We start from the raw sequence: 72,089 nt of genomic DNA, 5'->3' as shown, positions 1-72,089 counted from the left end.
ACATCAAACATTTTGGAGAGCATGTGGTTATTGTTCATTATATAGTTTACAATAAACTTAGTGAACCATAAGGATAGGGACACAAAGGTGAAGTCCTTGCCTAGTTTCCGTCTCATTAAGTGGTTTATCACTTCAACACTTAATGATTCAAAATCATTATAAGTCCATGTTAATGGACTATTTTTGTCAACCAACCATTATGTTCTAAACATAATCACAAACCTTCAAGAGTTGTACAAGGCAACTCTCATTTCTTCATACAACAATTTGTAAGTGAAGAATCATGGCACATAAAGTGTCCATGCCTTTGTGCTTTCTTCTCAAGTTCTTTGTTCATTTAACAAAGAAACAAGCACTAAGTGTTTGCATTGACTAAGGGTTGTTCAAAACAACTCATTATTTCTTCATACAACGATTTGTAAGTGAAGAACTAATAACACTAAAAGTGTCCTTTTCTTTATGCTAATCTTCGTAAGTTCCTTTGTTCATATAACGAAGGAATAAGCATTGGTTGTTTGTGTTGTTCTCTTCATGATAGACTTTTCTAACATGTTCTTCCAATGATACATTATCATTAGGAAGATTGTGAGGATGAGACTACTTAGGTACATATGCAATCCTTTTTAAGACATTCTTTGGGATTGTGGTACCAAGTCCGGAAACTAAAACATTCGGTTTTTATTTGTCAAGTGTTGGATAGCGTTTGCAAATATATTGGTAAACAAATACATAACGAATATAAATTGATTGATTTTAAGCCATTTGATTCAGGTCTTTAAATCAAATAGCACCACCCACTATTTTTGGCAAATTCCATATCCCTCATTGGAATTCGAGAGTTTTGGATGAAACTCTTAGTAGGTTATGGGAGACTCACTATTACCAAGCCCACCTCACAATGATATGATGTTGGCTAGCATTAATAATAATGAGAGAGTACACTTACTCATTTGCAACTAATGCAAGTACCCATCTTATTTGGCCTCTAGAGAATGTCACCTCACAATGATATGATGTTGGCTCCATTGCACTTAGTTAAGTCATTCCCACCATGCTTAGTTCGTGAAGGGGTTCAAGAATGGCCTCACGATGATACGATGTCGGCCATCCTCGTTGCCTACACTAACCTCATCATATGTTTATGGATTCCTCCTGAGTATAAGCATGCACTTTGTACTCCCCCATGATAGGGTGAAGCCGGTGTACAAGTCATAAACAATTGGATCCACCACGGTGGAAGGCCTACGAAAGAGTGTTCCAAGCACTCTCACGCTTATCAACTTAATAATCGTTTGGTTGAGGGTTTTAGGTCTCATCACATATAAACATACATTTTAATCTCTATGAAAACTATTTTGGTCCTATTACAACTATTGGTCCATATGATTGTTATTAGTTGTATATAATACTCCCACTATGCTTATAAAACGGTTTTTAAAGCAAGAGTATATGATACTACTAACATAACCTTTGCATTCATTTGATGGACTATATAGTTGCCTTAGGGCCTTAGGATGACTATGAACCTTTGTTTAGATTCAACACGAGCCTTGTGTTGAATCTCGGTCTAGGAATGGTGATTGATTTTAGTTACGCGTTTAATCACATTAAGGCGTGTTGTCTTAGGGGCGTTGGACCCAACTACTTCATTTTCATGCATATCAAATAAAGCAAGAAAGAAGTACTTCAAAGTAAAGGTGAGCTTATGCTCATTACAACATTTGCATAAAACAAATTACTTTAAAGTAAAGAAGAGCTTATGCCCTTTTACAACATTTGATCAAATCAAATTACAACCAAAATCTAATCTACACATTCCCATGGTTCAAACAAATTTGAAACGGCCTATCACATAGCTCAATTATATTAGGCTTAGGTTCATAATCACCCTTTAATTAATTAACACTTTAACTAATTAAATTGAATGCAACATTTTCATTTGGTTTTTGTATCCATAAAATTGATTTAAGTGGAGCTAAACAAAATGAAAATCCAATTCTCATTTAAAGAGACAAAACAATTTTGTTCTCTACTTAATTTGGGCCAATATGCAATAACCACAACTTTTGGGCCATAAAGCAATTAACCTCAACTTTTGGGCTATATTGCAAAACTTTTGGGGTCACTTTGTAAAGACACAAAAGTCCACTACTTCATGTAATTACACTAGAACCCAAAATTTAATCAATGCAAAAACTTCATTAAAGGAGCAAAACAATTTGTCCTTTAGCGTTTTTGGACCTAAACGTAAAAATGCAAACTTTTGGGCCAAAGTGCAAATACACAAAAGTATCAAAACTTTATGTAATTGCATAAAAGGCCCCAAAAGTACCCCCACTAGGGGGTGGCCGGTTTTGGAAGAGGATAGAGTGATGTGTGTGTTGATTTGTGAGTTTTAGACATAAAGCAACAAGTGGTGCAAGTGGTGTGTGTGAAAGGAAATTAATCCTTACACACCCATCACCATTTCCATCACCATTTCCATCACCATTCAAATAAATATCTAATGCAATAAATCATTTGAAAAACATAAAACATAAACTTTATGAAATAAATCAAAACTTTGAATCAAAACACAAACCTTTTTGTTCTTGGCAAAAATGTCAAGAACAATGAAGAACATTCATGAAAAACCCAAAATTTTTCCATGAACTTTTTCCACCCAAAAACATTCCAAAACCATTCAAACTTTAGGGAAATAACATCTAACCAAACTAGGGTACATAAGGGTTACAAAAGTCACTTGAAAACACTTTTAACAAGTCAAACAAGAACCCAAAAATCCACCCTTTGTATTTGGCCGAAAATTCCCAAAGTCATGGCACCAAATTTTAGCTCCAATATTCATGCTCATATGAACTACATCTACAACATTTGAGATGGCAAATTTTCTAGCAAAATTTACTTTCAAAAAAACAAGAATAAAGCTTGTAACATATTACAACTTTTAAATCACAAACTATGAACTACAAAACCCAAAAGGATTCACCAACTACTAGACCTAGGCTCTGATACCACTTGAAGGAAAATTTTGTGAAAACATGTTCATTTAAGCAACATCTATAAGCATGCAATTAACAATTAAAGGCGGAATCATGCTAGCATGCACTTAAAAACAAAACAATAACCAAGAAATTCAAAGCCTAGTAGATTGGTGAACCAATAAACAACTCAAAACAAAGTGAGTTGAAATATATACCTTTGTAGATTCCTCTTTGTATTTAAACAAAGGCTAATCACCCAAGAGATAGGGCCTTCATTCCTTGCATCTTAGATCCATGGATTTGGATGGATCTACACCAAGGAGAGCATGGATGATAAATGAGTGACCATGGAAGAATAGATGGCTAGCTACAACTTCCATGGTGGCCGGGCCTTTCTAGAGAGAAATGGAGAGACAATTCTCACCAATTTTCCCCAAAACAAACCCTTAATGAATAAAAGGCTATAAAGTCATATTTATACCTTTATTCATTTGAGTGGCAAACTTGTAATTAAAGCAAGTTCACTACCCTTTCTCTATATGGCCGGCCATGGGGGGTTGTTTGGGCTTTTGGGTCTTAGTGAATCATTATTCATTAAGTTGTCATACAACTTAAGCCAATGGGCTTGACGTTCGAAGCCCATTGGGCCTTAAGGTCCAAAACCTATCCCGAGGTCTTTAACGAACTTATTCGTTTGACTAATTAACATATTAATTAATCCTTGCCATAAATAATTAAACTATTCAATTATTCTTACTCATTTAGTTTGTTTCATCCATCTCCACCTTATACGGTGTACGATCCATTAGGTTCCTTTTAGCGAGGCAGTGGGCGATCAAAACTCTTTCAAATCGATTATGAATTGAAACTTACTTTCAATTCTCCCTTTAGTGATAATACACTTTTAGGGCTTCCACAAACCATGAGTGACACCTAGCCGTATGTCATGGTTACCCAAGCTAATCAGAAGAGGTTAAGAACCTATTCAGTTTAGGATTACAAATGCAATACGGTCCTTCTCTAATACAATACTCTTGACCACATTGTTTGGTTTGATAGTTTATTCATGTCTACTATCCAATGTGAATCTTGTGCATATATGATTACTTTGAATGTGATTTGGAACGCATTCCTAAATCTCATTCATACTCTGGCTAGAGATTCTAAATCATATCATAGAGTATTCTCCCTCAAACGGTTTGAAGGTTAGAGATCCCTTGTTGCGCATTCACTTGCCTCCATGACTAAGTGGCTTAACCCCAACGATGCCGTGGACACCCCGATGGGGTGACTTTGACATAATCAAAGATCAAGGACTTAACCATAAGACAAATGTGATGCCTCAGGTCAAAGGACTAATTTGCATTATCCCAAACATGAGTTCTCATGTGACATGAGTATGAGAACTCTTCGTTGATCGCGTTCAGTGAACTCATTCTCTACTGAGCACCTACGTACTTGTCTTGATGTCACACACACCAATGACTCGAGACTAGTCACTCTCCCTGAGAGAAGACATAGCACGTACCGATCTTGACGGACTGTCAATGCCCAATTGGCAATCCTATGATCAGGAACATTTAGGATGTGTCTACGAAAGAATGGTCTCATGAATCTAACTTCATTAGATTGCATTCTCCCAATCACATATTCCTTGGACTTTATCCTTTAAGCATATAACATTTATATGAGACGGCTCAAACAATAATCTTTGCCCTTTATATTAAACCAGATTAGTTTAACATGTGAAATGTCCGTAAAGTATCATCACATGATTGGTTTTAGGGCACATTTCGAACAGCAAGTTGTCAAATGATATTAGAGTACGGGTTGTACATTTCATCACCTGGTTGGTGGCACGAAAATGAGTTCCTTTTTCACCTGGGTGGTGGCATGAGTGGCAAGTTGCCAAATGATATTAGAGTACGGGTTGTACATTTCATCACCTAGTTGGTGGCATGAAGAAGAGTACGGGTTGTACATTTCATCACCTGGTTAGTAGCATAAAGATGAGTTCTTTCTTCACCTAGTTTGTGGCATGAGTGACAAGTTACCAAATGATATTAGAGTACGGGTTGTACATTTCATCACCTGGTTGGTGGCATGAATATGAGTTCCTTCTTCACATTTCATCACCTAGTTGGTGAGAATAAGGGCAAGGTGTCGAGGCACATTGTAGCAAGTGTCAAAGACACAAATTATGTTGAACCTTTTCGAAGCATAGTTGGCTTATGTATGGATGTGTTGGAATGTATGATGTTTATGTATGAATGTGTTGGAATGTATAATGTTTATGTATGAATGTGTTGGAATGTATGATGTTTATGTTGATTGATATAAATGATGTTTATGAATGTTTTGCTATGCATGAAGGTATCCATGCTTTTGATATGTGAACCATGTTGGTTGTAACACTTAGTATCACATACTTTGTGTCAAAGTATGCATGTTGAAGCTTTGAGTTGGGGTATAAGGGTAGGTCAGCGTAGATCAAGTGTTCCAGTGCTAGGAACGTAAAAGACTCAGAAGAAGTTGTCTGAATTCCTTCTTCTTTAAATATTTGCCGAATGGCTTGTGTGACAAAAGATCTTAAGCGGTTGAGAGTCAAAACATTTGTGATGTGTATGCCTTCTTATAATAGTATTTCCTTCAGTACCTAGTCCTCCACTTTGAAAGGGTGAGGCTTGGCCTCATAGTCATAATAGTCGACGGTACGTTCACCCCTAGTTATCTTAATACGAACTTTTATCCCTCTTGTTGTAATAGGCTTGCTGAGAGTAAAAATCCTTCCTCTTACCAAGAGACAGATACGTTTGGTGGCTTAGCGAGTTGCTAAATGAGGTAGGAGATGATGCAATGGGTGTCTGAATAGCCAAGATCTCCTAACTTGGTAAAACTTGACTTCCACTTCCCACTTGTTGATAGGGGTTAACCATATGGGGGTTCCCTTGGTATGTCCTTGCTTCGGCGGGGGTGTGGTTGTAAGTCTGTGCCATCACTTCAGAGTAAGTCTTCCAAGTGTTAGCATTAATCATGTACTTGAAGAAACAATCATGTGGGCCTGTCGTGAAGGCCTTGAGGGTGATCTTGTCATCTACCTCAGCACAGCGAGAATACTTATGGCTGAAGCGACCAGCATACTCTCGTAGTGACTCGTCCTGCTTCTGGCGAATAGTGTACAAGTCATCTATAAAATGCAAGCGATTGGTCTGAAAGATGTGTTGAGAAACAAACAGTTTCCTCAGTTCCCCAAATGAGTCTACTGTCTCAAGTGGAAGACGGTAATATCAGTTTAGAGCTCCGCCAGAGAGGGTGGAGGGGAAGAGAAGACATCGTTCTTCGTCGGTGTGCATCCGATATGCCATGGTGGACTAAAAGAGGTTAAGGTGTTCAATTGGGTCCTCCCTTCCAGTATATAGTTGTAAACCAAGGTTTTGTTTTGTCTTCGCTTGAAGGGGGTGTCGAGGATCCTCCTTGTGAGAAGGCCAGGCCTGGGTTGGTTCCAGTCAGGTATCTCGACCTGACGTTCGGCCTTTAACTTGTTTACTTCTTCAAGGAGCTGTAGGACAAGGGGGTCCTGAGTGGAGCCATGCACCATTGGAATTTTCTTTCGTAAGTCTCCATCGCCTCTTGGAAGTAAGAAAGTTTGAGCAAGAGCGTGTGGCTTTTTTTTGGACTCGCCGTACTGACTTCTAGGGTGAGTCTATCGGAATACCTCAGAGTCTCCTACACCTTCATGTTCCTCTGGGACCGGTTGTTCCTTCCCTAGATTAGCAGCAGGCCTGGGTCGTGGGAGGGGACCGAGTCTTTTAGAAGCCCTTGGGTTATTAATCTTTGAGCATATGTGTAGGGGATTCTCTCGACGTTGCTTTAGAAAGTCTCGGTAGTCACGATAAACGGCTTTCGATCCTTCCAACCCTTCTGCAAGAAGATGTCTTCTTCCATTTCTCCTGCTTCGGGTCAAAGCATCTGGGTTAAGAGAAGCCTCATGTTGATCAATGTTTTGATGATTAGCTCGCTCCTCATCAGGGATACCCATGTCAAATGGAGGTGACCCTCCGTGTTAGGGGGTACCCAGATGATGGTTGATGTCCATAGGGGCAACGAGCTCGTGTGTTTAAGTACGCCTAGTTTCATGGAACGTCTCAAAGAGATTTTCATACTGCTCCTGGAGAACCTCATTCTTTATTGCTATCTTGTTGTTCTGAGCTTCTAGCTCATCGACTTTAGCTTGAAGAGCAACCCTTTTTCCTTGATTCTTTCGTTGCTTCGCACTAGGTGTAAGAGGGGTGTCATTCTATGTGTTGTGGCTTCCTTCTCTCCCCATGTTGGAGAGGGATGCCTGGTCAAAAGAAAGAGTACGAATGGTGGAAACCAGCTTGGCAAAGCTGAAGAGAGTGGGAATAAGTGTCGTTCCCATAGACGGCGCCAAATGTTGATGCACAAAATCAGTGAGGACTTTAGTACAACAGAAAATGTTAAGTTTATGACCCTTGCTAAATTGCTCCGATCACTAGCGTGGATAAGTATATAAATGGATAGAGATAGGGAAGCAAACACAAGATGTACATGATTCACCCAGATTGGCTACGTCCACGAAGTAAAGAAGTTCTCATTAATTGTGAAGGGTTTACACAAGTACATAGGTTCAAGCTCTCCTTTTATGAGTACTAGTGAATGATTTAGTACAAATGATATTAGGAAATATTGTGAGAGAATGATCTCTATTTATAGAAGAGAGTTTCTAGTTTCATTCTGACATTGACACGTGTCGTGTTGTGATTGGCTTCTGATGTTGACATGTGTCGTGCTATGATTGGCTTCTGATGTCAACACGTGTCATGCTATGATTGGCCTCCTAATTGGAGGGAAACTCTTCTGGGTCCTTGACGGTATAACGTTGACCGGTGCTCAGTAGTTTCGGGATTGGTCAAGTATGGTATAAACACTTTTTATGATTAGTTCTTATTTTATTGAATTGATGTACGTGCTATTAATTCAATTTAATTTTTTCTCATTGGAGATGCAATTCCGGCTTTATGAGAAGGATCTTCTACAAGTTCAAAGGCTTTTATTGTTTTCTGCCAATCAGGTACGCTTAAAATAAAGTAAGATATTTGACACGACCTTGAAGCATGAAAACATTCTCCATGATGCATGAACCCCCCTATGTTTATATTTTCCTTCCGATATATATTGTATATGTTCATACATTTGTCAATATATATATTTGTTTCTTGCATCGCACAATTAAATTGTTATGTGGAATATGTGAGTCAAAGTATCAAATTAAATTAGAAGCAAATATGGGTTTCCTAAACCCTAAGGGATTTTCAAAAAAAAGGGAATTGGGCATGTTGCGGCATACCCACCGCACCATCACTGTGCAAACAGAAACCAGGCTTCGACCTAGGGTCAATTTGATGGGCATGAAGCCCTCAACCTATTTGTACCTTGACCTATGGCCTGCTGCTTTTTCTAGAACCAAGCCAGCCCATGCGGCTGGGATTAGCTCCTGTGCGCCTAGAACCCACGACCAGCTTACACTGGACCTCACCCGTGCCCCCCCCTTCGACTTAGATTTGAAACCCAGCTACGGCTGGGATTTCACCACACCCTCGTGACCTGAAGTTCACACCCGAGGCCCTTTTTGGGGCCCTACCTTTTCTATTTAAGGCACTCAACATGTGCCCCTTACCCACGGCACCTAGCCCAAATTATTTTAGGGCTATACTTTCGATCCAATAATATTATTTTAATATTATTTTGCTTCTACAATCAACCCTATATGGCCCGATTTATTTAATTAATTAAAAGTGACCTGCAGTCCATTAATCTGATAATGAATCCAAAATTATTGACCTGAATATCACTTTTGGACATTAACGATTTAATAATTTATTTTTATACTTTGAACCATTGACATACTTTCGTAGTCCCGAAGCACTCACACTTAAGTTCCTGAAGCAACCCAAATCCACTACACTTAAGTTCCCGAGGACAAGGCTGCTAACTTAGCAAGTTCAATATCAAATTCGGCTTCTAATGTGCCGAATGTAGTAACTCGTAACACCTCACTTCATCGAGAAGGCTGATGAGATGACCTCGACCAACAAGGATTTGGAAATCCTTCTCGATCGAGACTTGGGTAGGTAACTAGTCGGCCTCGATGCAGTGTTGTTTATGCCAACTAAAGATGCTGCGATATCGACTAATTCTACGGCGACAGTGCTGTTTATGCCAACTGAAGATGTCACCGGTTACCTCCACAGTGCTGTTTATGCCAACTGAAGATATGTCGGCGAAAAAGAAAATAAAAAAAATCTCAAAGTTGTTAAGAGAGTTTGCATAGGGTAGTTTTGTGTGTTGAATTGGAGGTCCCCAAATAGTTGCACGGTGTCTCGTATTTATAGGAGAAAATGTTATGCGGCGCTACTTCACGCTAGTAATTGATTTCAACTCAAACTCACTAGCTAGAACTTTAGTCAACAACTTCTCTCAAAGTAAATGAAAGCCTATCCTTCAGATACCATCATCCTCTGACTCTGCTTCAGAGACTCCTAGTCCAACAAGAACTCAATTTCCATCACATTGATCCATGTGTAGCCATGCATGGATAACAATAATCCCAAAAAGCACACCACGTGACCAAAACCACAACATCAAAAAGGCATATCCCATCTGCATCCATATTTATCCGCTCCATTCACCATGACTTTTCAAACCTCATTTAAACCACCACCTCAGGATGCTAATTCCTAGCACCTACACCAAAATGTTTATCCATATTTAAATATATAATAATCAATTTACAGCATACTAATCATCCACACTGATCCCATCCACATATTCATACGCCAAACATCCAGATCGACTTGAATTATGCCACCATATTCCCAGCTTTGAGGTCTCTCATAATACATTATTATTAAAAGATTATGATAAAAATCATAACATTATCTTTTAATAATAACAAAACTATTTTTATCTTTCTATCTGACGGTTGGGAGCCATGCTCACTCAATGACCATGATAGCACGGGCTGATGGTGTAAAATCGGGTCCAAACAGTGTTCTTGTACGAACCTCTCTTTTATGAACTAAACGTTCATAAATTAAATTGAACCTGTAGTTTCAAATTTAGTGCCTTTGAAACCTGAAGTTTTCATAAAACATTACACCCATGAAAACCTGACGTTTTTTCAAGAAAACCATGTCTCAGAACACGAATGTTCTAACTTTGATGCTTATGGTTGATTCATTCCCATAACAACAATCATAATCTTCTTCCCTCCAATTCAGTGGATTGTCGAATCGTCACAAGTTCAATTTTCCTGATTTGGACGTTTCTAATAGAAACCACTTTATGTGGGGTACAAGACGTGAATCTCTTTTTGACTATCAAAAAGTTGAGAAACCATTTAAGCCAACAATGGCATGGAAAAGCTAAATAAGCCTCCGCCATGATCTTCATTCGAAGACTTATGTTCAAAGCATTACAAATGGAAATACCTCCGGATCGAGGATTCCATAGCTCTTTGGCTCACTCCTACGGATTGTCTAATCATGAAAGACATTTCCTGAAGCACACCATGATTACGTCTATGAATAAGTACAATTCTGAAGTTTATTAATCTGATCAAATTTTAACTGGAGAATATTTTTCTCGTCCTTCCTTGTTTCTAACTCGCCCGTGAAACAGTAGTGTAGAAAGCGGAAGTTTACCAAATTCTCGGATCTGATTACTACCATAAATATGAGAGAAAGGTATGGACCTGGCTAGAGTCTACCGAATCGCTCGACCCAGTTCGGTAAAGGCCTACAGAATGGTGATGCACTGCTTCAGCAGGAATACACCGAATGGCATATTCTCTCACAATCCAATTTTGAGTTTGTTTTTACAACATATGGTAGAATCAAGGCCTACCAAGGTGTGGCATCATGCCCGAAGCGTGATCCTTGGTACCTAAGACCTAAAACTTCAAGAATAAAGGAAAATATTCCTAAACCTTAACCCTGCAAAATCTACTTCTGTCTTGATGGAATAGATCATTGGTTATGCACATGTTTGTCCCCCTACCAATGTTGTTAAGGAATACCATTCTAGTAGTCAATATGTGAGACTAATTTTGCTCCACCAAACACCGTTAGAAGAGCAGAATTTTGACATGGAAGGCCTTGTTGGCCGAATCCCCTGAGTAAACCATTTACTTTGTGAACTTTTTTCCATGTTCTTAGATTCCTGTTTGGTGTATGTTTTACTTATGGATAATCTTATTGATATTGTCCTCGAATATAAGTTAATTGAATCATGTTTCTTAATACATGTGACCGATTTAATTAAATATGTGATTTGGTAGGAATGTGGAAAAGTTAGTTGTCTGGATGAATGCGTACTACGCACACTAACTTTACACCTAGATGCCATCTCTAACAACGACTTCAGGTCTATCCAACCTGATTAAGAGCATTGGCACGCTCCTCATTGTATGAATGGTACTGCATCACCATTTAAGGGACCTTAAATTTTCCCTAACGTTGAGTTTTTAAAGATATTCGAGATGACAATGATCATAAATGAAACCACTGAAGAAAATAAAGTGAAATATCTTTGCACCACCTCTAAAAATGAGCCCGAAGCTTTGATTTGGGGCCAATGGGTTGTCTCCCAACTGGGAACACACCACATGTGGCCAACCTGGAGCTGGGTGATTGAGCAGTTTACTTGTTTTGGTATAACTATTTGGGACACTTAGGTCGAACAATGATGCTACGACGCATCCCCTTACCCGAAGTAAGGATCTTGTGCCTACAAGCACACTTTGCCAAGCCTGCTCATTAGGGAAATCGATTTTCTATATCATCCCTTGCAAAGATACGAAATCACCACTTTTTCACAATGGATTCAAGGGAATATATGTGGACTAATCCAACCAAAATGCGGACCATATAAATACTTATGGTTTTGGTTGATGAATCAACAAACTGGTTATATGTTTGTCCACACACATTACTGCTAAACCTCTTGGCCGATTAAGGGTTCACCACCCTACTTATCCTTTAAAGTCCGGGAGACTGGATAATGCAGAGAGTTTGCATCGACAATTTTCAATAAAGTATTGCATGTATTTTGGGTTTATAATTGAACATCGAATTCCCATGTTCACCCCTAATAGCCTCGCCTAATGATCATAAAGCGCAATTTAAATGATCGCCCGAATTTTGGTAAACGTACCAAGTTTTCAGTTTCTGCCTAGGGCTATGCAATCTTGTACGCAGCTATGTTGGTCTGCATTGAGGCCCATTACCACCCAACCTATATGACGTTACAGTTGGTTACTGGGTACGAACCTGACGATTTTCATATTTACGCATTTGGGTGTGCATTCCATGTGCCAAGTTACGCCACCGCAACGTACCACCATGGGTCCTCAAAGAAGGATGTGTATCTTTTGTCGATCATGATTCTTCTTCACACTAGCTCTCTTTGAGCCCTTCCATGCGATCTCTTTATCGCTCATTTGCGGGTTGTCACTTTAATGAGACAGTGTTCCCGCCATTAGGGGGAGATAAGAACGTCAACGTTCCTGAAGAATGACGCGAATTTGCATGGACATTGCCCACTATGTCTCATCTCGATCCCCATACCGCACAAGTGTGATAAGCAAGTACGATGAATTCTAGTTTTCAGAATGTTGCTCCAGACGCATTCCTCTGATCTAGCTAAAGTGACGAGATCATATACCAGCTGCAAACATGCCTGCAAAGATAGACGTACTTAACGGACATCGAGTCAACATCCCTAGAAGGTGTGCCGCCCCTGTTGGACGGTTTAGACACCCTTGTTGGATGGTCCGGTACACTGACGGATAGCCAATCAATCTGTCTTGGCCTGAAGCACGACAGATCATTTGGTTCGTATGATTCACTTCTCTAGAAGAGGAAGATACAGCACAACAATGAATCTAAACTTGATTGTTGTCTCAAATCATTTCCATCTCATGAGATTAATCCAAATTTCTCCAGAGACTTAAAAGTTCTTGGTCCAGTATACTAGTTTGGATGAGAAAATGGAATTGAAATGAGATTATCATCGATTATGTTTTCACTTATATGGTAGCTACCGACATAAATGAAAAGCGGCGATATCGAACCATGTTTTGTTGATTAAGTGACAACGTAGAACTAATTGGACAACTAAAGTTACAATCCAGGTCAAATTCCTTACCAAAGTGTGTATTGGACCTGTTGTCCCTACACTGCCCAAGATAAACTTGTTGTGTTACAAGTGGGAAAAGAAGCGTATTGAGATGAATGAAATAGTGTGATATGATGCACGTCTTACGGCGCAAGGTTTCTCTCAAAACATCTTGTGATTGATAGCAACATTATAAAATGTGGTTAGTGTTTCTCCATGGGGATATAGATACAGAGATTTACATGTAAGTTCCCAAAGAATTACATGGAGAATTACATTTTACATTTTATTTTTTACAATAAATTATTAGGGACTTGTTGTATACTTAAATGAACACACATTATATGTTTGTTCTCCATGTTTTCATTATGTTCTAATACTTCATATTATATATCATTCTACTTTGTAGATGATGATGAAATTATATATATTTTAAGTATAAACAGACACTTATATACATGAAATATAATAGATTTAGTTAAATCCGTCTAGTTCACCTAGGCGCCTGCCTTGCCGCATGGGCGCTAGGGCCCAACATGCCGCCCGACTAGCGCCTAGCATCTTTTAGAACCTTGCTAATGATAGATCTAACAAATGGGTAGTACTTTTCTATACAACATATTATACTAAGGGATAGACCATATTACACAAATGGGTAGTAGTTCCATTGTGCAAAAAGGTATTTAAACTTTTTTAATTAATTATTAAACTCACATCAGCACATCACAAATGTTTTTACAGGAATTGTGGCAAAATGATCATATTGATTGATTTTCAATTTTAGGGACCATATTGATGGTGAAGGTCAATTCTAGGGATCATCTTGATCGTGGGGGTCAATTTCATGGACCATTTGTGATAAAAATCCGTAAATATTGTAGGGCCCATTTATGTGCCACATCAACACTTAACGAAATTTTTAACAAAATTGTAATAGAATGACCACATTGATTTAAGACATCTATTTTCAGGAAAACATTTTTTTATTTTTTTTATTTTTGTAGACTTATATATTGTTTATGTTGATTAATGGGCAGAGGCAGAGGTAGAGTATGGCTAAGGTGTGGCCTTAAAGTTTGGAATTTTAAAAAATAGCAAGTAGTTTATAAGTCAAAGTTGTCTAATTTGAAGCTACCAGCCACTTAGTACTACGGTTTAGTAGGTATTACTCTCCACATGTAAATGAGAGGTCTTAGGTTTAATTCTCGTTAAAGACGAATTTGAAGCACATTATTACTAATTCATTGTGAGGTTTAGCCCACTTTCTCACCTTGATATAGATAATATCGTTTGTTTACAAATAAAAAAAATTTGAAACTAGCCCACCCCTATAAACATTTCTAGCTCCGCCAATGTTTTCTTATTAGTTATTCAATTTGAAAACCAACATACACTAGAGGAGATAAAAGCAAATTTACATTTAAGTTTTAAGTTCAAGTGCAAGTCCTAATGTGCCCTTATTCGATGCAGTACTTATCCTCTACCCATCTTATCAACGTCGCATGATCGCAATCCATACTACAAATACCTTTTGTAATAATTTGATGGGTGAAGTGCTGATTTAGTCTCTGAACTATCACTTCAGGGAAAATTAGGTTCCTGAATTATTTTTTAGTAAAATAAGTCCTTAAATTCATTAAAAATTGCTAATTTCATCCATACCATTATATTCAAAACTATTTTATCCAATTTTTCGTCAACTCAAGTCACTTGACCTACTTTAGAGTGTAATACCCTTTTTTCTCACCCAAAGTCCTTATTATTTCATATAGGTTGCGAATCTAACATCTAATTTACAATCCAAAGTTAACTCCATACACTATTTCTTTATTTGTAAAATTACCAATTTACCCTCAATGTGTATCACATGCAAGTGACGTGACTTAAATTGACGGAAAATTGAATATAGTAGCTTCAAACATAATATTAGGTATGTAATTGGCATATTTTTATAATTCAATGACTGATTTTTCTCATTTTTCTAAAAATTACCGCCTAGCGCCTAGTCACCACCCCGATTAATGCCTAGGCGTTTAAAATTTGAGAAATGGCACCTAAACCTGTTGAGGCGCTCGCCTGGACCGCCTAGGCCGCCTAAGCACCCACCTAGCCTGTCTAGACCTGCCTAGGTCGCAACACACTTAGACATAAAATAGATAACTTTCATTTTGCATTTTATTTTTTGCAATAAATTGTAAGAGACTTGTTGAATGCTTAAATGAATACACATTATATGCTTGTTCCCCATGTTGTCATTATGTTTAAATACTTCCTAATATAGATGTCATTCTTTTTTGGTAGTTTAGGAAGTATTTAAACATAATGACAACATGGGGAACAAGCATATACACTAAGTATAAGTAGTGACACACCCCGATCGAGTTCAAGGCATGCTGGCCATCACGTGAGAGTGACGTAGCCATGTGCACAGTGCGGAAGCAATAATGATAAGAAATATATGAATAATTAAAAACCGAACTACTAGAGTACACTACTAAACAGGAAGTGTTAGGAGTAATATACAGAAGTAAACACTCCTAATCAGAGTATAGAAAGTCTAAGTGCAGTCTGATAGGACAAGTACTAGTTATACAGTACCATAAGATGTCCTACAATTATTTAGATGTGTCTGAACCGCCGAAGTCCTCGCACTCAGCAACTGCAAACTTACCTAAAACCTGGAGGGGCGCAAAATAGAAAACGTGAGTGGGCAAAAACAAATGTTTTACAAAACCATTTCATTTATCAACATATCTAACCCCTCGCTGTAAAACATGTAATTTTTCCCAAAATCAAGATATAAGCATATACATAATCAGATATGAAATATATCAACTCAATTCATACTTCACATAATCATATTCATATGTATGCCATGCCAAGATATAATAGAGAAAGCAATTCGGGTAAGAATAATTTCATAGAAATATAACATGTTAGCCGGAACCCCTGTGGTAGTCTGTACGGCTGAATTCATAACTCAAAAGTCACTCTAGCAGGAGTCATTACAATGACCTATACGGCAACATACTGCATAACAGTCGGAACCAAATGAAAAGGTCTATACGACAATAATGGGTGTAATATAATCATGCTCAATACTACCCTCACATAATAGCTGGGCGATAATTCGCTAGTCACCTACGAGTCGGAACCATAAATAAGGTATGTACAACAAGACTGTGCACCTAAATTGGATCCAATATGAGCATATGGTGTGGGAGGTGACATAATAAACAGGCCTATGCCATAACTCTGGCTAAATCACAATCACCCTAAGTGCAGTCTTATGAGCTCAACATTATTCAATCATATATCACATCATCGATGATTCACATAACAAAACATAACTTACCTTAGCTTACCTGAGCGTCCATAGCACCACAATTATATATAAAGCATCACATACCAATTCATATATGAATTATAAACTTATATGCATGGCATTTATGGCATACTATCATTTAAACACATATTTCTGGGAAAATATCAAGTATATTAATATATACTGAAAACCAAAAGCCCACTCACTGGTATGTCGAAGGGTCGTAGCCCCCGAGTCGCCCTTGGATGCGCTCGTCCTCAGGATAAGTCTCACCTATATGCGAATTAACTATAAAAACGTTATTTTAGAGCATATAGACAAAACTAGCTAATAACTTCTCATACATAGCTCAAATTGGGTATATGAATATACCACAGTGACCTACACAACCTCAGGATTATCCCCAAATTTTTAGAATAATTTTTGGACCCCTCACGCGCCGCCACATGCCAGCAAGGGCACGACCCTACGCGCCCCCACACGCGGCCACGTGACATGCATACTGATGGGGTCAATCAACGTCGTCAGGTATATATCGAGAATATTCCATTAAGTCCTAACGGAATCCATCCAAACTAACTGACGGCATTGGAATATTCTGTCAGACTTGACGGAATATTCTGTCGTCTCCTACCTCAGAACTCCGGCGACCATCGCCGGCGCCAGAAAACTGGGAAAATTTGAAACCTTGATATCTCGGCCATTTTTAACCTAAAATGCATGAAATTTGAACCAAATGAAAACTCTCGATGAGTAGAACAACGTTATACCTAAGTTGAGTCCTAAAACCCACGAGATCTCATCGGAGAAAGCTCGAATTTCTAACCACCTCTACAACTCTTTGAATTACGGCTTTCTGACATCCAAATTCATCCAACGAACCATTCTGAGCCTCCTTAGGACTTCCTAAAGCTCTCTATGAGCTTAAAAACTCCTATAAATCACGCATCAATTAGTGCATGAACAGTACTTAAGATCGGGGTTATGGTTTCTCGGGTTCTCTACGTCTAAATCACCTCAAAACTTCTCAAAAACTTAAATAAAGTTGTTCAGAACTTTTCTTAAGCATTAAAACACGTTAAAACAACCACAATCAAAATCAAGGTATTGTACCTCACACCGAAGCTTCTGGTTCCTCGAGTTTCTGTGAACTTCTCCTCGAACTACAGGTACCACTCGACTCGTGGAGTCACTAAGAAGACGATAGTGGCCTTAAATCTCTCGATCTATGAATGGTAGATGGTGTTTGAGAGTTATCCGTACGGTTGTACGGACAATGGCAGAAAATCCGAGAGGGAACAGAGAGAGAAAAGGTACACAGGTGATGTGGGGGTGTGTGTGTGTGACCCAAACTTGTCCAACCAACCAAAACAAAAGAAACACTTAGTTCTAATTGGGTCCAATAATAGGGGAATAATGCAAGTTTGAACCCCCTCAACATGTATAACACACACCACAATACTCACGTCCAAGGGTTCACATCGTCGAAAATTAAATATTCGGGACGGGTTGTGACAAGTAGACACTTCGTTACATGAAATATAATAAATTTACTTAAATCCTCCAAGTCCACCGCCCGACTAGCGCCTAGCGTCTTTTAGAACCTTGATTTTTTTTTAAAAACTGTTTAGGGACCTAATTTTCACTCAGGTGATAAATCAGGGACTAAATTCGATGTTCACCCTAATTCTACTGTTCAGAGAGAGAGAGAGAGAGAGAGAGAGAGAGAGAGAAAGAGAGCATTGTCTGTCTTGTTGTTTTGTTCTATTGGTATTTTTATTGCGTTCTTGAAATGAATGAGAGTTGTTGATTGTTTCAAACAATGGTGGACCTAGGAAATTTTTTCTTGGGTGGATTAGCTGAAATTAGTACCGCAAAATTATATGTTCATTTTTTTTTTTTGCCTATATAAAATTAAGGAACTGGTATTATCACTCTAAAAATCTCATTATGCACTCCTCATAAGTGTAATTTTCTTACTAATTATAGAAATTTAGAGTGCAAAATGAGATTTTTGGAGTGTCAATAACAATTTCCTAAAATTGTCACAACCTATCCCGAAACATTTCCTCGATAATGTGAAATGTCTATAGTACCCTTGAACGTTTGTGGTGTTGTGTGGTTTAAGTTGTGGTTGTGGACCAATTATTTTATTTCCTGAGTACTTGGACCCAATTAGAACTTAAGGTTTTATTTGTTTTTGGTTTGGTTGGCCAAACCTGGACCACACAAACACACATTCACTATCACCCTCCCGTTGACTCTCTCTCTCTCTTTCTTCCCTCTCGGATTTCATCTATTTTCTGTACAACGTACGGACAACTTCCAAACCAACACTTCTAGTCGCAGATCGAGGTTGTAGTTGGCATCTTTGAACTCTTAGTAAGCTCAGGAGTTGTTCTATACCTTTGGTTGGACGTGAAACCTTCGAAAACCCGAGAACCAAAACCCGAGTTAATGTACTGTTCATACAAACGTAATCGTGAAGTTTTCAAGGAATTTTAAGGTTATAGGGAGCCTTAAAACACCTTCACGAAGCTCGGGGAGTAACCTTGGAGTGATTTGGACGTCGGGAGGCTTGGGTTCGACGAGTTACAGAGGTGGCTGGATTATCGCGCCTTTTTCCAACAAGATCCCGTGGATTTTAGGGCTTAAAATTGGTAAGGTTTTGTTCTTCTCGTTGTAAGCTTCGTTTTGGTGCAAATTCATGACTTTTGGTTGAGAAATGAAGAAGATATGAAGTTTTAAAATTTTTCCAGTTTCCGGCGATCACAGTGGTGACCGGCGTCGGACTCCGGCGAACCAAGGAAATAGGAGGAGAATATTCCGTCAACGTTAACAGAATATTCTAACACTGTCAGGTAACTTTAACGGCATATACTTATATTTAATGGAATATTCCCTAATGATAGGAGCATATTTATGCGACTTAGTTCGCTTGTTCTTGTGCATTTATGTCGTGTTTCCTTAGTTATTTTAATGTTTAAAGTCATTTTCGTGTGTTTTCAGATTTTATGGACAAAGTAGGCAAGAAGATGCATTTTGGAGCATTTTGGAGCAAAATGGAGCTTGGAATGCATGTCACATATTTGGGCCAAAGTGGATGGACGAATTTGAGAACTAAAGAGGCCAAGAATGTGAAGAAATATGGTCCAAAAGATGAAGAACTCAGCCCAAAAATTTGTCACCCCAACTTGCCTTCATTGCCATGCAAAACAACATAGAATTCCCTTTGGATTCCTATGCCATGCTTGATCACTCTTGTCCCCTACATAATTTCTGATTTCATGCTTCAATTCATTTAATTATTACACTTAATTGCTTGATACCTCTTGTTCCCTTCACCCACAAAATTTTATACAACTTTCACAACCATAACATGCACCAATTGATGCTCCATCATTCACATTTGGAATCCCATGCCTTGTGTACCACATGTTGCTGCACCTTTGACCCATTTATTGACACATTTTCACCTCCCTTTCCATCTCTATGCAATGTACACAATCATTCATGCCCCCTAGCTACAAGACCACTCCATTTTACCCTTCACACTTTGCATCATCACTTCATTTTCACCCTTGGACCATTGCACACCACATACACTCTTTGCCGTGCATTCTCCCTAGCCTAACCTGATTCTCTAAGGTTTTTGGGGCCTATATATACATGTTTACACCCTTTGGCAAAGGGTTCACACTCTCATATTCATCATTCATCACAGAAAATTCGTCCATACAACCTCTAGGTAGCAAAACACCCCAAAAACACCATTCTAGTGCCTAGAAAACATAACAGCCACTCCACCTTCTTCCACCCTCTTTGCCTAGTTCTCCACCACCCTCCAACCCTCAAACACTCCTCCACACTTACCCTAAACCTTTCCATACCATTCCCCATCTATTCTACATCATAAAACTACCCAAAGATCCGTCCACAAAGCAATCTGCCGCAAGCAAGCAAAGGAGAATTCTTGGATGCACTTGCTACCCAAGTTAGAGCATTTTAGGTGTTTTCTTTCCTTTGATTTTAATGTCTAATTTTATGTATCTTTGCTTTGTGAGTATGAGGAACTAAACCCCTCTTAGTTAGGGGGTGATTCGAAACCATGTTCATACTTGCAATATGATTTGATTACATCCAGTTGTGATTCATAAGTTGTGAATTCAATTTACTTATCCGATCGTATAAAAAATGATTTGTGTATGTTGGTTGAGAGTGCACGCTTAATTTTCATGCATGAATTTAACGCTAGAATATAAGGGAGTTTCACCTAATCGTTATGAACTTATATTCACAAGTAGTGAAGGTTGCTAGTCACAATCACGTTAAGTAAATTCTTGGCATAAGTTTCATGCAAATCATAGTAACGAGTGCCTCGTCAATGCTTATGTTTTTCATAGAACTTAATGATTCTTGCTTGTATTTCTATTATGCAATTCATGTAGGGAACTTGTAGGGAATGTTTTGGGTTGTCGTATGCAATCATCCAATCCAATAACTTGTGGAAAAACTGAGGGTTAATTAGTGCAATTCACGGTTAATTTGGGGCGTTGAGTATTCATAGCTTATCGAAAACAACTGGAAATCGTTTTGTATGCAAGTGTGACATGTGTGGAGAAGAACCTCCTAGCTAGCCTTCCATCCATAAGTTTCATTCAAATTCATTTTACAATCTGTTTTGATTCACTTAAATTTGTCTAAGAATTTGTTTACTTTGTTCTTGTCTTAATTTAATTATTTTCGTCCAAAATCAACCCCATCTTATTTCTTTGAGTCATATTAATTAGAACTTGTCTTAGATTATGTTTTTAAGTGTTTTAGTTCATTAGAAAACCAAAATTCGTCCAAGTTTGTGTTAGAGTCCCAAAACTGCCCAGATTGTGTGTTTAAGGTAGTTTTGAGTGTTTAGGGGCTGTTTTGAGTCTCTTGGTTTGTTTTAGTGTTTTAAAGTATAGTTTTGCATTCTTTGAGTCTAGTTAGTGTTTTAAACTTTGTTTTTACGTTTTCAAGTCAGTTTCCAAGTGATTTAGCAATCCCTCCTAATCCCCGGCCTAGAACGATCCCTATTTACATACTTTACTACAATTGATAAAAAGAGGGTTTAATTTGTGTGCTCATATATTTCGCATCAAATTTTTGGCGCCGTTGCCGGGGATTAGCAACTTTGCTAATCTCTTGGATTGTTTTCTTTCGAATTATTGTATTTTGTTTAAGTTTCTGTTTAAGTTGCTGATTTGTTTTGTTTTCTTTGTTTTTAGGTACTAGTTTATGACCCGTAGCTCACAACCTGTTCGTGAGCATATCTCCGACTTTGACGGTGATTTTGAGAGGACTTTGAGAAGGAAAAAGAAATTGCAAGAGTCTAATCCTCCTAGTCCCGAGCCTGAATTAGAAGAGCAAGAAGTTGAGGTTGAAGAGAAGGCCACGGCACAAGTAGGTGGAGAAGAGCAAGGTATAGCCATGGACAACCGTACGCTCAAGGAGCTTACCGCCTCGGGTTTGGATAATGCCGCACCATTGTGTATCCAATATCCCATGGCTGCTCAAGGTAAAACCGAAGAGTTCGAGTTAAAGTCAAGTTTGCTCCACCACATTCCAAAGTTCCATGGGTTATCCATGGAGGATCCGAACAAACATTTGAAAGAATTTGAAGTGGTGTGCTCAAGTATGACTCCGGTTACCGTTGACGGAAGTATTTTAAAGATGAAGGCTTTTCCATTCTCTTTAATGGACAAAGCCAAGGATTGGTTATACGAGTTGGCTCCCGGTACAGTTACATCTTGGGAGAGTATGAAGAGGGCGTTTCTGGAGAAGTTTTTCCCAACTTCTCGCATCATTCTTCTTCGTAAAAAAATAAGTGGAATTCAACAAGATGAAGGTGAGTCTTTTCCTACATATTATGAACGATTTAAATCACTTGTTGCTTCTTGTCCACAGCATCAGATGAAGGAGGAATTGCTTTTGCAATACTTCTACGAAGGGCTCCTACCACTAGAACGTCAAATGCTCGATGCCTCGGCGGGTGGAGCATTGGTAGACAAAACGCCCATGGCTGCAAAAATCTTGATTGCTAATCGAGCATTGAACGCTCAACAATACAAGGGTGTAGGCCAAAGAGGACCCCCACGGCAACAAGTGCATGAGGTAAGTTCCACTTCCAATATTCAATCTCAGTTAGCTAATCTTACTTCTCTTGTTTCACAGATGGCCGAGAGAATGAAGATTCAAGGACCCATGGTGTGTGGCGTATGTTCTATCCAAGGACATGCATCCGAAAAGTGTCCTCAACTCATTTAGAATGGTGGATGGGAGAGCGCTAATGCCATTGGGTTTCAAAGCCAAAATCAGCCAAGACATGATCCATATTCCAACACGTATAATCCGGGGTGGAGAGACCATCCAAACTTCAAATAGAGAGAGCCACAACAAGCCCAACCACAAGGAGGCTTTAGGCAACAACCCCCGGGCTTCTACAACAAACCATACGCACCCCCTCAAGTCCAACCACAATCTGCCCCAAATAATTTAGGTAATGCTTTGGATAATGATACACTTGTTAAGTTACTAACCACTTTGACTAATGGGCAGGAAAATCAAAACAAGAGAGTGGACTAACTAGAGAAACAAATGGGGCAGATTGCCGACATTGTTGGGCAGATTAGAGACCAAGGAAGGCTTCCTAGTTCTACCATTCCAAATCCGAAGGGAGGCTTTGAAAGTGCAAAGGCCATACTCTTGAGAAGTGGAAAAGAGATTGGGGCAGGTTCTTCATCAAAAACAGGTCACAAAGAGGATGAAAAACTTCAATTTGAGGAGGAGGAAGCATGCCCACCCACGGCAAAGGTGGACACACCTATGCCGCAAGCCCCCATGGCTCCAAATCTGTCCAATTCATCCAATAAGGGTAAGAATGTGTTAAATTCAATTCCGACTAATGTTTTTCCTTTGAATGTCCTCTTTCCTAGCAGATTTTTGCAATCAAAGAACGAAGAGGAGGAAAAAGATGTTCTAGAGACATTTAGAAAGGTGCATGTCAACATTCCCCTCCTTGATGCCATAAAGCAAATCCCGAAGTATGCCAAGTGTTTAAAGAAGCTTTGTACAACAAAGAAACGTGTCCGGGAGAAAGAGGTGGTACATGTAAGTGAGAATGTCTCCGCCATCTTGCAACATAAACTACCCCCCAAATGCAAAGATCCGGGGAGTTTTACAATTCTGTGTGTCATTGGTAATACCCGTTTCAAATCTGCCATGCTTGATTTAGGTGCTTCTATAAATGTTATGCCATATTCCATTTATGCATCTATGAACTTAGGAGCATTGAAAAATGATGGTGTAATCATACAATTGGCCGATAGATCTAACGCTTATCCAAAGGGAGTTTTGGAAGACGTTTTAGTGCAGGTTGATCATTTAATCTTCCCGGCAGATTTCTATGTCCTCGAAATGGATGAATCGGACCATGCCCCTTCATTGCTCATCCTCCTTGGAAGGCCATTCATGAAAACGGCTCAAACGAAGATTGATGTGGCCAAAGGATTAGTCACTATGGCATTTGATGGTGACATGATTAGTTTTAAAATTTCTGAATCCATTGAGACTCCTAATGTTGTTCATTCTTGTTGTGCCATTGATAAAATTGAAAAGATAGGACTGGACCGTTCAGCACCAAGCACAAAGGATGCATCAACATCCATGCAAGACGAGGGAATTGGAGTGGAGTACAAGGACCATACGGCCACTGCCCTCACAATGCTCAATTTGGCCGAAAGCACCATGGGGAAAAATGTTCACATTGCTGCCACTTCATCACATCACATAGGTAAGCCACCTAATCCAAATCCAATTCCCATTAAAGTTGATAGGTGGTTCCCTTCTTTGGTGCAGATACCCAAGCAGATCCCCGACGGTGGGCACAGGAACGTGAACCTTAGGCAACACAACGCACCCATCAACAAACATCACTATCCATTTTCGTTCAAGGATGCAATGTACGAGAGCTTTGTAGAACAAGATGTGGAGGAGACAACCCACTATGCCGTGGGTTCCCATGAAGGTTGATCAAGGTGTTCATCGTCCGGCTGGAAGACGTTAAAGCAAGCGCTTTAAGGGAGGCAACCCATTTACTCTGCTTGATTGTCAATTTTATTACTTGTTTAATTATTTTTGGTTATGACTTTCTATTTTGAAACATTAACAAATATGCAAAGGATTTTAACATTAAACTTCATGGAAATGAACATGAAACTGGGAAATAAAGAAACATAGCATAATACAAGAGGGAGCCTTCACAAAGGCTACTTGGGAGAGGTCGCAGTAGTCGGCGGAGTTGCAGTAGTCGGCGGAGTCTCAGCAGTCGGTGGGGCCACGGAATGAGGAGGTATCGGAGGTTGCTCAGTTGGAGCTTCACTACGCGGTGCCGCCCCAGAAGACGAAGGCAGATGCTATTGGAACAAACCCACAAACCTCCGGTGATCAAGTAAAATCTGACCATCAGTTTCCTGCAGCTGGTCAATTTTCCTCTTCATGTTTGTGGCATAATTGTGTGCAAGCTTGTGCAATTGTTTATTTTCATGCTTGAGTCCTCTAATCTCCTATTTGAGACTCTATATTTCAGCCGCCAACGATTCAACGTGATGGGTTCGAGCAAATAGGCGTTGGGCCATGTTGGACACAGAACCCGCACACTGCACGCTAAGAGCCAGAGACTCCTTAACCGCCAATTCATCAGACCGTCTAGCGAGCAGTCTGTTATCTCTGGGGTGACAAGGTTCCGGGCCACCACCGCAGCGGTCATGTCATTTTTCATCACCGAATCCCCAACGGTAAGAGGACCAGTAGGGGATATGAGGGATGGGCGCCATATGTTGTCTGGAGAAGGAGGGGATGCTCCTTCACCAAGGTTCAAATCAAAACGACGGTCGGAAGGGCCAGACATTTTTCAGATGTGTTAAAGAAAGAGGAGATCGGACAAGTCAAGATCGTAGAACTGCAAAACGGGAGTTTTTACAGGCAGAAATTCAAGAGTGCTTTGAACGTCCTGCATACCTCTATAAAAATCAGCACGCGATGGGATTTCAGAGATCGAAGAGGTGAGCTCAGAAATCGAAGAAGCCATTCGGAGATCGAAGAGGCGCCAGCTTTCTCAAAAGTTGGGCTTGCTCACAAACCACCAATTCCAGATACCGAAGAGTGTCAACTGTCTCAGCCTCGTCAGCACCCATCACACGCAACTCAGCTTTGCGAAAATTACGGGCAGTCTGTCGAAGCACCGATTCCAACCATCTGTCTCTCTCAGCCTCGTCAGCACTTGTCACATGCAATCTCTGCCCTCAACGAAGCTCAGAACTCGAAGCGTAAATTCCGGATATTAAAGAGGCCTCTGCTTTATCGAGACGTGTCAGCATCTGTCAATTTGCACATCTGCGTTGCGTAAATCACGCGCAATCTGTCGAAAATTTTTGGAGAAGCGGAATGCACGTGAAAACTACTGTTAAATTATCCCAGGCTTGCCGACACGAGTAATGGAACAATGCCTTCCCAGCCATTAAGAAAATTCTATAAATGTTGAACTTCAAAGTGAAGCAGTCTCACCCAACTTTCAGCCTCACTTAACCCTTCATCCTCTCTGAAATGGCTTTCCAACAAACCCTCTCAAGTCACTCTGTATTTTTCATCCCCTGAATACCCCTGCAAACAACCCATCCAGAGCACAAGTATTTCATATCATAAGGGTTGAGAGCAAGAGTATCTCATATCATGCTTTCTCCCTGTCCTTTCTCCAGCCAGCTCTTGCTCTCGAGTACTCATCATCTTATGCTTTCGCTTTGTCTCTCACTTATAAGGGAAGTGAAGATGATACCTCGAAGCATGTGGAGACAATGTGCTGATTCATCCTCAACTAAGGACAAGGAGAAAGAGAGCAAGAGGTGGGCACTTGGAAAGATTGAAGAAAGAAACAGACCAACACCTTTACCTCGTGCCTGCCCGCCGTGCAGAAGAAACAAGCAGAGAAGAATGCAGACTGCACTCTGATATTCCCCGCTCAGAATTCCAAACCAGTTCAAGATCAAAGCTGTGGAAAGTCAACAAGATCAACTATCTCCAAAACCAGATTTGCGTTCTTAAACTCTACTCTGTCTGGTTTTTACTTTGCCATATTTGTCATGTTTATTTGTCGTTTGTTATTTGCTTGTTTTTGGTGTGAGTATATGCTCGAAACATTGAGGACAATGTTTGATTTAAGTGTGGGGGGGTAACCATTGTTTTGCATAAAATTCGTAGAAAATTATCACCCATTACTTCTAGTGTTGTTCCTTGTTGTTTTAAGTATTTTTAAGCTGTTTTGGAGTGTTTCAGTGTGTTTTGACATAAAAATCCGAAAATTCATAAAAATTTGAAAAATTGTTTTTGAAAATCCAAAAAAGAGTTGTTTTTGTGCGCTTATTTGTGTCTTAGGGTACCTTCCAACACAATGATGAGGATTCGGTTTGTAATTGCATGACTGTTAAAGAGAGTTATAAATATGGATGAAAGTTTGATTTACTCTTTATTTATGCGTGGTTGTGGTTATAACTTATGAAATCACATGTAATCATAAAAGAAAAAATTAGTTTTTGTAACATGCTTGAAGGAAAGAACTCAAACTAACGCTACAACCTTGTGAGACTTGAGCTTAAACGTTTATTTGGAGAGTTAAAATCTGTGCATTCTTGTTTTCTAAAGTCGTTGCATGATCTCATTATTCTTTGCTTGGTTATTACTTAGAAGGCGTTTCATCATTTAGTTCCAAATGCTAGAACTCATGCCTATTTCATTCAAAGCATGCTATTGATTTGCATAAAACATATTCAAGATGAAGTTGTGTAGTTACCACCACCAAAGCCAAACTGCCATGTATCCCATATCGTTATATGTTTAAGTTAACCCCATTGAGCCTTGATGCCTACATTCTTTGTTAAACCACATTATCCTTACCTAGCCTAGTTTAGGACCATCCATACCCTTATTCTTGAAGCATAGTAAAGCATGATTCAAATTGAATTTCTTTTGATTAATGTATGGCAGAAAACAAGTGTGGGGGAAGTGTGAGTTATTATGCTTGTTGAAAAGAAAAGAAGAGTTGAAAAAAAAAAAAAGAGTTGAAAAATATGCGAAAAAGAGTTTTAAAGTGCTGCTTGTTGAAGAAAGGGTCCAAAACATAGAATTCGGCCCTAAATATTGCTTGAATTTTCCCTTCGTGTCTAAAAGCTAATTTCTGCAATCTAAGTGAATTCTAAGTTTCAATTTCATTACTTTACTTGCTATTGCTTTAAGAACGATTGTTATCCTTATCCTTCATTTGTTAGCCATCACCCCAAGCCCCGTTACAACCCTTAACTTCATCTTGAGTGTCATGCGTTTCAATATGTGGAGTTTGAAATTGATATGAGCATATGGTGTCACTGGTTCTCGCATCTAAGTAGTAGCATTCCATTCATGAGATCATATCTAAACATGCTTATTAACTCCAGAAATTGCTTTCTTTGTGATACATATATGTGAGCGTTCGTTTTCATATCTACATCAATCTTCTCACATATAACTAGTATAGGGTGTGTAGTTAGAAAATCTGAGTGAAAATTGAGTGCATATCTTATAAGGAATTGAGTGATTTCTCTAAGGCATGTTACTACATCAAAAACATTATTTTAATCGATTAATTGTGAACAAGTAAGTAGTGACTATGATTAAGTACGTGCTTAAGTGTGAAGATGACTCAAATCTGTGGGGATAATGATTTTTAACATGTCATGTGCATTGGAAATCCCTGAGGCAAATGTTGGAAGGTTTAGGTTGTGTTTTATTTACTTTGTTTCGTTTTATCTCTTTGTTTTGCTCGAGGACTAGCAAAAGCTAAGTGTGGGGGAATTTGATAGGAGCATATTTATGCGACTTAGTTGGCTTGTTCTTGTGCATTTATGTCGTGTTTCCTTAGTTATTTCAATGTTTAAAGTCATTTTCGTGTGTTTTCAGATTTTATGGACAAAGTAGGCAAGAAGTTGCATTTTGGAGCATTTTGGAGCAAAATGGAGCTTGGAATGCATGTCACATATTTGGGCCAAAGTGGATGGACGAATTTGAGAACTAAAGAGGCCAAGAATGTGAAGAATTATGGTCCAAAAGATGAAGAACTCAGCCCAAAAATTTGTCACCCCAACTTGCCTTCATTGCCATGCAAAACAACATAGAATTCCCTTTGGATTCCCATGCCATGCTTGATCACTCTTGTCCCCTACATAATTTCTGATTTCATGCTTCAATTCATTTAATTATTACACTTAATTGCTTGATACCTCTTGTTCCCTTCACCCACAAAATTTTATACAACTTTCACAACCATAACATGCACCAATTGATGCTCCATCATTCACATTTGGAATCCCATGCCTTGTGTACCACATGTTGCTGCACCTTTGACCCATTTATTGACACATTTTCACCTCCCTTTCCATCTCTATGCAATGTACACAATCATTCATGCCCCCTAGCTACAAGACCACTCCATTTTACCCTTCACACTTTGCATCATCACTTCATTTTCACCCTTGGACCATTGCACACCACATACACTCTTTGCCGTGCATTCTCCCTAGCCTAACCTGATTCTCTAAGGTTTTTGGGGCCTATATATACATGTTTACACCCCTTGGCAAAGGGTTCACACTCTCATATTCATCATTCATCACAGAAAATTCGTCCATACAACCTCTAGGTAGCAAAACACCCCAAAAACACCATTCTAGTGCCTAGAAAACATAACAGCCACTCCACCTTCTTCCACCCTCTTTGCCTAGTTCTCCACCACCCTCAAACCCTCAAACACTCCTCCACACTTACCCTAAACCTTTCCATACCATTCCCCATCCATTCTACATCATAAAACTACCCAAAAATCCGTCCACAAAGCAATCTGCCGCAAGCAAGCAAAGGAGAATTCTTGGATGCACTTGCTACCCAAGTTAGAGCATTTTAGGTGTTTTCTTTCCTTTGATTTTAATGTCTAATTTTATGTATCTTTGCTTTGTGAGTATGAGGAACTAAACCCCTCTTAGTTAGAGGGTGATTCGAAACCATGTTCATACTTGCAATATGATTTGATTACATCCAGTTGTGATTCATAAGTTGTGAATTCAATTTACTTATCCGATCGTATAAAAAATGATTTGTGTATGTTGGTTGAGAGTGCACGCTTAATTTTCATGCATGAATTTAACGCTAGAATATAAGGGAGTTTCACCTAATCGTTATGAACTTATATTCACAAGTAGTGAAGGTTGCTAGTCACAATCACGTTAAGTAAATTCTTGGCATAAGTTTCATGCAAATCATAGTAACGAGTGCCTCGTCAATGCTTATGTTTTTCATAGAACTTAATGATTCTTGCTTGTATCTCTATTATGCAATTCATGTAGGGAACTTGTAGGGAATGTTTTGGGTTGTCGTATGCAATCATCCAATCCAATAACTTGTGGAAAAACTGAGGGTTAATTAGTGCAATTCACGGTTAATTTGGGGCGTTGAGTATTCATAGCTTATCGAAAACAACTGGAAATCGTTTTGTATGCAAGTGTGACATGTGTGGAGAAGAACCTCCTAGCTAGCCTTCCATCCATAAGTTTCATTCAAATTCATTTTACAATCTGTTTTGATTCACTTAAATTTGTCTAAGAATTTGTTTACTTTGTTCTTGTCTTAATTTAATTATTTTCGTCTAAAATCAACCCCATCTTATTTCTTTGAGTCATATTAATTAGAACTTGTCTTAGATTATGTTTTTAAGTGTTTTAGTTCATTAGAAAACCAAAATTCGTCCAAGTTTGTGTTAGAGTCCCAAAACTGCCCAGATTGTGTGTTTAAGGTAGTTTTGAGTGTTTAGGGGCTGTTTTGAGTCTCTTGGTTTGTTTTAGTGTTTTAAAGTATAGTTTTGCATTCTTTGAGTCTAGTTAGTATTTTAAACTTTGTTTTTACGTTTTCAAGTCAGTTTCCAAGTGATTTAGCAATCCCTCCTAATCCCCGGCCTAGAACGATCCCTATTTACATACTTTACTACAATTGATAAAAAGAGGGTTTAATTTGTGTGCTTATATATTTCGCATCACCTAACGCCATTAGAAAAATCTTTTTCTTTTATTGAGTAAGAAGCACAATGGTAGATTGCATAGGGTAAAAAGTCTTTTTATTTTTGTTAGATTAGATGTTAGATTAAGGAGCCGACGAGGTTCGAACCCAAGTCGTGGTGCAAGGGCAACACTCCTCTCCACCATTGTTTTTAGCATAAAAATATTACCTATTACTTATCATACACTAAGTATACATTAAATATTAACTTGTATTAAAATTGAGTGGGCTATAGGTACTACCAATAGCTAGACCTGACATTCGTGTCGTGTTTTTCGTGTTCATGTCATTTTCGTGTCATACCCGATATTTTAACGGGTCGTGTCGTGTAACACCCGTTAAAATAAACGGGTAAAATGACACGACCCGAAATCGACCCGATAATATTAACAGGTAATATGACCCAACCCATTACCCGTTAAGGAAAATATATTTTAAACCAATAAATAATCAAATGAAAAACATAATACTAAATAAGTATATACATACCGTATTGTCACATCCAAAACGTAAAAACGCAATTTTCTTTTAAGTATATTTTCACTTACCTAAAGTCTTTAATAGTTTTTTTAATTAATGTAGAAGTGTAAAAAAATATAAAAAATATATATAAACGCTTGTAATGATAAGCTTTACAACTTTCATGAAGAGCTTAGTTTCGAAATTCGCCACTATAATCATATAAATCATAGATCAAAATTTAACTGTTGATTGTTGTTTACATTTACGCTTCATTATTCTCATCAAATTTTGTTTTTTTTGAAAGCTTGATCTATTAGAGGATGCAAGAAGATGAACGGTTTGGATCGTTGATATTATATTCAGAGTTTGACGATTAGTGAAAATATTGTTTGATGTTTATAAAATTTCTGCAAACTATATGGCATCGACTCATATTTCAGTTAATCGTAAATATAGAAATGTGATATCAAAGATCTGAACCATTCATCTTCTTACATCCACCAGATGATCATGTTTTCAAAAAAGAAAATTTTTAAAATGAAATTCAGTAAGAATAATAAAGCGTAAATAGTAATCGACGGTTAAATATAAATTTAAGGTTTATGAACTATAGTGTTTGGATTTCGAAGCTTACCGCTTCATCAAAGTTGTAAAGTTTGTCACTATGAGTGATTGTATATTTTTTTTACATTTTTTACACTTCTACAATAATTATTATTAATTTTATTAATTTTTCCCTCGAATAAAAAACATTATTCATGAAGGTTTGGAGGATTTTAAAAATCTAAAAGATAATGTAAGTGTAACCATTATCTACTCGTGGAGGAATAATGATGAATCACGAGTGTTTATATATTCTTTCACATTTTTCATACTTGTATGTATGTCTTTCTAGTTCTTGCCTATACAAATACTATATTAGTTTATTTTAATTTTGGACAACAATATGTTAAGTAAAATTTATCCTAGTAATGATAATAAGGTACTCTCATAATAAAATTAAATAATGACTAAAACTTTTTTTTTTAAACTTATATAGAATAACAATACAAAACTATATATTTAATATAGAATATATTGTATATATTAATATGGCTATTGTATTTTATAATAAATATTTTAGCAATTAAACTTTAAAATTATTAAAATAAATTTTTTCTTAACGGGTCGAAACGGGTTACCCACGTGTATACCCATTAAGAACCCGTTATTACAGGTCATGTGATAATGACCTGATAAGTTATCGTGTTGACCCGAAACCCGTTATTTTCGTGTCGTTTTCGTGTCGTGTCACCGTGTTGTGTCAGAAACTGCCGGATCTACCAATAGCAGAGATTCATGTTCTCCTCAATAGATTGATTGAAATGCCACAAATCAATTCTTATTTCAGTGTCTAAAAATCAGGTATGGACAATGGACACCAACCATAAAAGCAAGAAAAAGACCATTTTCACTCTTTTTACCTTTTGAGAAACCAAACTAAACAAACGCAAGGAATACGTAAAAGTCAACCAAATCCCTCTCTCCAAAATTTCAAAATAAATAGACAACCTACCCCACACACCCAAAAATACATACGTTATTTTACATTATTCAGATGGATCAAGTCTAAACAACGCAGTACATTCACTATATCATCATCTCGAATTCGTTATTTACTAGGATCACATTTAAAATCTATCACTTATTAATGAACAAGAAGAATACATTTTGATAGTCGAAAAACCCGGAGGAGAATTCTTTTCCTTCCGACAACATTTTATATTAATTTTTTTTATAAAAACAATAAGACAAAAACTAATGTGAAAGGAAAGAAAATGGGAATAGAATGAGAGAAAACCCTACTCCGAAAAACAACAATGTTGTGTTATCAATAGGAGAGTAGAGCCCATCACGTACACCTATAAACTCTTGTCTAACTTTTGTCTCGATTGGCACGTGTGGCAATTGTTTCTCTTCTGGTCAAGATTTATATTACCAAACTTTGACACACCCATTAAAACATGCAAAACTTTTTAGGCGAGTGCGCTGCTTTCATCTTTTTGCTGCTTTGCTGCAAGATCCATGATTTGTCTCAATTGGAGACTCCGATTATCTCCCTCCCCAGAAACCATTAGGGTTTAACCTGTAAGTTTATCTCTCTTAAAACCCATAATTTACATATTATTAAATATTGATTCAGTCCTCTCTGAATTTGTTAATTTCAGATTTCAATTGGATTGGTCATTGCTCATAGAACCCTGATTCTGTTTTTGTTGATTTTATTGGTTGTGATTCATTTTGTTTCAGATGGTAAATGGTAGTAAGTTTCAGAATTTTGAAGTTTTTATGTGACTGAATGCTGTGGTACTTCTATTCTACTGACTTTTGTCTGCTGAAGAAAATTTGGGGAAGTGGGTTTTTTATTACATATAGTGAGGTTTATTTGGAGTTTTTTAGGGCGTGTGATTTAGATGGCGAGTTCTCCGTTTGAGGTGGAGGATACAGATGAGGATTTCTTTGACAGATTGGTTAATGATGACATTGACTTTATTGAATTTGTGCATAAACCGGTACAGAAGAAAGAGTTTGTCGATGTCAAAGCTTTTTCGAAATTGAGTATTTCGGAAGTAGATCCGGTGGGAGTAGACACCAGCGGCAATGCTAGTCTTGGGGTTAATGGTGAATTGGGTCATGAAGATGGGGTTGTAGTGGAACAGTCTGATCCCGTACGGGACCCTGTAGTTGTTAAAGAGAGTGAGTCACTGATAGTGGATTCTAGAAATAAGGCTAGTGCATCAGATGATATAGTTGATAATAGAAATGGGGCTAGTGCTCCAGATGATATAGACGATAATAGAAATGAGCCAACTGAGTTAGAGGATAAAGCAGGTAATGGAAATGAGGCTAATTCATTGGAGGATAAAGCAGGTAATGAAAATGAGGCTAATGAATTGGAGGATAAAGGGGAGGAAGGTTCAGTAAATGGGATGGTGAATACGAGTTTGGCATCAGTGGGATCTGGTGTGAAAGTAGCTCAGTGGAGCTCGTTTTCTGGTGAATTTGGAGATGTCTCAGTGGACCCATTTGCAATTTTGGGCAATACAGACAAATTGTGGGCTGAGTCTAATGTCACTGATATTGCTTCGGAGAACTCAGTTCCTGATTTAGGTGTTTCTAGTTATGGCCAGCACCAAGAAGGTCAGCACTATGGGGTTGTTGAGGGACAAATTTTAGATGGGCAGGACTTGAATACGAGTTTGGCATCAGTTGGATCACGTTTGAAAGAAGTTCAATGGACTTCGTTTAACTCAGATTGGAATCCTTCTGGTGACTTTGGAGATTTCTCCGCAGACCCATTTGCAAATTTGGGTAATACAGACGAATCCTGGGCCATGTCTAATGTCACTGATGGTGCCTTGGAGAACTCAGTTGCTGATGTAGGCATTTCTAGTTATGGGCAGCAACAAGAAGGTCAGCACTATGGGGCTGTTGAGGAACAAAATACAGATGGCCAGGAGTTGAATAGTAGTCAGAATTGGGATAACCTTTATCCGGGATGGAGGTACGATCCAAATACTGGGCAATGGTATCAGTTGGAGGGCTATGATGTGAATGCAAATGCAAGTACAGATTTGAACACTAATGAAAATGCTCAGGAGAGTGTTAATGTGCATTCTCAAACTGCAGATAATGTGGTTTTTTCAGACCAGAAAGCAGATGCTTATTATTTACAGCAACCAGCACAATCTGTTCCTCAAAGTGTGGCCCAGGGATCTGAAACTAGTGCTGTTACTGACTGGAATCAGCATTCTAATGGGAGCACGGACTACCCTGCCCATATGGTTTTTGATCCCCAATACCCTGGGTGGTACTATGACACAATTACCCAAGAATGGAAGCAGTTGGAGTCTTCCACTCCAGCTTTTGACCAGTCAACAACTGTGGAGTATAATCAGCAATTTCACAATTCAAATGTGGAGAATCATGGTTCAGATGTTGCAAATTGGGATGGATCTATGAGCACCTACAATCAGCAAAATGCGAGTATGTGGCATAATCAAACAGTTTCTGCAAGTGACACTATTAGTGTTACTGAGACACAGCAGTATACGACCCAGTATTTTTCAACCGGGCATCTAACCAGTTCTGTGAATCAACAACCAGGGTTCAATCCTTCTGGATCAGTTGCTCTTAGTCAACAGGCAAGTCATGGCTACAACTTTAGTAGCGGGGTTGGAGGGTTTGAAGGCTTTAATCCTTCTGGAAACTTATCTCATCATCAGCATCAGGCTAAGGAGCCAAACCAAGTGACATACTTCTCACCTGCTAACTTTGATAGTCAGAAGCCAGTACAATTTTTACAGCAACCACTCCACAGTGGAACTCAGTTTTCTCATGAGGCCAGAGCAGGGAGGTCATCTGCAGGACGTCCTCCACATGCTCTAGTTACCTTTGGATTTGGTGGGAAACTTATAGTCATGAAAGATTACAGCAATATGTATGGAAGCCAGGTCAAGCCTTACCTTCTGATTTCAATTTCCTGAGGCACATACCTACTGATGTGTGTGTGTGTGTGTGTGTGTGTGTGTATTCATGTTTCTACTCATATGTCTGGTGTTGGCATAGGCCTTAATTTCGTTTTCTTTTCTGTTTGTAATTTAAAGGACTCTGTAGGAGGTTTGATTAATGTTCTCAATCTGATGGACGTTGTCATGGACAAAACTGATGTTGCAAGCTTTGGAAATGATGGTCGTGCTTATTTCCATGCTTTGTGCCAGCAATCTTACCCTGGCCCTTTGGTTGGGGGGAGTGTTGGAAGTAGGGAAGTTAACAAATGGATTGATGAAAAGATTGCAAACTGTGAAACTCCTTATATGGACATCAGAAAAGGGGACCATTCGAGGTTGCTTTTCTCTTTACTAAAAATAGCATGCCAGTATTATGGAAAACTTCGATCTCCCTTTGGCACTGATGTAGCATTGAAGGTACTTTAATTTGTGGATCTTAAATGACTATTTATGACCTGTTTGGATGTTCTATCACATTTTGATTGGATGTTCTATCACATTTTGATAGGATGTTCCATCACATTTTGATTGGATGTTTGATCACATTTTGATTGCTTGATTATCATTCTCAATTTGATTCATAAATATTTGAACTTTGGCATTTCATGAATTTCTATATTTTATTCTACCATATTAATTATGCTGGTTGTACATCTTCCTTGATGGGGCATGCTCAGTAGATGGATTCTCCATTAAAAGTGTTGTATTTAGTGATAGTTGTCACTTAAGTTTCATGCGACAACAAAATTGCACTTACTGTGCTAGTTATAGTTAAATAATCATAGTGGCAATATAATTAGTGCATAGATTTAAAATTTAAAATCCCAGAAATCTGGTGTTGTCATCATTATAACTTTAGAAGTATAGGGATGGTGCTTGTATATTGGGTTTTTACCTTGCCAAATTACCCTCTCAATCCTAACATTATGAACTTTTCTTTATTTGTTCAAGAGCGTTCAACAGTTCTCATGTGATATGATTATTAACCACTTATGTTAAAAACCTAAAATATAATTAGGAATCTGATAGTCCGGAGTCAGCCGTTGCCAAGCTTTTTGCCTCTGCTAAGAGAAGCAACGAGTACAGTGCTCTTATGTCACAGAACTTGCCTTCTGAAGCACAGAGTCAAGTATGTCATAGTCTAACTCTCTCTCTCTCTCTCTCTCTCTCTCTCTCCCTCTCTCACTGACTCATAAATTTCCACTGCCATCCATAATGAATATATGTTTTTCTTTAGGCTACTGCTCTTGAGGTACAAAAGCTTCTTGTCTCTGGTAGGAAGAAAGAGGCTTTACAATGTGCACAGAATGGTCAGTTGTGGGGTCCAGCACTCGTGATTGCATCACAGCTTGGTGAACAGGTTCTTCCAATTATTTCTCTCAGTATTATTCATCAACTTGGTTAATCCTTTATATATATATATATATATATATATAACATAGTAAGAAAGCTCTTTGATCTATTATCATAATTTGTTTTTGATGAATGTTTTCTGGTCTGTTTTGATATTGCATGCAGTTTTATGGTGATACTGTAAAGCTTATGGCACTAAACCAGTTAGCAGCAGGATCACCATTGCGGACTTTGTGCTTATTAATTGCCAGGCAGCCTGCAGATGTGTTTTCAAGTGCCACTACAGATAGCAGTATACCTAATTCTATGAATGTATCACAACAGCAGACACAGGTGATTTATGGTTATTTGGTTCAGATGAAAAAAGGGTGCGACCTGGGTTTTTTGTTGGAAAGTTTGACGTTTGTGTTTTCTATCTTCATTTGATTTTATTCTTTGTATTTCAACTGGATAGAATACTGAAGTGAAAACATTGCTTATGTGTGTAATGGTCATGATCCTATGTTTTTGAAGTTCCTTGGATTCTTTTGCCTTAATTTTGATTATTTTCTTAACACAGGTTGGGGCCAATTCCATGTTAGATGAATGGGAAGAGAATTTAGCCATCTTAACTGCGAACCGAACAAAAGATGATGAGCTTGTTATCATCCATCTTGGAGATTGCCTATGGAAGGAAAGGGGACATGTATATGTTGTGTGTTTCTTGGATTCAGTTCCATCTTATATTTATATGTTAGAAACTTATTATCTCATCTGGTTTTATCCTGACAAAAAGCATTTGTGCAGAACACTCCTGCACACATATGTTATCTGGTTGCAGAAGCCAATTTTGAGGCATATTCAGACAGTGCAAGACTCTGTCTTATTGGTGCAGATCACTTGAAATATCCACGAACATACGCCAGTCCTGAGGCTATCCAGGTGATTGACAGTATATGTTGTTTTCTATTATATGATTTTGTATTGAAGTTTGAATTAAATTAGGAGCTTTTAAAATTTAATGATGTAGAAACCAATTGTCATTATATGCACGAGTTTATTTTCTACTGATTTCTGGATCCCCTAAAATTTTTGCCTTTTATGGTGTATGGAGCATGTACCGTCACTGTGGAAAGAAGAAAATGTTTTAACTGTATTACGTCATTGTTGTTATTATTATTGTTTATGTTGTTGCTGCTGTTATTATTATTATTATCATCATTAATTTTTGTTTTACTACTTTAGCCAATTTTTAACTAATCCAAACTTTGTGTTGACAGAGGACAGAATTATACGAACACTCAAGGGTTCTCGGAAATTCTCAGTTTCTCCTACTACCTTTTCAGCCCTATAAGCTTATTTATGCCCACATGCTGGCAGAAGTTGGCAAAGTTGCAGATGCCTTGAAGTAAGTGTAACTGTTGTTCATTGAGACCCTTTTTATTCTTAGAGTGAAGTTTGAAAATGGTCGCTTTTTCAAATTTTTTTATTTGCCTCTAGCTTATTTTAGACAATATGTTTGGTCAGATACTGTCAAGCAATTTTAAAGTCTTTGAAATATGGTCGAGCACCTGAAGTGGACACATGGAGACAGTTAGTGTCATCTCTGGAGGAGCGGATAAGAGCCCATCAGCAGGTTTTTCTTTAAGATGCAGTTCTTTTTCTCTCTTTTTCTTTTTTTTTTCTCTCTGTGTCTCTCTGTGTTTTCTTACACAAAACATTTTGTACAGGGTGGTTACAGTACGAATTCAGCTCCAACCAAACTGATGGGTAAATTGCTTACATTATTTGATAATACCGCTCATCGTGTTGTTGGAGGCCCGCCCCCACCTGCACCTTCAATATCACAAGTCCTTGCCCAACGTAATGAGCATGCTCAGCAACCAGGAGGCCTAAGTGTATCCAGTAATCAATCAACTATGGCTATGCCTTCGTTTATGCCAGGCCCAAGTTTACCCAATAGTCAGTCAACAATGGCTGTGTCTTCGTTTATGCCAGGCCCAAGTGTGCCCTATAGTCAATCAACAATGGCCGTGTCTTCGTTTATACCAGGGCCAAGCGTATCCAATAGTCAGTCAACAATGACTATGTCTCCGTTGATGCCTTCAGCATCGATGGAGCCAATAAGCGAATGGACTGCTGAGGGCAATCAACTGAATATACCCAATAGAAGCATATCGGAACCAAACTTTGGGGGGTGCCCAAATAAGGTATGTATTTTTTCCACCGGTAATCTTTTTTTATTAGACCTTGTTTCTAATTATAATATAGCATTTGAATTTGTCAAGAATTCACAATCAGAAAGGTGGTTTTCGATGTGCAACCAAACTTAATGAACAGGGGCCAGGGCAGAGCCCTTCTGGTTCATTTAAATAAAAAGAAAATTAATCCACTGAACTCAGACACATTGTGCAATGTGCATTACAGTAAGGACAAGTGATAAAGGATGGGAATCGCTGTTATATGGATGATATCCTATACCGAAGGCAGTTTAGCCGAATCAATCATCTGATGACATGGGGGTAAAGGCTGTCAAGAGTCTCGGTTCTATTTTCCTTTTTTTTTTCTTTTTTTTTCTTTTTTTTTTTTTTTAATCTGAGTTGAAGCTTAGGTTTTCTTCCCCCAATTTAATTTATAAAAGCACATTACTATTTCATTCGTGAAGATAAAAAAAAATAGGGTGAAGTGCCGATTTACCTCAGTGAAAATTAGGTCCCCTGAATAATTTTTTGATAAAATAAGTCCCTACATTAAAAATTGGTAATTTCATCATTACTATTATATTCAAAGCTATTTTATCTAATTTTTCGTCAACTTAAGTCACTTGACGCATTTTAGAGTGAAATACCGTTCTTTTCTTGCCTATAAGTCCTTAACATTTCATATAGGCTGCAACTCTAATCTCTAATTTACCTTCCAAAGTTAGCTCCATACATTTTATTTTTAATATGTAAAATTACCAACCTACCCTCCAATGTGTATCACATGCAAGTAACATGACTTAAATCGACGGAAAATTGAATATAGTGGCTTCAAATATAATATTAGGAAAGTAATTGGCAGATTTTTGTAATTCAAGGGCTGATTTTTCTGAAAAAAATAGTTCAGGGACCTAATTTTCACTCGGGTGATAATCCAGGGTCTAAATTTACTGTTCACCCATAAGAATATAATAGGTGATACGAAAAACAAAGGACAGTAAAGGTGACTATTATTGTATTCCGTCTTTTGAAAATATTGTTCATTGTAAAATTCACATCTGATACAAGGTGATATTGTTTGTTTGGGTGGGTGAACTACATTATAGTTTGCAGATAGTGCAAATTGTTCATATTCTTTACAGTTTATGTCCCTAGCAAGTTCCATTTTTCCACATTTGGTAACATTCACCTTAATACTACCAAAGAATTGATTTCGGTAGTTGACCTGTATTGTACTGGTGGAAATAAAATTTACAGCCGTCATTTTGTGTTCAATCAGGTTGATTCGTCCAAGAAAGTGGAATCTTCTAAACCACGAGAAAATGAATCAACATCTAGCGGGTCATCTCGTTTTGGTTTTGGCATATTTCAAAAGACTCTGGGATTTGTGAAAAGATCCCGGCAGGTACTTAAACGTTCCTTTTACTAAGTTTGAATGACGGGATTCTCTTAGAGATATTTTCTCAGTTTAGCCTCACAAGTTGTCCTGTTTTTGTTGTTTTGAAGGCTAAATTGGGTGAAAAGAATAAATTTTACTATGATGAGAAACTTAAGCGATGGGTTGAAGAAGGTGTTGAACCTCCTGCCGGAGAAGCAGCCTTACCACCTCCACCACCAACTGCAGCCTTCCCGAATAGAATGCAAGATTACAATATAAATGATGCACTGGAAACCAAAAGTTTCCCTGCAGTTAATGGGCCACAAATCCCAAGCCTGGTGTCCCCTGAACCGAGTTCTGGAATACCACCCATTCCACCGAGTTCCAACCAGTTCTCCGCACATGGACGTACGGGTGTTCGCTCAAGGTAGACTACTGGATTCTCTCTGTCTTTCCCCGTTGCTTTTCATTGTATTTATTTTCAAGAAGTGCAGTCAGGGTCGCTTAATGTAAGTTGTGTTCAAATTTTCCTTAGGTATGTTGATACATTCAACAAAGGCGGCAGGGTGCCAACAAACTTATTTCGGTCACCATCTCTTCCATCTGCTAAACCTGGGGGTGGTCCCAAACCCAACATTTTTTTCCCGGCTCCAGTAACTTCCTATGAGGAGACGGTTCAAACACCTGGAGAAAGCATACAAGAGCCATTGGTGACCAACATCAATCCCCCAAAATCATTTGAGGGTGAATTCTCTACTCCACAAACATCAACTTCGTCTTCAATGACTATGCAGCGGTTTCCTAGCATGGATAACATTGTACAAAAGAGAGCAGGAGACATGGGAAATGGCAATAGCTTTGCACCCCCTGAATCCCGCCGTGCAGCATCGTGGAGTGGAAGCCTTAATCATGCTAGCAATCCATCTATGAGGAGTGAAATCAAACCTCTAGGAAGACCGCTTGGTATGTCTCCATTGTCACAAATGCACAATAGTCCGCCATCATCGATGCAGCTTCCAAGTAGTGGCGGCAGTTTAGGAGACGACCTTCAAGAAGTTGAACTCTGAGGTATATGGAATAGTTGTAAATCTATAGAGTTGCATTAAACGGGGGTGTTACAACGGGATCCTTGTGCAAGATTGGTGATGGCACATATGGGAGTCGAGGTTTTTGTTGGAAGTCCCTTTACCACCCCCATTAGAGGAGAGTTACATATGTCTACCTGAAGCCAACGGTTAGTTTGAATGCCCTGATGAAAACACAATGTGGGCAGCCAATTTTCGAAGGGAAAATCGCGTATCGTAATTGCATATACAAGATATACCATTTCTACCTTTCAAGATGTTATTCAGAATTCTGCCAAATCAATAAAGGGTACTGAAAAGGAAAGTCTGAAATTTCTTCTTGTATAAATTTTTTTTTATTCATTTCTTGTTCTTTAAAACCACCACATCTGCAACCATTTAGTATTACAGTGTAGTGATATTCCTTTTCATCTGTAAGTGAGAGGTCTTAAATCTGATTCTTTTCAAATGCAAATTTGAACAATATTATAGCTAGCTCATTGTGAAGCTGAATACATCCACCTCCTTTCAGTGTTGATAATATTGTTTATTCAAAAAATTAAAAAAAAATAAAAAAAAAACACATCTGCAGTGTCCACTTTCCAAGCTTATTTTCTCCCAAACTGAGATGGCATCTCACTAATTGAGAACTGAATACCCAAGTAGCTCTGATTTTGAAAACCAAATTTGCACTTGTTGGCTTTAGAGCTTAGTGGTAGCCATTTGGAAAATACATGCCTCACTAATCCTTGCTGTGAGAACCTACTTACATGACGACATGACATCATTAATTGTACAAACGTCATATTAGCTATCTATATAGAATAGTTAGATAATAGGATTTAAGTTCCTATGGTGAAGTTTTTTATAATTTATGCCCAAAATTGAAAATTCCGTCAACTTTATATTAATTATTAGTTCATGAGCCAGTCCCAACTGCTAACAATCAGTGGAGAGTTTCATTTTTGCCTAATATGTGTATGGATAGTTTCGTTTTAGCCTAATATGTATAGCTCACGTGCTAATAATTAACAGAAAATTGACGAAATTTTTAATTTTGGGCATAAGTCTTTGCAAACTTCACCACCAGGGCTATCTTCCAACTATCCTATCATCACGGGGACTAATAATCTAATTAGGCCAAAATTAGATTTAATTGAATTAATAGTCCCCGTGGTGATAGGATGGTTGGAAGATAAAACTAGGCTTAATTGGATTAATATCCTCATGATTAAACGTCAATTTGTTTGATTCTTATGGATGGCTTATGGCACATTATCGTGTAAATAGATATGATTGTTACAATTATACCACTTACACATAGAGGTGACAAATCAACTCATTGGATTGCTAATGAGTACCCATTAAAACTCATTTAGTTTGATTTCACTTTACACCATCATCACCACTATCAATATCATCTCTATATTATGGTGATATCAAATCAAACAAGTCTTAACAGGTACCCATTAACAACTCAATTGGTTGATTTACCACCTTACACACATCAACATGTAATTAAGAAAAACTATAAAAAGCCAAGCCGTGTTTTAAACATTTAGGTAAATATATATATTTTTTCAGAACGATGGATTTCCATCACACAATATAGAAAGGGAAATTTTGAAAAATAGCTAAATCTTGTTCATGATTTTTAAACCCTTTTTTTTATGACAATAATTTATTTTCAAGTGATTGATAGCAGGAGAGGGAGGACACGAACATTAGATTTTAGGTGCAAAAGTAAATATTTGTAATTAACTAAGCTACAAATCTCTTATCCGACTTTATAATTTTAAACATTGAAATATTTCTTGGAGAGTTTGCTAGTTGTATTTGTCGAGCATGTTGTCAAAATCAATAGTTTAAGTAAAAAACCAAGAGCAGAGCCATGAATTTTTTTTTGGGTGGGCTAGCTGAAATTAATACCACAAAATCATATGCTTATTTTTTCTTTTGCTTATAAAAACTATATAATAATGAATATAAAAGAATAATGATAGAATATAAACTATTCTCAAAATCATAACCCTAACCGACAAATTCAAGGACCGTATAAATAATATTACCTACTAAATAAATAAATAAATAAAAGTAAATAAAGAGATTAAGAATGTACCAAAGGTTACATTCATTAAAAAATCGCAATGGAAAGTAAGGAATTGCAGAGATAGGTATTTATTTGTGGACTAAAATAATTCTTTTTCTTTCTTGGGTAAGAAGCATAGAGCCTAAATCGCATGGAGTAAATGGTCTTTTTCTTTAACGACTAGGATAAAATGGGGGAAGAGAGATATAACTAATTTATTATTTATTACGTATCCTCAACTTAATATATATGAAATAATAACCTATGTTGAAATTGAGTAGGCTATATAGGCTACATGCATTAACATAAGCCATTAAAGTATGAGATTAAAACCTAAGAACTCACACTCACAAGTGGAGATATATCACTAGACTGTGATACTAAGTGGCAAGATATGCTTCCATCCATTTTAGGTAATTTTAAAATAGGTCTTGGAGTTTTAATTTTCTCACATTGTACCACGAGATTTTAAAATCATATCATGACACACCCCGACCTAGATTAAGCCAATCCCTGGGCGGATGTGTGTCGACGAGGACGTCGGGCCCTTAAAGGGGGTGGATTGTAACATCCCACATCGTCCAGGGGAGTGGATCCTTTATACCTTATATGTATATTCTTATCTCTAATTAGCACAAAGCTTTTTGGGAGCTTACTAGCTTCGGGTTCCGTCAGAACTCCGAAGTTAAGTAAGTTCGCATGAGAGCAATCCAATGATGGGTGACCCACCGAGAAGTTCTTTTGTTTCTCCTAGAAACAAAACCGTGAGGATGTGACCGGAGCCAAACGCGGACAATATCGTGCTACGGTATAGTCGAGCCCTGGATGTGGTGGGGGCCCGGGCCGGGATGTGACATATCATTTACGGCTTCCATCTATCGTTGTATTATACTTTGTTACATTGCTAATTTGGCAAATGTGAGACATTTCCTAGTTGTATAGAAGCCACACTAACACGATTAGGGAAATGGATCCTCTTCAGATCCCTTCCACCAATTCGGACTCTTGAAATTTGATTCAACGTTTAAAGTTATTATAACTTTTAAAGGAGACTCCTGTTTTTAGCCGTTAGATCAAATTTCAAGGGCCCAGATTTGTAGATTTGGTGGAAAGGATCCAGAGATGATCCCTTTCCCACAATTAGGACCAAACTTTGTCATTAGTTGTTATTTTGGATTTCAAATTAATCATTGAGGGGAGTCGAATCTCCATGATAACTAATTTTGGTCCACGTGGTGAAAGTGTGCCTTCCATATCAACTCAAAAATGAGTCCTACGATTCTCAAGTCCTCAATTGGACGAAAACTAAATAGTCAAATTAGAAGACATAAATTAATACAATTTCAAAATTTCTTGGTGCAATATAAGAATTTGAATACATCACGGCCCATTTTGTCACTCAAAACCTAAGGAATGTGAAAGTAGTTGATCCACAAAAAAAATCCATTAGTACTAAAATATATTGATATTTCAATATTTCTCTTAACCTGTAGTTGTGAGGTCTCATATTCGACTATCATAGACAGAGAATTCGGTATCTGTTTACGAGATTCCATTATGTGGATGGCCTGAATTCCCTTCTTAATATTGTTATTCTTTTTCATTTATAAGCGAAAGCATTTAAGTGCAAATTTGGCTATATCCATTGTAATTTTTCTTTAATAATGTGGACTACTTAGTAGTACAAAAATTAAGAGTCAATATTGAATTGAAAAACTTTTACTTAAAAAAATTGAATTTAGAAAGTATTATTTTATTTACTTGTCAATCTTATAGATATAAAGTTGAACTACGATTGGATGAACAACGACATAAAATAGAAAAAAGAAAAGAAAAAGGATGTAAAATAAGGCTTCCCAAAAATAAAGACACAAATCCCGTCCCTAAGAGAAGACAAAGATTCATCTCGTATGTAGGAGCACAAAGATCTGTCTCAGCAGAAGGAAATACAGAAACACCATCGCCATGGATTACTCCTACCCACAGACCCGCCAAGAAGATCAATCCCAATACCACCAGCAGCAGCAGCAACCCTACGATCCCTCAAGAATCCAATGTTACGACCAATCCTACCAATCCTATTATCCCTACAACCACCCCCAACAATACGACCACCAACAGCAATACCAACCATACTACAATCCCACCCCCACCACTACCACCTCCCAGGATTACGCCACCTCCTACGACGCCACCGCCCACCACCATCAATACCATCACGAACCCACATCCATTCATCCTCCCGGGGTCCCAATTCCAGCCGAACAGCCACAAACGGCGGATCCTGACCCCACCCATTTGCGGAATGCGTATTACCCACATGGGGTTGCGGAGGATCAGAAGCAGCAGGTGGATTCGGGTTCTGGTTCGGGCTATGGTGGGTTGAATCCGGCGGCCGTAGCAGCGCTTTCGCAGCTTACTGGGAACATCGAGGCGGCGCAGCGGGCTGCACAACGGCCTGTAAGTGGTTCGCTTTCGTGGTTTTGGTTCAATTTAACATTTTTAATTTATTTTAGGCATTGGGAATTCATGTTCTTATCATAAATGTGATGTCTTTTCTGTTTATCTGGATCAATCTTATGAATTTGATGCTTATAATCTACTTGGAATTTGGACATGTTTTTGCATTTTAATTTATTTGTAGAATGTGAACATTGTTTTAGAACATGTTATGTGTTTTCTATCTTGAATGCCTTCTTTGATTTTGTGAAATTCTTGTAAGTGGATAGTTGAGTGGGTGGGAGTGAATTTATGGAATTTTTTGGCTTTTGATATGGAGTTGGTATCTTGGGAAATTAGTACTATTTAGTTTTAACCGTTAACTAGATAAGCAAAAGGAGTCGAACTTGAGTCACAGAATCCGATTGAAAAAATGCATTTCTTCATCAATTGATCGCACGTCATTTCCTCAAAGACATTAATGTTTTCATCATCAAGATTCTCAAAGACATTAATGGCGTGTGCGTGTTCTCCATGCCAAAGCAATATATAGACAGTGTATTTGTATCAAGATCTCTCTTGACTATAGTAGTTTTCTTTTCTGCTGTGAAATTGCATCTCAGGTTGCTTTTCAGAAAACTATTGTAGCCTTGGTGGTCTTTCTTTGATATTTTGCTTTTAAGAAAAGGATCTGCAATTGGATTTCTCTCTAATTACAAGTGATTTTAGGCTTTCAGATTATCACACAATGGTTTTATCGTAATTGGTGAATATTAAGTCGATCTAGGGTACATTTACCTCAATTAGTATAAACTTTAGATTATTGTCGTTTGTTATGGGACTCCCTTTGATAAACTGTTTACAGGATATTAGCACATCATACATTATGATGGATATAACTTGTATCCAGTGTGCACGTGATGTAATATTTTTGAAGCTTCTGCTGTTATCATTTGGCCTGATGAAGACTTGTTTCCACTCTTTTCCCAATTTGTGAGAAGTATGTAACACTTACCTGTTCTGATTATAATTCAGTATAACTCACTTTCTTTTTAATTTAGTAACTGATGCAACGATCATAATTCTTTAATGAATCTGAGGCATCTGGTTCGTAGATTCTCTATTTAGGTGCCATTGGTTAACGTGGTTTGCTTTTTTGAATTGAATCCTTATTCATGTCCCATGCATACCTCTTATAAGAAATTACCTAAACATTCAATCAGATTGATTTTAGCATTTCTTTCATATGTATGTTTTCCAATGTATATATATAAGAATTATGAATTTTCAATTGTGATTTTTATCTATCTTTGTGCTTGTTTTGTGCATTTTATTTCAAAGTTCTTATTGTTTCATTTTCTTTTGCTGTGCCGCATTAGTAATAAAACCATTACATGGACCGTTTTATCCTTAAATGCTATTATGCAGATTGGGCAAACTCCATATAGAGGTGGAGGTAGGAGGGGTAATAGGCCCTTCCGGGGGGGTGGTCGAGGCCATTTTGGTTACAATGGTTCTAGACCAGATGGTTCAGCAGCCCCTTTCCGTGGTAGGGGACGTGGCCAGGGTGGTGGTAGGCACTTTCAACAGTATGGTGCTGCATCAACCAATCCAAATTCAGCATCTGTACCTGCTGAAGGTGTAGCTGCTTTAATGCAGCCACCTTCAGCATTGGTTACTGGGCAGGCACCATTACCAACACAAGTGTCTTCTGCTTCATTCTGGCGACCTCCTCATTTGGCTTGGTGTGAACTTTGTAGGGTTGACTGCAACACTCCTGAAATCCTTGAGCAGCATAAAAATGGAAAGCGACACAAAAAAAATATGCTGGTACATGAGGAGTTGCAGAAACGCAACAAAGTCAATACTGAACAGCAGAATGCTCAAATGCCCAACACTGAATTAAAACCAGAAGTTGGTAACCCTGTGAGAGTTGAGGGATTTGAGGAAAAACAACCCTTACAAGAAAATATAACATCTGGAGTAGTTACTGATGATAATAGAAATGAAACAGATCAGCAAGATATGGGCGCAACTTCTGAAGCTTTTGCAGAACCTGGGAACAACTCCAGCAGTCAATTTGCAGGCCGAGGACGTGGTTCTAAGCGTAGGATGCGAGGGGGTCGAGGAGGTAAGTATATAAGGACTAATGACGGATCCAGAAGACCAGTTGAGCCTCCCAAACCAAAACAAGTTCCTTTTATATGTGAATTGTGCAATGTCAAATGTGAGTCACAGGTGGTTTTTGATAGTCATGTGAGCGGTAAAAAACATTTAGCCACTCTCAAGCGGTTTCAAGGCCACCGTGCTTTGTATGGAGATGTGGGTCTTCAAGCACTTTACCCACCTAACTTAAATGTTGCATCAACTTCAGCTGCCCGCCCGGTCCAGCAAGCTATGAATGATCCTCAGGCCCCCTTGGCGCAACTGTTGGTGAACTACGTGCTCTCTCAAACCCAAGCACAAGGGAGTGCAGCACCTCCAGAACCAGCATCTGCTGTGGCACCAGTTCAAGGAACAAACAGCGGAATCCGGAATCAACTGGATTCACTGATTCAAGGAGCACAAGTGGTGTGTCAAGACGGAAGCCAAAATGCAGTTATAGAGCAAATCAAGAATCTGCTGCAGTCGGTCCAGACATACTGTGAATCCCCAGCAGCCGGGAATGCAGACAAGAACATTGGGAATGGAACTTCAGAGTTTAATGGGAAGGAGGCAAGCGGTCCCATAGATACTTCAGGTGCGGTGGCAATAGAGAATCCAGGCACATGTGAGGAAGGTTCTGGAATAGCATTGGGCGAGGAATGCGAAGTTGCCGCCTCAGATCCGTTTGTTCAGCCACAACCCGAAGACCAAATGTAGGAGTCAGCCAGAGTCGAGAAGTAAAGAGCCGACGGATTAGATACAGTTTGATATTTTTGTATGACGGAATAAGATACACCAGTTTAAGCCATAGTAAAGTTTTGTTGTTACATTGAACTCAATGGTTATTTACTTTCTGATGTGGGATGTTGAAGATTTGCCCATGTCTTCCTTTTTTTCTGTTCATTTTTCTCTGAGAAGGTTGTCTGACTTGACTATTTCTTCGTTCTAAATTTCAGATTTAGTTTAGGGTCTTGGAATCTCTCCAATAAAACTCAATTTTTCTCGCCTAATGTAGGAGTTTGACTCTATTAAAAAGATGGTACAAATAAATGGTAAAGGTAACATTTTTGTAAATTTTTACGAGGATGTCAAACATGATTTTCTCGGCCCTGGTAAACATCATTAACAATGAAATATTAACATATATATTTTGAAAACATATTCCATTCTTTGTTCTCGTCCTACTTTCTGGAAGGACACATTCACTAGAAAACTCCCCATTTCCTTTATCACACTTTGACCATTGGGAGATTCCCTGGAATCATCCTCATTCCTCTCAGTTCCCTTCCCCCCTTCCCCACTAAATACAAATCCCCCCTCTTTTTGTTTTTTTTTCGTTTAACGTAAAAGGTCTAAACGTCCTTTAGTACTACGGTCTAGTGGTATTCCTCTTCATTTATAATTGAGTAATCTTAAGTTCGATTCACGGCGAATTTGAACTATATTATTGTTAATCCATTGTGAAGCTACGCCCACCTTCCCTTAGTATCGTGTGTTTCAATCAGAACTCTATGATTATGATTTATGAAACTAGACCCATTTCACAAATCTATGGCGCCAACCACATGCACTGTAGTGCAACCTCTTAATTTGAGGACTCAGTAACTAGACACGTTTATTATGGGATCATGACACCATCGTGCTGTCTTTCTAATTTACTCCTATATTATAATGAGTATTCATTTATTAATATTACACTCTAAATTCATGAAGTTGATCCATACTATTACAAAAACACATTAATTAGTAAAACCATTGGACGACAACGACATTGAAAAAGGTTTGCTAGTTGTGCCATTAATCAAGGCATATGCATGCGCATTGCCTTTATATATAATAGAGTCAGTCAATGTCCAGTGGTCATAATACTAACTCTATAACTATGACCAAACATGGTAACTGAATATGCCAAAGCGTTTCTTTTACTTGGACGACTCAATTTATACCTTTTCCAACAGCTACTTCATCACGCCAAGCATATGCTCCGTAGTATTCTACCGCTCTTCCTTCCTCCAAATAAAAACCTCCCCCTATTCTCTCCTCCTGACAATCCCATCCCACGAAATCTTTGTAACCCAACACCAGGTTTGTAAGCCTAGCTAATGAAGTTTGGGAACAGATTGAAGCAGCAAATGCTTGGGACGTTGCCGGGTTTGCGCGACAAGTTCTTGTCGTACAAGGATTTGAATAAGCTCGTGAAGCTAATGTTAGTGTAAATCGATAGATGGGTATGAATTCGAAAGAAGAGATGAATGAACACTGACAGAAAACTATGAAGAGAAAATGGCTGCTATTCTTTCTCTGCAAATCACAGAGGAATTTCATTGTTTTTCATTGATTGCATTTCTCTCTCTCTTCACATAAAGCGTGCAAGAGGTATAATACCGTTAACAAAGCTTAGCTGGATCATTCCTTCTAGAAACTGATCTCAGCCACTCGTCTAGCTAATAGCTAGGATCATTACACATAGCACTCATGGCCTTACATATTTTAGTCTTACACTTGGCAAGTGGATACACAATTAAGTACAAGATTATTCATTAATACTAACTAGCTCATGGCTTATAATTCAACACTCCCCTTTAAGGTTTGAGCTGATTTTACACCAAGCATGTCGCTGAGATAGTTGAATCGATCCTTGGTTAGAGCCTTAGTGAATATGTCTGCCACCTGCTCGTTTGTTGGACAATACACTAAGTCAATTATCCCTTCTTCTAGTGCATCCTTGATGAAATGGTACCTTCTGTTGATGTGCTTGGTTTTCTGGTGAAACATTGGATTTTTAGTAATTGCAATTGCAGCTGTATTGTCACAGTGCATTGGAGTTGCTTCAGTTTGTAACTCACCAAAGTCTTCAAGTACGAATCTAAGCCAAATGGCTTTTGCAGTTGCCTCAGAAGCACTGATGTATTCTGCTTCTGCAGTGGAAAGGGCTACACAATTTTGCTTCATAGAGGCCCATGAGAATACTCCACTGCCAAAGGAAAACGCATAACCAAATGTGCTTTTGCTATCATAAATGATCCTCCCCAATCACTGTCACAGAATCCGATTAACATTGCATTCTTTCCCTTCACATACTCCAAACCATAATTCAAAGTGCCTTTGATGTATCTGAGCACCATTTTGGCTGTTCTAAGATGTTTGTTTGTAGGACAGTGCATAAATCTAGCTAGGAAACTTGCATCATACATTATATTTGGTTGAGTAGCAGTGAGGTATAACAAGCTTCCCACAATCCTTCTATATTGTTCCTCACTTGCTGAACCACTAACATCATCCTTGCATAGTTTAACTGATGAAACAAAAGGTGTGAACACAGATTTGCACTCACTCAAGCCAAATTTACTCAACAAAGATGCATCATACTTTCTTTGATGAATAAAAATACTTGAATGAGTTTGAATGACTCCCATTCCTAGAAACTAATGCAAGAGTCCCAATTCTATCATTTCATATTTGATCATCATGCCCTCCTTGAATTCCTTCAACAACTCATTGCTATTTCCAGTATACACTATGTCATCCACATAGATTGAAACAATTAGAATTTCTTATCCTCTTGCTTTGATGTAATGAGTAGCCTCACTTTGGCTTTTCACAAATCCACATTGAGCAAAGTAAGAATCAATTTCACTATACCAGGCCCTTGGTGCTTGTTTTAGGCCATACAAAGCTTTATGAAGCTTGTACACCTTGTCTTCACTCCCCTTGATCACAAAACTATCTGGTTGCTCTACATAGACCTTCTCTTCTAGTACTACATTTAGAAAAGTAGACTTGACATCTAATTGATAGAGTTTTCAACTTTTTTGTGCAGCCAAAGCAATAAGAGTTCTAATTGTATCCAATCTAGCAACCGGGGCAAATGTCTCATTATAGTTTATGGGTAAATAGCCAAAATGGTCCCTGAGATTTGCATAACTCATCACTTTGGTCTCTAACATTTCAAATCAATCAAAGTGGTCCCTGAGATTGTCCATCATCCATCATTTTGGTCATTCCGTTAAAAACTCCGTTAAGTGTCTCGGAAGTTTGGGCAATTTTCAAAGTTTCGTAACCCAATCGTTTCTTAATCAAATTCGACCCATAATATATCAAAATGAAGATAGGAATGTGTAGAATAATCTTATACCTATTTAGAAGCTCATTGGTTGCTAGAAATGGCCGGAACATAGCCTCAAAGTTCAATGGTCCAAGAGAAAACTGGAAAACTCGCCGGAAACTGGGTAAACTTTAAACTTTCATAACTTTTTCAATACTCAACGAAATCAAGTGATTCAAAAAAAAAATTCATACTTCTCAATGAGACAAAGAGAATGATATCTTTTTCGATGGCTAACTCGCCGTGGTTTGGCCGAAAAATGGCTCGAAAGTGGCTGTCCATGGCCACTTTCGAGCCATTTTTCGGCCAAACCACGTCGATTTAGCCATCGAAAAAGGTACCATTCTCTTCATCTCATCAAGAAGTATGATTTTAGTATTTGAATCACTTGATTTCATTTAGTATTGAAGAAGTTATGAACGTTTAAAGTTTACCTAGTTTCCGGCGAGTTTTCGAGTTTTCCCTCGGACCAGTCAACTTTGAGGCTATTTTCCGGATATCTCCAGAAACTATTGGGCTTCCTAATAGGTATAATCTTATTCTACACTTTCCTATCTTCATTTTGATATATTATGGGTCGAATTTGGTTAAGAAACGACTGAGTTATAAAGCTTTGAAAATTGCCCAAACTTCCGGCCAAGAGCTCCTGGACACTTAACGGAGTTTTTAATGGAAGGATCAAAATGATGGATGGTGGACAATCTCAGGGACCACTTTCATTGATTTGAAATGTTAGGGACCAAAGTGATGAGTTATGCAAATCTTAGGGACCATTTTTGCTGTTTACCCTGTAGTTTATTCCTGGTTTATGAGCATATCCCTTTACAACAAGCCTTGCCTTGTTCTTTTGCATAGTTCCATCAAGGTTGAGTTTGGTCTTAAACACCCACTTCACACCAATTATAGGCTTGTTAGTTGGTCTATCTACCAATTCCCATGTTGCATTCTTTTCAATCATTGACAATTCATCTTTCATAGCCTTCATCCACAATTCATCTTGAGCTGCTTCTTCAAACTTCTCAGGTTCTATAATGTAGAGATTGCATTGTGCTAGAACATCATCCAAGTTTCTCCATTTCAGTGGAGTGTGATCAAAGGCCTAAGACTTTCTCATGCTGCTACGTATATCTGTTGAAGTTCTTTTCGAGTGAAAATATAAGGATAGTATAACAATGGCACAAGTAAGGGTGTCGAACCACAGGGACTGAGAAATAACTTAGTAAAACCTTTGACTCTTACAAATTAGCATTAGTTAAAGACTCCTATGACTTAAAATGGGGGGTTTGAGTAATTTTGGAAAAGAAATAAAGACAGAAAGAAAAGTGAAAATTAGAACTATCTAAAAACAAACCTAAGACATGAAATAGGTTAGAAACGTTTTTAGGACATAAATTTGACTTCAAATAAATAAAGGCCTTCCTCTAAACATTCCTAAATCAATGATATGATCTTTTAACTTATCCATTTCAAATGCATAATTAAGATGTTCACATATCTAGCATGTCATATAACTAGATTGTATGAATCCTCTCTTACTTTGCCTGTTAGATGCATGGCATATATTGTAGGTGCAACCTAGCAAGGCATATACTTAGATTGAGCACCTAGAAACTCATTAAGAATGAAAAGGATTATGAACATCACATGAACCCTAGAACATGGTATTTATCTTAGAACATCATGGAATCAATTTACATGATTAGTTCTGAACCTAACCACATGTTGCTAATGAATGAAAGAACATATGTCAGTCATCCTTATCATTCTCAACATAAAGCAAACATAAAGAAGGTAGCTAAGCTTGAAAATATGTGCTTGAAATTATTGAAATAGAAAACTGATTCTAGCTTGCAAATGAAATTGATAAACTAAAACTGCATCATAACATTAATTCAATCATGTTTAGGGCTTCAAAGTAACCCTAAGTATCCATAAAAACAAAATACATAAAAAGTCAGGAAAACTAGAACTTAGAAACTACTCAAGGTTGAAGACTCCTGCTCTCTCTTCAGATTCTCTTCCTTCTGTTGAGTATTTGTCTCCTATTAAAAGGCTTATGACTTAGCTAACATATGACACATTTATATCCTTAAATTGATTCTCATTTATAGCTTATAACAACCAGCTTTTAGTATTGGAGTAACTGAAAACTAGCTGTTATCAGAATTTGTAACTAAACAACTCCTCTTTATTCTGTCATATCTTCTTGTTGAAACCTCTAAATCACAAGCTATAAAGACCATCAGAAAGAAGACTTCCAGGGCTTTCCAAGGATATATGGGCCATTTTTGAATTCGTTTGGAGCACGTCGGGGCAAAGCTCGCAAGTTGGCTGTTCTGCAAGGGCCTTTTCTAGCGGATCTTGCGTCATTTGTGGGCTATGGTTTGGACTTGGGCGAGCTGGGCTTCAAACTATCTATTCTAGGCTCTTAAAATATTAAAAATAAGATGATTTCTTCAAATCCTCACTTTCATCCTGAAATACAATATAAACAACAAAATACCTTGTGATGCATAGAGATTTTAAGTAAAAAACCTAAGTAAAAGAGGGTGTAAAAGTATAACTTTATGCACTCAAAAAATACCCCAAACTTATATTTTGCTAGTCCTCGAGCAAGCCAAAGCTAATAGAAACAAACACAAAAGATAAATATAAGTTAATCTAAGACCAAGTCCATTGGTGAGATGAATGCATTCAACTTATGCATCAAACTTTTAAACCTCTAGGCATCCCTAGTAGGAGGAGTTGTGTCTCCTAAGGGTTTAACAGTGACAGTACCCATAAACTTCCTAAAAAACCTACAAAACAACGATTAGAGCACTTTTGAAATAAGATAATAAGAATCAAAGCTCAACTATGCCTTACATTCCTAACTTTGACTTTACCTTTCCAGCAATCAAATCTGCATGTTAGTGAGGTGCTCTAGCTCAAACTCAACCTGTTACTAAGTTACAAGCTCAAGCAAGGAAGATAAGATTCGTCTCAACTCTATTCTCACAAATTCACTTTTTCACTTGATTCCTAGGGCTTGCTCTGAACAAGTAAATGTGAGTGAGGTTTTGTAATGGAAAGCAAGATATTCTCACACATAATTCAATTAGAAACAAAAGAAATTTCTGGACAGATCTCATGAAAGGAATCAAATACTAAGAATAGGATAACACACACACACTTACTAACATCCATCAATACATCCTCAAAGATCAGCTAGGTCTTTCATAAAGTTGTAATGTAAGGTTTTTAGGGCAGGGGCTATGAAAGGATGTATAAAGATTACTAGAACTTGAGATATACCAAAGTGTCTTCCTTGCAAAACCAACATGCTTTCCTCTTGAATTGATCTTCTTTACTTGTTCTCGGCGTCCAGGACCCATGGATTTAGAAATTGCATCTTCTTCTTCTTCTTCTTCTTTTTTTTTTTAATAAATGTTTTCTGTTGTTTTTTTTTATTTTTTATTTTGCTATTCCAGCCTATGTTACCTTGGTACACGCCAATTTCTTAGCTTAAAGATCGAGCATTATATTTGTCTTCATCACTTTGGTATTCCCCAAGTTATAGGGAATGGCTATTATGGGGGAAATGGGTAAATTTTAGTGTGGGTGATGAAAGATATGGCTGTGTCTGGCTTCAAAATGGAAAATGTCTCACACAACAAAGGTAGTGAATTAGGCCATTTACTAGTTAAGACATGCACAGCCTAACATCATCTCAATGAATTCATTCATGGGTGATAATAAGCACAAGTATCCACAAAAGAGAATAACTCTTAGTATTCAATCAAAAATGAATAATGAGATCATTTGAAATGAATTTGAAAGCAAACAATAAGAGTAGAAACAATTTAATCCCTCTAAAAGAAGCAAATAAGCTCAAAATTTCGCAAAAGGCAGTCTCCACTATCCTTATTCTAAAGCTTGAAACTTTTCACAAGAATTCTTAGAACTGAGAGTAGTGGTATTATATAGCAGATACAACAGTTTTCAAAGCATAGCCAAATTTATGATTGCAAGAGTAAGTTAAACATATACATTCCCATTATTTAATTTCAAATATCTCTAATCATGACTCAAAAAGACTAAAAATTCAATACCACACACTTTGTAGCTGCTCTAAATCAATGGGCTGCTTGAATGGATTGAAAGACATACAACTGAAAACAAAATAAATTAAGTTAGTAAGCCAAACTAAAAGGAATTACAAAGTTGTTTAAGCACAGTCCCCGGCAACGACGCCATTTTGTTGAAGTTCCTTTCAGTTGCAAATATAAGGATAGTATAACGGCACAAGTAAAGGTGTCAAACCACAAAGACTGAGAAATAACTTAGTAAAACCTTTGACTCTTACAAATTAGCATTAGTTAAAGACTCCTATGATTTAAAATGGGGGATTTGAGTAATTTTAGAAAAGAAATAAAGACAGAAAGAAAAGTGAAAATTAGAACTATCTAAAAACAAGCCTAAGACATGGAATAGTTTGGAAACATTTTTAGAACATAAATTTGACTTCAAATAAACAAAGGCCTTCCTGACACACCCCGATCCGGAGAATCAAGGCGTGCTGGCCGTCACGTGAGTGTGACGTAGCCAGAAGTGCGACACGGAAGCAAGATAACAAAAATAAGAAGGAAGTTAAAACAGTCACTAGCAGTAATAACCTACTAGCATAATAGAGTGAGTTATAAAATAAACACACGAATTCAGAGCGTAGGTCTAAGTGCAGTCAAGTAGGACCATAAATAAAGTACAACACCCGCAGGTGAGTCCTACATGCAGTACGTCTGTCAGAATGCCGAAAAAGACCTCGAGAGCCACCAACTGCTAACTAGAACCTGGAGGGGCTCAAAACAAAGGTGAGTGGGTCTCGAGGTCTTTTTCGGCATTCTAACAGACATACTGCATGTAGGACTCACCTGCGGGTGTTGTACTTTATTTATGGTCCTACTTGACTGCACTTAGACCTACGCTCTGAATTCGTGTGTTTATTTTATAACTCACTCTATTATGCTAGTAGGTTATTACTGCTAGTGACTGTTTTAACTTCCTTCTTATTTTTGTTATCTTGCTTCCGTGTCGCACTTCTGGCTACGTCACGCTCACGTGACGGCCAGCACGCCTTGATTCTTCGGATCGGGGTGTGTCACTTCCCCTAAACATTCCTGAATTAGTGATATGATCTTTTAACTTATCCCTTTCAAATGCACAACTAAGATGTTCACATATTTAGCATGGCATATAACTAGATTGTATGAATCATCTCTTACTTTGCATGTTAGATGCATGGCATATACATAAAACTTATATTTGTAGGTGCACCTAGAATGAAGAGGATTATGAACATCACATGAACCCTAGAACATGACATTTATCCTAGAACGTTATGGAATCAGTTTACATGATTAGTTCTGAACCTAACCACATGTTACTAATGAATAAAAGAAGATATTTTAGTCATCATTATCATTCTCAACAGAAAGAAAACATAAAGAAGGTAGCTAAGCTTGAAAATATGTGCTTGAAATGATTGAAACAGAAAACTGATTCTAGCTTGCAAATGAAACTAAAACTGCAACTAACATTAATTCAATCATGTCTAGGGCTTCAAAACAACCTTAAGTATCCATAAAATAAAATACATAAAAAGTCTGGAAAGCTAGAATCTAGAAACTGCTTAAGGTTGAAGACTCATGTTCTCTCTCAAGATTCTCTTCCTTCTGTTGAATATTTGTCTCCTATTAAAAGGCTTAGGACTTATCTAACATCTAACACATTTAAAAATTGAATTGACTCTCATTTATAGCTCATAACAACTAGCTTGTAGTATTGGAGTAACTGAATACTAACTGTTATCAGAATTTGTAACTGAACAGCTTCTCTTTATTCTGTCATAACTTCTTATTGAAATCTCCAAATCACAAGATGTAAAGACCATCAGAAAGAAGACTTCGAGGGCTTTCCAACCATATATGGCCCATTTTCTAATTCGTTCTGAACACTTCTGGGCAAAGCTTGCAAGTTGCTGTTCTGTAAGGGCCTTTTCTGGCGGATCTTGGGTTATAGGCTCTTAAAATATTCAAAATAAGATGATTTCTTCAAGCCCTCACTTTCATTCTGAAATACAATAAACAACAAAATACCTTGTGATGCATAGAGATTTTAAGTCAAAAACCTAAGTAAAAGAGGGTGTAAAAGTATAATTTTATGCACTCAACAATATCATCTGTTGATTTATGAGAAGATGACAATCTTGATGACTGAGTATAGTCATGACTTCCAAGAGTTGTCCTAGGTGATGTAACTTGAGACCAGTATCATCTGTTGATTCATAAGAAGATGACAATCTTGGTGACTGAGTATAGTCATGACTTCCAAGAGTTGTCCTAGGTGATGTAACTTGAGACTGCTTAGACAACTCTTCATGATTAGTCAAAGTTACATAAGTCTTAGTAATCTCCTTCCAATCCCAAGCTGCAGTTTCATCAAATACAACATCTCTTGAGAGCAGAAGCCTCTTAGTGATAGGATCATACGCCCTGTACCCCTTTTCACAAGTTGCATACCCTACAAATATACCCTTGGTACTTTTCACATCAAGCTTTTGCCTTAGTTCACTTGGTATATGTACATAACACAGAGAACCAAAGACTTTAAGATGAGCAACTCCTGGCTTTCTACCACTGTAGGCTTCAAATGGAGTTACATTTCCTAGAGCTTTTGTTGGGCATCTATTTAGTATATAGACTGTTGTATGCACAGCCTTAGCCCACAAATAGTATGGAAGACCCTTGTTATGCAACATGGCTTTTGCCATTTCAACCACTATCCTATTCTTTCTTTCCCCCACTCCATTTTGCTATGGAGTATAAGCCATGGAGAGTTGTCTTGGAATTCCTTCCTCCCCACAGAGTTTGTTAAACTCACAAGATGTGAATTCATCGCCTCTATCACTTCTCAGACATTTCAATTTAAAACTGTGATGTAGCTCTACCATAGATTTGAATTTTCTAAAATAATATAATGCATCTGACTTGTATTTGAGAAAATAAACCCACATCATTCTTGTGCAGTCATCTACAAAAAGCATAAAGTAGTTGTTACCAGCAATGGACTCATTTTGCTTAGGCCCACATAAGTCTAAATGAATTAACTCTAGAGAATTGCTTGCTTTCTATGCCTGATTCTTTGGGAACCACTCTCTATGTTGCTTTCCAAGCTGACATCCTTCATAGACATCATCAACCTCTTCTAAATATGGAAGTCCATGTACCATCCCCTTGTCTTCGAGTTGTCTTAGTCCCTTTAGATGCAAATGGCCTAGGCTTTTGTGCCAAGTCAAGGTAGAGTGAGACAAACTTGTTTTCAAAGCAACATGATCATTAGGTAATAGTGCCAAAGGGTAGCATCTATTCCTCTTCATTTCTACTTTAATCACAAGACATTTCAATGGAGGACCATAAAAAATGCTGCACGTTTTACCTCCAAACAACTAGTAATACCCATGCTCATCCATCGTGTTAGGCTATGGTGAAACAAAGTAATAATATTAATACATTAACATTTCAATTCGAATCATGCCAAGCTACTCTTCACCCGACATGCTTAAGTGGGCCTAAGCCATATAACAAAGCTTGTCGAGTGGGTTGTGGTGTGGACGGTTACGAAAGTCCATTGGGCTTACGTGGAATTAAAGCTTACGGAGATTTTGAGCTACTTGGGAGCACCAAAATCTGAGCTTGCAGCTTTAATCTCACGTGGGAAGGCAATGAGAGATGATTCTCTACCTTTTTCCATACAAACCGACTCAAATACTTCAAATCCAACCATATTCAAAATCTAGTTTGCCTAGATCCTTGCATTGATAGAGTCTAATCTTGAGTTGTTCATAGTATTTTATTGTGTAGGAAGAACCGTACCATGTTAGCTCACGTATGAAACCAAAGGAGAAAACGGAGTAGAGTGTAGGTAGAGATGTAGCTTTGCTTGGGATTTGGTGCATAAAAGGAGGGGTTCTGGCCAGAATGTTCAACCTAGCCTTCACGAGGCTACCAACTCTCTACGGTACTAACCTAAAGAGGCATGATGGAGAGAAAACCAGGAACTCATGTGCCTATAAATTCAAGCCATCAACATGCTTAGAAAAAAGGGTACGCACCAAATAGAGGAAGCGATCTCTCATTGTTGAAAAACCCTAATTCATGAGCCTTAGCCTTTCCTTCATTCTGATCTTTACCATAAGCCTCATCTGTCCTTCAAAATTACCGACCCATCATAGACCTAATTAGACACTTCAAAAACAGCAACCATCAATGATATCTCTCTCGTGCCAAACTAGTGGACTTTTAGCTCCAACACCATGCATCACACAGGTAAGTCATAATTTTTTGTTCAATCATTGCTAATAAAGTTGTTGAATTACCTGGGTTATCTCCTAAGACACACTTTGCTTTCAAGGTATTTCGGGGCCTAGTACCGGAAACAAACTAGGAGAGTTGCGTCACAAAGCCCAACTTTTGCTTGATCAAAAGGTCCCCAACAACTGTATAATTGCATAAAACAGTTATAACATCAATCTTTTTGTATATAGTTTACTTGACTCCTTACTTATCAAGAGTCTTTTTTTTACATGTTAGATGCAGTTTGATACATATATCAAAATATCTCATGTAAATCACAATGATGATGTAAATCACAAGTGAAAATATTATAAAGTTAAATGAAATCCTTTAAGTCATTATCTTTTTCTTTTTTTTTTTAACAACCAAGGACATTTTGAATATACAAGACCACATATAATGGACTTAATGAGGATGGAAGCACAACCTTTTAATGAGAACTTGATGCTCGGGTCGTCCCGGTCTCTAATAGTCTATTGCGAAGCCGTATCCTGTCTAAAAATAAAAGCTATTGACCAATCTCATGGTATTGAATTTGGGCCAACCCGCCCGTTGTACATCTTTAACTACGCACATATATACTTGTTATGCTTTCAGCAGTAACAAGCACATGTTCGATCATTAGATTTACTATTTTTCTTGTTTTCTAGTACTAATCAACATTTTAATTTTCATACACAAGCTCTTGTCATATTGTACACTTTCCAACTAGCTATATAAACATATTGAACTCCCGAGTGGTCACTTGGATGGACCTATGCATAGAAAGAGCTGATTTGGTCCATGTTTGGAGGCTACGTAGTTGAGGAAGGTGATTGTCCATAGTTGGGAGTCCAAGCTCTCGGGTCGGGTGCTATTATTTTATAAATGTACGCATTACTCATCCATTTTTCATTTATGTTTCACAAAAGCCAATCAACTTCTATGATTATGGCAGCTCATTAACTATGGGGCTGATCAATTCCTCACATTAATTGTGCACTGGTTGAGGAACCAAAAGCTCTCGTCAAATCAACCAGTGCACTTACAATTTGAGATGCAAACAATCAAAACTTCATTTGAAGATCAATTCTACAAAAAAATTATTTGAAGTGGAGATCGTTTAATCATCCAAACGAATCAAAGAAATGGATGGTTTATTATGAATATGTTACTTGATACTTACACTGTCGATTTGTTTAATATATTTCATGATCTCCGATTATGAAATTTTTGTGGTCAAGATACGTTATTCGCAATGAGAGATTGAGTTCATCCCAATGCAAGCCAATAACATATGAAATGCATATTTTGCTTAGAGAGTTGAAGTACCAACAACATCTTCTTAGAATGCATTAGCCTCACATTGTATATAGGGAACTGAATATAAAACATATATGCACAAGTATGATAATCTGACAATTGTGGATGAAATTATTTGTAATCAATCTTCGAAAATTTCTCAATTTTGTCTATGGCTTCATGACACACCCCGACCGAGATCGAGGCATGCTGGCCGTCACATGAGGGTGACATAGCCATGTGCACAGTGCGGTAAGGATAAGAAATATACGAATAAATAAAAATCGAAAGCTACTAATGTATACTAATAAGTAGAAAGTGCTAGGAGTGAGATACAAGAGTAAATACTTTTAATCAGAGCATAGAAAGTCTAGGTGCAGTCCAGTAGGACGAGTACTAGTTATACAGTACCAGAAGATGTCCTACTAATTTTTATTCTGTCAGAACCGCTGAGATCTTCAATGCCACCGACAGCAAGTCTACCTAAAAATTGGAGGGGCACAAAACTGAAAATGTGAGTGGGTACAAACAAATGTTTTGAGAACACATTTAACTTTAAAAAGCTCTAACCCCTCGCCGTAAAACATGTATACTTTTTCCCAGAAATAGAATATTAACATATACATATATATATATATATATATATATATATATATATATATATATATATATATATATATATATATCCATTCAAATCATGTTACACATAATCATAATCATAAGTATGCCATGCCAAGATAGAAACATGATAAGTAACTCAGGTGAAAATAAATTCATGGGAAATAACACATTAGCCGAAATCCCTGCAGAAGTCTGTACGGCTGAATTCATAGCTCATTAGTCAATCTAGCCGGAGTCACAGCAATTGACCTATATGGCACTACTCTGTGCACAAGTCGGAACCACTAAAAGGTCTGTACGACAAGACTGAGTGTAATATAATTATGCTCATTACTACATTCTCATTATAGTTGTGCAATAAATTGCTAGTCACTTACAAGTCGGAACCACCTATAATGGTCTGTACGATAAGACTGTGCACCTAAATTGGATCCAATGTGAGCATATGGTACGGGAGGTGACATCATAAACAGGCTTGTACTATCTCTCTGGCTAAATAACAATCAGTCGAGGTGCATGTTTATGAGCTTTATACTTCTCAAATAATCACAACTGTTATTCACATTCACAATTCATAAACTCACCTGGGCTTACTTGAGCGTCCACAGCACCACAATTATATATTATACATCATATACTATTTCATATTCTGAATATAAATTTATATGCATGGAATTTCAAAGCATACTTTCAATTAAACGCATTTTCTGGGAAAATATCAAGCATATAAATATATACTGAAAACCAAAAGCCCACTCAATTGTATGTCGAAAGGTTGTAGCCCCCGAGTAGCCCTTGACTACGCTCGTCCTCAGGATAAGTCTCCCATATATGCGAAACAACTATAAAAATGTTAATTTAAAGCACATAACCAATACTAGTTAATAACTTCTCATAAATTGCTCAAATGGGATGTTTGAATATACCAACGTGATTTACACAACCTCACGAACATCCCCATATTTTTAGAAAAATTTTCCGACGTCCCACGCACCGACAAGGGCACGGCAACACGCGCAGGGACCCTAACGGAATCCCTTAACCCCGTTAGGAATATTCCGTTAAAAGTAACAGAAACCGTTAAAACTAACCAACACTGTTAGGAATATTCCGTCATCCCCTACCTTCAAACTCCTGCGACCGTCGCCGTTGTTGGAAACTGGAAAAACTTAAAATCCTTATATCTTTTTCATTTTTCGACCAAATTTCACGAATTATATACCAAAATGAAGCTTAAGACAAGTAGAACAAAACCTTACCAGTTTTAGGACCTAAAACTCACGGGATCTCGTCTGAAAATCCACGATAATCGGCCAAACTTAAAACTCGCCAATCTCCAGTTCCCGACGTCCAAATTACTTAGTTTTTTCTCTGAGCTTCATAAGGATGTTCTAAAGCTTCCTATAAGCTTCAAATCTCCTGAAACATCCATAAATATGACCATGTGAACAGTGCTCTAAATCGGGGTTCTCTGGTTTTTCATAATCCCGTCGTTAAAACTACTACAAAATGTCAAGGAAGTTAGGACAATACCTTTTTGAGTCCTCAAACTTACTAGATCACCCACGATCACGATCGAGTCACTATTTACCTTGCCGGAGCTTATGGAACTCAGGGTTCTTGACGTCCTTTCTTAAAAACAAAGGTATCACTCGACTCATGAGAACACAAGGAACAAAGTGGTGATCTTAGATGGTTTGATCCTTGAGGTTTTGATGTAGTTTGAGGGATTTTCCGTACAGTTGTACGTGAAGGATTTATTTTGAAAAACATGTTCATTTGAGCAACATCATATAGCATGCAATTAACAATTAAAGGCGGAATCATGCTTGCATGCACTCAAAAACAAAACATTACCATGAAATTCAAAGCCTAGTAGATTGGTGAACCAATAATCAACTCAAAACAAAGTGAGTTGAAATTATTACCTTTGTAGATTCCTCTTTGCATAAGCAAAGGCTAATCACCCAAAGAGATAGGGCCTTCATTCCTTGCTTCTTAGATCCATGGATTTGGATGGAAAAATAGGTTTCTCCAAGTTCCCAAAATAGGGAACCTCTAAGTCTCTTCACCAAGGTTTGATTGTAGAAGAAATGAGTGACCTTGGAGTAGTAGGATTGCTAGATGTACCCTCCAAGGTGTTGGCCTCTTTAGAGAGAAAATGGAGAGACAATTCTCACCAATTTTCCCCCAAAATAAACCCTTAATCACTTAATGAATATTTGGCTATAAAGTCATTTATATAGTCACTTCTTTAAGTGACCTAAATAACCAAAACCCTAATTCATCACACTATGGCTTGCCATTTAGGGGATTTTGGGCTTTTGGGCTTTAATGAATCTTCATTCATTAAATTGTCATACAACTTAAGTTAGTGGGCTTGACGTTCGAAGCCCATTGGGCCTTAAGGTCCAAAACTATCCCGAAGTCTTTAACGAACTTATTCGTTTGATTAATTAACATATTAATTAATCCTTGCCATAAATAAATGATTAAACCATTTAATCATTCTTACTCATTTCCGTTTAATCTTCAATCTCCACCTTTTATGGTGTGCGATCCATTAGGTTCCTTTTAGCGAGGTAGTGGGCGATTAAAACCATTTTACATCGATTGTGAATTGAAACTATTTTCAATTCTCCCTTTAGTGATTACACACGTTTAGGGCTTCCACAAACCATGAGTGACACCTAGCAGCATATCATGGTTACCCAAGCTAATCAGAAGAGGATAGAGAACCTATTCAGTTTGGGATTACAAATGCAATACGGTCATTCTCTAATCTAATACTCTTGTCCACATTGTTTGGTATGATAGTTTATTTATTCATGTCTACTATCCAATGTGATTCGTGTGCTTATATGATTTCCTTGAATGTGATTTGGAACGCATTCCCTAATCTCATTCATACTCTGGCCAGAGATTTCAAATCATATCATAGAGTATTCTCCCTCAACTGTTTGAAGGTTAGAGATCCCTTGTTGCGCATTCACTTGTCTCCATAGCTAAGTGGCTTAACCCCAACGATGCCGTGGACACCCCGAGGGGGTGACTTTGACATAATCAAAGATCAAGGACTTAACCACAAGACAACTGTGATGCCTTAGGTCAAAGGACTACTTTGCATTATCCCAACCATGAGTTCTCATGTGACATGGAATATAAGAACTCTTCGTTGATCACGTTCAGTGAACTCATTCTCTATTGAGCACCTACGTACTTGTCTTGATGTCACACACACCAATGACTCGAGACTAATCACTCTCCCTGAGAGAAGACATAGTACGTACTGATCTTAACGGACTGTCAACGTCCAATTGGCAATCCTATGATCAGGAACATTTAGGATGTGTCTACGAAAGAATGGTCTCATGAATCTAACTTCATTAGATTACATTCTCCCAATCACATATTCCTTGGACTTTATCGTTTAAGCATATAACATTTATATGAGACGGCTCAAACAATAATTTATGCCCTTTATATGTAAAACTAGATTAGTTTAACATGTGAAATGTCCGTAAAGTATCATCACATGATTGGCTTTAGGGCACATTTCCAACAATCTCCCACTTGCACTAGAGCCAATCAGCTTGGTCATCTTGATGATACCTCTTCTGTAGTCATTTCATAAATGGCTGAATAGTAGGCCTAGACAGTGGACATCTATATGTGTTATCCATAGAAGCAACCTTGAGAATAACGACGTCACCATTATACATGATTCTCAATCATGTGGTTCAGTCTCTCATTTGAGTTCGGATCTTGATGAGACCTTGATTCCCAGGCTTGAGCTATCGCCCCATTAGTGTCATACACTTTCTGGTTGGAACCGAATAGAGAGTTCATAAATGAACTTTCCCATCCAAACAACATTGTTGTAAACTTCTATATGGCAATATATCTTGCATTCATAATGGAACACACTAAAGTCATACTTTAATGTTTCCATCCAAATATCTCTTTAGTCATAATAAAGAGATATCTGTTTATCTCTTCATTCATAATGAAGAAACATCCAATGATGGATTAGATTCATAATCTAATACATTTACGCTTCCATTACGTCACTTTGATTCTTCCTCGATCTTTGAGGAATTTATCCTTTAGTATTTCTCAAATACTTAAGGACTCACTTGACAGTTGCCATGGTTCTGATCCTGGGCTTGCATTGATATCATCTTGTACCGTTCTAGGTACAACTCATATCAATGTTTTTCATACAATATGAAATACATAAATCACCTTTCTGCGTATGCATAAAGGATTCAATTTACGCATTATTTCTTTGGGAGTCAAAGGGTACGTTCCCTTTGAGAAGGGCAACTTGCTAGTCTCACTAGAATCGTCCTTCTTATTGAAGTTTATCATCATATGAGAAACTTCCTAGCATCCATTGTCTATTATTAGGGATTGATATAATCCAATTATATCATGAAATATATCATTATAGATTTCCATCCCATGTATATAGACTATATCTCCCATATACATTCTATCGTTTATAGAATGCTTAAAGTCATAACTTTAACGAAGAAGCTTTCTTTTCATTTCCAAAATTAATATATCATATATACTTAAATTTTAGGAACATGATTAACTCCCACTAATCTTTTGTAAAACTAGTAAACAAAAGATTCATTTACATCTTTATGAGAAATCAAACGATTTGATCCTTTTCTCATAAAATGCAAATAGCTCCCATTAACTTGCTAAGATCCATGATGGATGGATCTCTACAACTTACATGTCTTGTGATTTATAGTTTTAGACATATATTATCAAGACTATCTTAATAATGGTTTCGGAAACCCATATTATGTCAAAACATTGAATCACCATTTAGTTGTAGCTAGCAATCTTCGAATTAATTGAAACCAAGACTATCTCAAAGATGGTTTCTTCAAAGTCAACCATTCTCTTTGATTGTAGTCACCTTAAGCTACCAATTAGCTTGAAGGTTTCATTATTTCGAGTCAAATGGTACTTTACCATTTTCTTGAGTATATATCGTATATGCACTCAATGTAGTCATAAGGATTTTCATTCTTATCGACTACCTTGGAGCTTGTGGTATAGGAACTAGGTTGTTATATTTGTTGATTACTTTCTTGTCTCTCAAAGAACCCATTCTTTGAGTTCTATCTCTCGTTCATTTGCATCTTAGGCAAATCACATTGTAGGATTACAATGAACTACCTAACAAAACAACCTTTGTTAGTTGGTTTATAGAAGCGATATCCAAAAGTTATTTTAAGGATATCCTACAAGATTGTTATCAAACAAATATTGCTAGTTAGCACACAACCCCAAATCTTTAACATGCTTAAGATTTGTCTTTCTTTTCCAACTACATCTTATGGAGTTATGAAAATTTTGGAAGATCTTCTAATTGACAATCATATTGTTTTAGAAGTATATATCCTATATATGGGTAATAGATAACATCTAACGAACTAAATCTTATTTGAGTTCGTTCTTCTCCTAATGGAGAAATACATTATCTTATGATGCTATTTTCCTTGATATCTTTCAAGGAAACTCATCTAAAGTGTTACCTTTCCTTGGATCAAATCTAAGGAGGTAAATACTTTAGATATCTTACTCATCTATTTACATTTCTTGAATTCTTTGAAACCTTTTGCAAAGTATTCGGACTTGTGTTTATTCAAAATAAACTATAGTCCAACCGAGAGTGATCTTCGGTGAATGTCATATAACATGAGTAGTATTATGTTGTGGATAAGTGCCACTAACATCTAAGTGAATTAACCTCAACAACTTTGTGATTCTTTCTTCTTTCCAAAAGAATAAAGATTCGAACATTTCGCCTCTATACAATTTTAACAAGAAGGTATTGGATCCGGATCTAACGATCCAAAGCATCCTTGTTTCACCAACTCGTAACTTATGTTTTTAGAGGTATCACAATTTAGTTAGGATTAGTCACTACCTTGCAACCTTTTGGGTTTTAAGCATCATTATATTCTAAACAGTTAACACTACCATATCATCTCTACTATAGAGACAATCAATTAGATTACTATAATCCAATTTCTTTGGTAGTTCATATGAGGAAGTAAGTACTATCTGCTTTCGCAGAGATCTATATCTTATTCACGTTCCGTATGTGAAGCACCTTTTCTTCTCTCATATATCTTCTACTTCTTATTAGTCACACTTTTACAACGATTTGTAAAACATAGTTACTAATACGGAATCATACATTCAAGTAGAAGAACCAACTGTTTTGAACTATTCAAGAACAATTTACAACACCTTCGAAAGGTGTGTTCTTGACACTTGCAAGACATTTCTTGCAAATACCCCTTCCAATGTCCATCATTTCATAAAGAAAGTTTGTTCCCTTGGAGTTATTTATCTTCTTTATTTGACTTTCACCTTTGACTACATTAGTCATGGTCCCTAAACTCCCACTATCTCTCTTGAAACCTTTTTCAATTGTGTTATACACATCAAACAATTTGGAGAGTATGTGGTTATTGTTCACTACATAGTTTACCATAAACTTAGTGAACCATTAGGATAGGGAAACAAAGGTGAAGTCCTTGCCTAGTTTCCGTCTCGTTAAGTGGTTTAACACTTAACACTCAATGATTCAAAATCATCATAAGTCCATGTTAATGGACTATTTTTGTCAACCAACCATTATGTTCTAAACATAATTACAAACTTTCAAGAGTTGTACAAGGCAACTCTCATTTCTTCATACAACAATTTGTAAGTGAAGAATCATGGCACATAAAGTGTCCATGCCCTTGTGCTTACTTCTCAAGTTCTTTGTTCAATTAACAAAGAAATAAGCACTAAGTGTTTGTATTGACTAAGGGTTGTTCAAAGCAACTCTTATTTCTTCATACAACAATTTGTAATTGAAGAATTATGACATTAAAAGTGTTGTCCTCTCTATGATAGACCTTTTCTAACATATTCTTCTAATGATACATTATCAATAGGAAGATTGTGAGGATGAGACTACTTAGGTACATTTACAAGCCATTAAAGACAATCTATGGTTTTGTAGTACCAAGTCCGTAAACTAAACGTTCGGCTTTTATTTGTCAAGTGTTGGATAGCGTTTGCAAATATATTGGTAAACAAATACATAACGTATATAAATTGATTGATATTAAGCCATTTGATTCGGGTCTTTAAATCAAATAGCATCACCCACTATTTTTGGCAAATTCCATATCCCTCATTGGAATTCGAGAGTTTTGGATGAAACTCTTAGTAGGTTATGGGAGACTCACTACTACCAAGCCCACCTCAGAATTATATCATGTTGGCTAGCGTTAATAATAATGAGAGAGTACGCTTACTCATTTGCAACAACCTCTTGCAAGTACCCATCTAGTTTGGCCTCTAGAAAATGATGCCTCAGAATTATATCATGTTGGCGTCATTGTACTTAGTTAAGTCATTCCCACCATGCCTAGTTCGTGTAGGTGTTCAAGCATAGCCTCAAAATTATATCATGTTGGCTAAACTCGTTGCCTACCTCACTTCATCATGTATGTATATAGAACTCCTCCTGAGTGTAAGCACGCACTTTGTACTCCCCCATTATAGGGTGAAGCCGGTGTACGAGTCACAAACAATCGGAGCCTACCACGGTGGAAGGCCACGAAAGAGTGTTCTAAGCACTCTCCGCTTATCAACTTAATATTGGTTTGGTTGAGGGTTTTAGGTCTCATCACAAATCAATATACATTTTAATCTCTATTAAAACAATTTTGGTCCTATTACAACTATTGGTCCATATGATTGTTTTAGTTGTACATAATACTCCCACTATGCTTTTAAAACGGTTTTTAAAGCAAGAGTATATGTTACTACTAAGATAAGGTTTGCATTCATTTGATGGACTATATAGTTGCCTTAGGGCCTTAGGATGACTATGAACCTTTGTTTAGATTCAACACGAGCCTTGTGTTGAATCTCGGTCTAGGGATGGAGATTGATTTTAGTTACGCGTTTAATCACATTAAGGCGTGTTGTCTTAGGGGCGTTGGACCCAATTACTTCATTTTCATGCATATCATATAAAGCAAGAAAGAAATACTTCAAAGTAAAGGATGAGCTTATGCTCATTACAACATTTGCATAAAACAAATTACCTTAAAGTAAAGAAGGACTTATGCCCTTTTACAACATTTGATCAAATCAAATTACAACCAAAATCTAATCTACACATTCCCATGGTTCAAACAAATTTGAAACGCCTTTCACATAGCTCAATTATATTAGGCTTAGGTTCATAATCATCCTTTAATTAATTAACGCTTTAACTAATTAATTGAATGCAACATTTTCATTTGGTTTTTGTATCCATAAAATTGATTTAAGTGGAGCTAAACAAAATGAAAATCCAATTCTCATTTAAAGAGACAAAACAATTTTGTTCTCATCCTATTTGGGCCATCATGCAATAACCACAACTTTTTGGGCCATATTGCGAAAACATAAACTTTTGGGGTCACTTTGTAAAAACACAAAAGTCACTACTTCATGTAAATACAACTAGAACCCAAAATTTAAATAAATTCAAAACTTCATTAAAGGAGCAAAACAATTTGTCCTTTAGCGTTTTTAGGCCTTAACGTCAAAACGTAAACTTTCGGGTCAAAGTACAAATACACAAAAGTATCAAAACTTTATGTAATTGCATAAAAGCCCCAAAAATACCCTATTTTATTAGGGTGGCCGGTTTTTAGGGATAAAAAGGAGTGGTGGATGTTTTGATTTATTAGTTTTGTCAAAAACAATCAAGTAGTGCTTTCACCTTTCATAAAAATAATATATGTTTTGATGATTGATATTTCTTTCATCATTTATACAAATATTTAACACTTTAAATACTTTCATAAAAATAATATATGTTTTGATGATTGATGTTTCCATCATCATTTATACAAATATTTAACACTTTAAATACATGATAAATCATTTGAAAAACATATATCATAAACTTTATGAAACAAATCAAAACTTTGAATCAAAACACCAAACCTTTTTGTTCTTGGCAAGAACATCAAGAACAATGAAGAACATCCATGAAAAACCCAAATTTTTCCATGAACTTTTTTTCACCCAAAAACATTCCAAAACCATTCTTACTTAAGGGAAATAACATCTAACCAAACTAGGGTACTTAGGGATTCCAAAGAACACATTAAAACACTTTTAACAAGTCAAACAAGAACCCAAAATTCCACCCTTTGGATTTGGCCGAATTTTCCCAAAAGCATGGCACCAAATTTTAGCTCCAATATTCATGCTCATATGAACAACATCTACAACATTTGAGATAGCAAATTTTCCAACAAAATTTACTTTCAA

The 72,089-nt window shown here is 37.4% G+C and overlaps 2 protein-coding genes across 4 annotated transcripts; both read left to right on the top strand.

The window, feature by feature from the left end:
- Positions 1-33,099: 33,099 nt before the first annotated feature.
- Positions 33,100-42,197, top strand: LOC126586760 (protein transport protein SEC16B homolog). Of its 2 annotated transcripts, none has more exons than XM_050251711.1 (14): positions 33,100-33,258; positions 33,421-35,624; positions 35,778-36,098; positions 36,700-36,810; positions 36,919-37,041; positions 37,200-37,367; positions 37,594-37,719; positions 37,821-37,955; positions 38,294-38,421; positions 38,541-38,649; positions 38,744-39,223; positions 40,494-40,619; positions 40,721-41,019; positions 41,128-42,197. In XM_050251711.1, exons 2-14 carry the CDS (start codon positions 33,585-33,587, stop codon positions 41,657-41,659), a joined length of 4,698 nt encoding a protein of 1,565 aa, XP_050107668.1. In that variant the 5' UTR covers positions 33,100-33,258; positions 33,421-33,584; the 3' UTR covers positions 41,660-42,197. The 2 variants fall into 2 exon arrangements, with proteins under 2 accessions (XP_050107668.1, XP_050107662.1); XM_050251705.1 differs by having other exon boundaries at positions 37,594-37,728.
- A 3,363-nt stretch (positions 42,198-45,560) lies between these two features.
- LOC126586774 (uncharacterized) lies at positions 45,561-49,222 on the top strand. 2 transcript variants are annotated; one of them, XM_050251723.1, is made up of 2 exons: positions 45,561-46,205; positions 47,613-49,222. In XM_050251723.1, the coding sequence occupies exons 1-2, from the start codon at positions 45,711-45,713 to the stop codon at positions 49,044-49,046; spliced, it is 1,929 nt and encodes a 642-aa protein (XP_050107680.1). In that variant the 5' UTR covers positions 45,561-45,710; the 3' UTR covers positions 49,047-49,222. The 2 variants fall into 2 exon arrangements, with proteins under 2 accessions (XP_050107680.1, XP_050107687.1); XM_050251730.1 differs by having other exon boundaries at positions 46,065-46,205; positions 47,050-49,222.
- Positions 49,223-72,089: the final 22,867 nt, after the last annotated feature.

The sequence above is a fragment of the Malus sylvestris genome, chromosome 2 (assembly GCF_916048215.2).
Source record: "Malus sylvestris chromosome 2, drMalSylv7.2, whole genome shotgun sequence".
NCBI lineage: Eukaryota > Viridiplantae > Streptophyta > Magnoliopsida > Rosales > Rosaceae > Malus > Malus sylvestris.
The sequence above is the reverse complement of the archived record's forward strand: the minus strand, read 5'-3'. Positions and strand labels throughout refer to the sequence as shown.

Bases quoted from the DNA above. Each gene is read 5' to 3' on its own strand.
- LOC126586760 (XM_050251705.1), top strand. From the start codon at position 33,585: ATGGCGAGTTCTCCGTTTGAGGTGGAGGATACAGATGAGGATTTCTTT. The intron at 37,729-37,820 runs GTGTGTTTCTTG...GCATTTGTGCAG, and splicing joins AAAGGGGACATGTATATGTT to AACACTCCTGCACACATATG. The intron at 38,422-38,540 runs GTAAGTGTAACT...ATGTTTGGTCAG, and splicing joins AAAGTTGCAGATGCCTTGAA to ATACTGTCAAGCAATTTTAA.
- LOC126586774 (XM_050251723.1), top strand. From the start codon at position 45,711: ATGGATTACTCCTACCCACAGACCCGCCAAGAAGATCAATCCCAATAC. The intron at 46,206-47,612 runs GTAAGTGGTTCG...GCTATTATGCAG, and splicing joins AGCGGGCTGCACAACGGCCT to ATTGGGCAAACTCCATATAG.